Raw genomic sequence first — 64,800 nt, forward strand, 5'->3', positions numbered from 1 at the left:
AGAGACGCAAAAATCTTCTGGGAACGAAATCCAAATTCCTAGATCCTAAATACATCAAAATACTTCCCCCGGCTGGCCAACTTGCCATACTGTATACACAAAATAAAAAGCTCCACTTTCTTTCTCTTTTAGGAAAAATATGTTTGCTGTAACTGGTTTGGCTCAGTGGATAGAGCGTCGGCCTGCGGACTGAAAGTTCCCAGGTTCGATTCCAGTCAAGGGCATGTACCTGGGTTGCGGGCACATCTCCAGTAGGGGGTGTGCAGGAGGCAGCTGATTGATGTTTCTCTCTCATCGATGTTTCTAACTCTCTATCTCTCTCCCTTCCTCTCTGTAAAAAATCAATGAAATATATATTTTTTTAAAAAGAAAAATATGTTCTATTGGTTTTTGAGAGGGAGAGAGGAAAGGAGAGGGAAAGAGAGAGAAATATGGATGTGAGAGAGAAGCACTGATCGGTTACCTCCTATAGGTGCCCTTACTGGAGATCAAACCCACAACCTGGGAATGTACCCTGACTGGTGACCGAACCGGTGACCTTTCGTTGCTTGGGACAATGCTCACCCAACTGAGCCACAGCAGCCGGAGCAGGAAGCTCCACTTTTATCCAGGACTTTAAAAACTGTCACCTACGATGCAGAACGAGGAAAAAGTAGGAGTATGTTAAGAGAATGTTATAATGAGAATTCTCTTTTTCCTAACACTTCAACTTTAATGTTTCTCTTTCAGACGCATCTACCATCCAAGTATAAGGCAGAAACGCAGCCAGTCGGGTGAAAATGATCTTTTGGCACCTGCCACTTGCCAGTGTGTGAACTGCTCCTCTTTGAAGAGCATTTGAACAAAAGCTGCACTCATTTTTGGACAGCAAGGTGGAATTAGAGAAGATGGATGTGAAGATTTCTCTGAACAAAGGTCTAAGAAGTAAAGCAAAGAGAGCTGCTGTTCTGTATCAAACTGCCTGGGAAAGACAGTCATCTACTGACTTCATTATTAGAGGTTTTCCCACTTCCTTCCACCACTCAGTGTGCGATGGCTCAAACCTAGAAAACGCAGTATCTGGATCCTATGAGCAGGTCCTAAGACCAGGGGTGGGAAGAACACCCTTCCTTTGGGTATGGAATGCAGTGTCTTAGTGAATTGCAGAGAACAGCGGGGATACTCTTGAGAATGTCACTTCACACCCAACACAGAATGCAGTTTGGTTGACTGTACCTCATCCTTGTTTAGAGAGGGGAAGACAGAAAGACTTGGGTTTCAGCCTTTGCTATGAATGCCTCATCCATTCTTTCCCCTATTCTCTGTTTATTGGGCTCCTATGATGTGCCCGGCATTGTGCAATGAGTTAGAAAGTCACATTTAACCAGCTCCTCCTCTCATGGAGCTCAGCGACCTTCAACAAGTTCTTTTCTTCATGCACTAGTTTCTCGAGTAGTAAGATACAAATAGAAAATTGAATTTCCTAAGGAATTCAGTTCCATTCAACAAACATCTACCCAGACCTTCATTTGGTGCCAGACAGTGTGGTCAGGGACAGAAGCCTAGAGCCCAAGAAGGGGACGGGGTCTATGATGAGCTAGATGGGACCCCTGCCTTGGAGAAATGGAAATAAGCCAGGAAAGGCTCACGTGTAAATGCCTGAGATCAGTGCTCCACAGAGGCACGGACCGCAAGCGAAGAAGGGACTTACTTGGTCTGAGTGCTGAGGGAGAGCAGGAAAAGTCCCCAAGAAAATGACAGGCACCCTTTATGCTGGCCCTTGCAGGAAGGATGCCTTCTCTGGTAAAGAACTGAGGGAGGCCCTGGTCAGTGTTGCTAAGTGGTTAGAGCGTCGGCCCAGGCACTGAAGGGTTAAAGGCATGTACTTGGGTTGTAGGTTTGACCCCAGGCAGGAGGCAACCAATTGCTGTGTCTCTCTCACATTGATGTTTTTCTCTCTCTCCTCCCCCACTTCCTTCCACTCTCCCTAAAAAAATCAATGGAAAAAAATATCCTTGCGTGAGGATTAACAAAATAAATTTAAAAATGCTTTTAAAAAAAAAATAAAAAGAAATGAGGAAGGACAGTCCTACCCCCAGCTGGTGAGAAAGGCCCACACAAAGGCTGTGCTCCCCAATAACACGGCTTCTGTCTCCTGGCCTTCCCATCCTGTACCCAGGAACACAGAAACGCAGTTCAGAAGGGAGTCAGAAAGAGCTGGGCTCCAAGAGCCAACGGAGAAATTCAGGTAAGTCATTACTTGGAAATTAAAATACTGACATGGGGCAGGGGAGGTGGCAAAGAGCATGCCATCTACAGGGGACAGCCACTGTCCAGCTCAGCCCAACTGTTGCCACTTGGGAAAGTTGGAGCAGCCGGATTTGGGGATCTTTCAGAGAAGCTAAATATACACATATTACAGGGGAGCTGAACAGGCCGCCCCAAAATGTGCCCCTTCGACATGTGAATTATTTTGAGCTGAAGGCAATCAAGACCCAGCAGACTCAGGAAAAACTTTTACTTCTCCCTTCTTTGCCTAAAAGAATTTAGAAGGGGATATCTTCTTATCTGAAAAACTTGCCTGCGTGGCAGGGCAAACATCTAATTACCCAACATCTGCTCTTCAATGTTCGTCTTGTCCTTGAATTACTCTGCCCACCTTGAAGGCCCAGGCCCCTATCCCATTCCTTAGCCCAGGATGGCATCTAAGCCTCAATTGCCTGACTGCCCTTGAGTATCATACCTTTGGGGCTCCCATACATAAGACATCAAATTTGTTTTTCTTCTGTTAATCTAGCCTATATCAAATTTAATTATTAGACCAGCCAAAAAAACCTAGAAGGGAAGAAGAGAACATTTTCCACCTCTATAAATACACACACACACACACACACACACACACACACACACTATCCTATATAATAAAAGGATAATATGCAAATTGACCCTAACAGCAGAACGACTGGGAATGACAGGTCACTATGACGCACACTGACCACCAGGGGGCAGACGCTCAATGCAGGAGCTGCCCCTGGTGGTCAGTGCACTCCCACAGAGGGAGCTCTGCTCAGCCACAAGCCAGGCTGACGGATGCCAGTACAGCGGTGGTGGTGGGAGCCTCTCCCGCCTCCTCAGCAGCGTTAAAGATGTCTGACTGCAGCTTAGGCCTGCTCCCTGCTGGCAAGTGGACATCCCCCGAGGGCTCCCGGGCTGCCAGAGGGATGCCTGATTGCCAGCTTAGGCCCGATCCTCCGAGGAGCAGGCCTAAGCCAGCAGGTGGTCATCCCCTGAAGGGTCCCAGACTGCGAGAGGGCACAGGCCGGGCTGAAGGACCTTCCTGAGTGCACAAATTTTTGTGCACAGGGCCTCTAGTATATATATATATATATATATATATATATCCTCAACCGAGGATATTTTTCCATTGATTTTTAGAGAGAGTGGAAGGGAAGGGGAGAGACAGAGAGAAACATCAATGTGAGAGAGACACCTTGATTATAAATTTTTTTCTTAATGTTAAATATCCTTAACACATTATGCAGGGCAAATAAAAGGCATCTGTGTCTGCGGGCCAAATTCAGACCCACAGGCCACCTTGGGATATGTCAAGGGGAAGCTGATGTTCTGAGAGGACAAGTAACTTGCAGAGGCCACAACTAGTAAGTGCAGAGACTGGGGTTCAAATCTTGGGCTGTTGGACCCCAGAGTCAAGCTTGTGGAAGGGCTAGGTGAAGAAGGGGAAATCGTCCCAGGTGTGGAGCTGGGAGTTGTGGAGGGAAGCAGAAAGAAGCTGTGAAGGCACCAACAAGGAAAGGAGTTGGTAATCTTGGGGCCTGACAGTCTAGCAGAAGAATATTCTAGATGATTATTTTTTCAGATGCATTCACATGGGAAGGGCGCCCAGAGGAAGTGGCAAGATGGAAACTACTACATCTTTGCTTTTGGAAGAGACCAGTAAGTGACCAGGAAAAGGAATACTTGGAAATCATCAGCTGTGGGTACTAAATTCCAGGGGGCCAGGACTCAAGAGTGGCTTCAAATATTAAAATGAAAATGTTTTACCAGTGAAAGAAAAACACCAATCTGACCAAAATAAACCTAAAAAAACAAACAAACAAACAAACAAACAAACAAAACCCTGAATCCTGGACCTCCATTCCCAGCCCTTCCTTCAAGCCACAATTTATTTCCATTAATAATTAAAACAACATCCCCAGGCATATTCATGACCCACAGTCTAGCTCTGCCCTGTGGGGTTCCACAGTGAACATTTGCATGTGTCAGAGTAAGAGCATGTCCCTCAACCTCTCCATTTTCCAGAGAGAACCCAGGGCCTTGCAAAGGTGAGACCACAAACACCTGCACACCTCCACAGTGTGTGTGTGCATGTGTGTGTGTGCACACGCATGTGTGTGCATATGAACTGATGGGTTTATGACGCTGGCAGTGAAGCAAGGTTGGGGAGGAGAGAAAAGTATTGAGAAGAAAGTAAAACAGATATTTAGATCTAATATTCTCTTCCAATTACTTTCCTTTTGCTAAAGCCATTCCCATTCAACTACAGAATGACGCAGTGATTCTGGGATTACACCTGAAGAGGACATTTTGATTGAAAATGTGTATCCTTTTCGGGAATGAGGGGAAAGCCACCTACTGAGATGCCTGGCATAGAGCCATGAGGGCTGAAGACCCGGCAGGGTGTGCCTTGTGGGTGAGAATGAAAGCCCGTCCTTACCAAGCCTTCACCTCAGTGCTGCACTGGGCACCCTTAGTGACTTCAGTGGAAATGAGGCTCTGATGGGCTCTTGGGGGAAGAGTCACAAAAGCCACAAAGCAACTCTCTTCGCCTCAGACGGATAAACCTCAGGTGTAAGGGGCAGCCTCGGCTGACTCATGGGAAATAGGAGAATCGATCTTCAGCATTTGTGAAAGGCGAGGCCTAAAGATCTTCAAAGGCTCCACAGGCAATGCCTAACCTCTCTCCCAGGCCCCTCTGGTCTACAGATGGTCGGCTCCAAGGACTCCGCAGGCTGCCGTGTGAAGTAAAGAAGCAGCAACCCTCCCTCAGAGCAGCTCTGGGGGGAAGGGAGGCAGGAATGGTGCTTTGGACCACACGGCAAAATAAAGCCAGGATGGTGGGCGGCCCGCTCCCCCAGCTTTCCCACCCAGCCCAGGCCACCGTATCGAGTTCTCCCCTACGATTTCAAAGGGGTGTCCTTTCCTCCCACTTTTGTGATTTTTTTCTACTTGATATCTACTTTTAAAGCCCCCCCGGCCCCCAACAATACATGCCCAGGTCCGAAAGTTCATTCAGTTCTCGTTCAAAATACCTCCATGGCACACCTGACACAGGGGCCGGGCAGGCTCCAGGCGTGGGGAGGAAAAGCACCGACTTCCCACCAGAGAAGGACAGGATGTCCGAGGGCCGGGAACCGGGCCCTCGTGCACCGCTGGTCCCAACAGCCCATGCGGGAGCCTGGCCCAGTGCAGACTTGATCCTCCCGGAGTCACCGGAGGCTGGGCATCACTAACCTTGCATTTTCTCTTCTCTTTCTGCCTTATGGCTTGAGAGAGAGAAACACCCATGAAAAGTTCTATCAAAAAACAACGGGAAGGCAGCCCGGCCGGTGTGGCTCAGTGGTTGAGTGTCACACATGCACCAAAAGGTCTCCGGTTTGATTCCCGGCCAGGGCACATGCCCAGGTTTCAGGCTTGATCCCCAGCAGGGGCGTAGACTGGTGTCTCTCTCTCTCTTTCCCTTCCGCCATTTCTAACATCAATTGAAACATTTTTTTTTTAAATGAAGAGCAGAACAAGACACTTTTTTCTAACCAAGAAAAGAGCTCACACAGATATATAGGCATGAAATGGGTGCTTATATCCTTCAAACATGTATTTCTCAATTATCTTCTAAAGAAGTTGTGGGTGGGAGATATGGTGCTAATATTCGCATTTCATTTTCAGCCTGAGAGCTCATTGGGCTTGAACAAGGCTGGGTCTGCTATTCACGTGGTGCTTGCTACTCACTCCTCCATTACATCTCTGCTTTCCATTACATGTGTATTTATTTTCTTTATGAAAACCATAATTTCTTTCACAGCAAACTACCCATGTTTAGTTCTCCCCCAGGTCTCTTCATTCTTTTTTCTAACTATTGAAAAATCTTTTTATCAGAAAAGTTGATTAGATTTGTGTAAGGAAACAAATCTGTTTTCTAAGTGTAAAATGAAGTATCCTATGAAATGAGTTATTTGGGAAAAACAGGATTATCAAATCTAGATCTGAGTGACATATCTTCTCCTGCAGCTTACTTCCCAGAAAGATGTGAAATATGCAATGACATCACGATAGCTGAACATTTCTCTGGAAAATATTTTCATGTTCTGAAAGAATTTTGACAAACAGCCTTTCAAAGGTAAACTTGAACCACATTATATATATGTCAGAAACAATTAAACATCCACAATTTCATGACTAAATCTAATACAAAAGAATGAGGAAAGTGCCATTACTTTTCTACTTAGTTATTTAAAAATCCTTCTCAAATTGCACACTTAAATGGGTGAATTTTTGGGCATGTAAATTACATCCCAGTGTTATGAACTAAATATCTGTCTAACCCCAAAGTTCACATGTTGAAATCCTACCCCTCAATTCAGTAATAGGATTAGATGAGGCCAGGAGGGTGGAGTCCTTACAAATGGGATTAGTGCCCTAATGGAGGAAGGAGAGGGCTGGCCCCCATCCCTGCTCTCTGCTCTCTGCCCTGTGAGTGTACAAGGAGAAGGTGGTCACCTACAGGAGGGCCTTCCCCAGAACTGAGACTCGACCATGCTGGCACCCTGATCTCGAATCTCTAGCCTCCAGAACTGTGAGAAAATCTTTTGTTTAGAAACCATCCAACCTATGGCGCTCTGCTGAATGGGCTAAAACGTTCAATAAAGCTGTTATAGATTCTACTTGTATCATTTACTCATGACTATTTTCAAAACACTAATCCATAATTTATAGGTAGGAGATCTTACTGAGGTTCCCTGAAGCTGAATGACTTTTCTGACTTATCCAGAGAAGGGCAGAAACCAGGCCACAATGAAAAGCTGAACATGCTCTTCTTGGCTCAATCCCCTAGCTCACAAGACGTGGGTATAAAAGGGCCCAATCCATTCCCAGGGTTTTCAGCTCTCCAAGATGGGAAGATAACTGAACCAAGGCCACAGAAGTTTGTAGAAAAGGAGCCAGAAACTAAAGTCCATGGTCCCCATGGCTTCTTTCCCCATGGTAAGTTAACCATTAACCTGAGGCCAAACAAGGACTTTGTCTTTTTCTCTGATGCTTCCCTCTTCTACTGTGATACAGCAGCTCCTCCCACCCCACCTCCTAGCCCACCCTGTTAACAACCAGACAACACCCCCCCCCCCCCCGCCCCCCTCACCCAGGCAATCCAGCTCAATCCAAACAGTGCCTACGGGGAGAAAAACAATAAACCAGCACTGAGAGCAACGAGATGAAAGCCTTCTACTCAGGTCCACCACAGCAGCAGGTAGCGGCCTGCTGAATGCATTCCTGGAAGCAGATGATCCACCAAACCCACTGGGAACCCTCTAAGAGGCTTCTCAAACTTGAACTCTCCCCCAGAACTCTTTAGGTCTGGGTGGGCTAGTGCAGGAACCACACTTGAAGTAGCAAGGTTTTAGAACAGCACACGCTGTTCAATAGATATGTAAGGCAAGGCAGAAATGAGAGATATACATACTTTTAAGTTTGCTGGTGGCTATATTAAAAAAGTCAAAAGGAACTTTTGTAAAGGAATGTGAATAATACATTCTTATTTAACCCAATAGTTCAAACTATCATTTGAGCCCTGGCCAGTGTGGCCCAGTTAGTCGGAGCATCATCCCGTACACCGAAAGGTTGCCGGTTCAATTCCAGGTCAGGGCACACACCCAGGTTGCAGGTTTGATCCCTGGTCATGGCATGTATGGGAGGCAACTGATCAATGTTTCTCTCTTTCTCTCTCTCTCTCTCTCTCTCTCTCTCTCCCTAAAATCAATAAAAACATATCCTAGGGTAAGGATTTTTAAAAAAGGACTGACTGCTTCAATCATATGTTCTACACCTTCCAGGTGCCCTGCTCCAATTACTACATGCAGGTCACCTTTTGACCAAGGAACTCCAAGCTGCTCACAAACAGTCGTTCTCATAACACTCTTCCAGGGGGGAATAAAATCATTTCAATATGTAACTCATGTAAGATTTTATTGTCAAGGTGTTTTACATTATTTTTTTCATACTAGGTATTTGAATCTGGTATGTATTTTACACTTATACACATCTCAGTTCCAACCAGCCATGTTTCAAGGGCTCGGTGGCCCCATGTGACCAGTGGTTGCTGTTCGAGTCAGCCCAGCTCTAGCGGCCTCCCCAAGTGGCTCTGTAATGCCTAGCCAGGCACAGCACAACAACACTAAGAGGAGTTATTCTCCTTCTACTCTGTTGTTTCTTTTAAAAATATTTTTATTGATTTCAGAAAGGAAGGGAGATATAGAAACATCAATGATGAGAGAGAATCATTGATCGATTGGCTGCCTCCTGCACGCCCCACACTGGGGATTGAGCCTACAACCCGGGCATGTGCCCTGACAGGGAATGGAATCGGGACCTCCTGGATCATACATAGGTCAATGCTCAATCACTGAGCCACACCGGCCAGGCATACTCTGTTCTTTCCTAGTGAGAGGTCTGCTAAGAGGTCATGGGGACTCAGAAAAGGAGAAATAAATGTCTTATATTTTAAGGTCTACTTATCAACAGGGAGGGGCATGAATCCAATAGAGGAAGAAGGGCATTTGCAATTGGGAACCTGACAGGGAGTCTAGCAAGCACACTGGGAAGTTAGGGGGTCATGCCGAGTCCATGGGTGACAGGCAGAGCATGGAAGAGGCCCCAGAGCTCCGCCACTCCTGTGGCTTGAATTTAGAATAAAAAAATGAAGTTAAAGATGGAAAGAAATAAATTAAATTTAAAAAAAAGAAGAAAGTGAGACAAGTGGGACATGAGAGTACCTCAAAAAGAAAAAAAAAAAACTCTTTTAAATACTTAACTTCTATTTTCTTCCTCACTTCCTCACTCTGAGTTCCCAGGCTACACAAGAGAAGATCCATTTTGGAGACAGTTTTCCTGCCTCAGCTGAAGACAGGAGGAGACTGGGAGCCACAACATGAAGCCGGCGTGATTGGGTCACTCCTGGCTCTTCGACACGGACGTCATAGAACTGTAGGGCTGAGACTTCAAACACCCTTCAAGGCAGGAATCCTTTCAGAAACAAAGACAGCAATCAAGCCACACCAGCCAGGCATTTCAAGATTTCCTTGAAATCTTCCAGAGAGTTCACTACTTCAGTAAAACATCCTTTTCCATGTTTAAGAAACATCACAAAGTTGAACTTATTTCTGTGAAGTTGAAATTTACCTTCGTTTAAAGTCCATCCACTCATCCAAGTCCTCTTTTCCAGAACTACATGAAATACAGGCCATCCCTGTTCTTTAAATAACTGAAGAGAGCTGTCAGGCATGGCTGTCCCAGAACTCTTCCCGTTCAAATCTGCCAACACCTGTACACCAATTAGAGACTAATATAGAAAGTGTTATAATTGTCCAGAAAGAGGAGTACTTATATAAATTATAGCACATCCATGCAATAGGTTATTATGCACCCATTGAAAAAATGATGGAGATGTAGATTTATTGACATTGAAAGATTTTTACCATATGTTAAATGAATAAAAAGCAGGCTAGGAAAAAAAACACCTATGTATATAATAGGATCCCATTTTTCAAAAATATGTTAAGTATAGATATCTAGTGAAAAAAGTCTACAATGTACACTAAAATGTCACAGAGGTTATTTATGGATGAAAGCATTCATAATATTTTAGCATTTTTGCTTAATTGCATTTTCTAATGCTTTTATAAGGACATGTTGTGCTTGTATAATACAGTTAAATAATGGTTTACCTAAATAAATCATAACCAGTCTTCATAGTAGATAAAGTCCAATGAATCATTCATTCAATGAGTAAGTGCCTGTTATATGCCAGGCACTGTTCTAGGTGTCGGGGTACAGTTGTGAGTAGGCAATGGCCCTACAGCATCTCCTCACAAGCCTCTCATATTCGGAGGCAATCACAGGGCCTAAGTGGAGACATGCCCAGATTGCCAGGGTGCCAGGAGAGAGCCATTCCCTTACACATGGTGGGCTTAAAGAGTCTCTTGGGAAAGATTATGAAAGAGAGAGAGGAATGACATGCAAAAATCAGTGAAAACAGCCAAAAAGGCTCTAATCAGTAAGCTGAATCACTGATTAGGAAACTGAATCACTGATTTTAGCAAAGGAAAGGAGTCACACAAGCAATATTGGTTCATCAAGGTGGGATCTACCATGGACGAGTAGCTAATGGAAAACCCATGGGCACAACTTAATGGGAGAGTCCAGAGCATCCCCAAAGCATGGATCTCCAAATGCTGCGTTAGGTCAGCAAAACCAAAACCAGAAGGATTTCAGCTTTTCAGAACAAAGAATGTTTAAAATCTAACAAACAAAACAACCAAATACTCTGAGAAAACTGTTATGTTACTTGAATATGCATTTGAGGAGTTTCTGCACGATGGTGGCACAGGTAAGTGTAATACGCGAATTCTCCCACAACCATGTCAAAACTACCACTAAATACAGAACACCCATCATTCAGAACCGCCTGATTTCTAGCCAAACAGAGGTCCTACAACTAAAGATACAAAGAAGAAACCACATCAAGACTGGTAAGAGGGGTGAGATGCAAAATGGGCTGGTCCCACACCCATGTTTGGTAGATAAAAATTGAGAGGGATATCTAGGCTGTAGAGGTTCCCCTTGAGGAACCTCTCACCAGGCCCTCACCAGGCCACCCAGCCCAGGGTTCCAGTGCCAGGAAGAAATGACCCCATAACATCTGGCTGTAAAAACCAGCAGGGACTGAGGCTGTGGGAGACAGAGGGCAGTTGGAGTCCTAGACGTTCCTCTTCAATATATATATATTAGAGGCCCGGTGCATGGATTGGGGTCCCTCGGCCTGGCCTGCACCCTCTCGCAATCCAGGACCCCTCAGGGGATGTCGGACTGCCAGTTTCAGCCCAATCCCTGCAGGCCAAGCGGAGGGACCCCACCAGTGCACAAATCCATGCACCGGGCCTCTAGTATGCATATAAGATCTTTGGTTAATCTCTTCCCACCCTCTCCCCACCCCCTTCCCTCTGAGATTCATCAGTTTGTTTCATGTTTTCATGCCTATGCGTTGAGCATCTGCCCCCTGGTGGTCAATGTGCATCATAGCTACTAGTCGAACAAACGGTCGAATGGTAGCTTAGGCTTTTATATATATAGGTTATTGATTTCAGAGAGGAAAGAAGAGAGATAAAAAAAATCAATGATGAGAGAGAATTATTGATCACCTCCCTCCTGCAAACCCCCCACTGGGGATCGAGCCCACAACCAGGACATGTGCCCTGACAGGAAATTCAAACTGTGACCTATTAGTTCATAGGTCCATGCTCAACCAGAGCCATGCCAGCAGGGCCTAGCTATTCCTCTTGAAGGGCCTGCACATGAATTTACTCGGACTCACTCCCTCTGAGCTAACCGGGAATCAAACCTGCAGCCTTTTAGTGCAAGAGAGGACACTCAACCAACTGACCCACACCAGCCAGGGTTCCTAAGCATTTCTTCAAATCACAGTACTGCTTCTAGTAAACTACTAATTTTTAAACCGCTACACATGCTTTGGTTTACCAAAACAAACAAACAAAAAATTGCACCAGTAGGAAATTGTTCAAAGCAAAACTGAGACTTTTAGAATTCTACTGTTCTGAGAATTAATTAGCTAATTAATTTAATTCGCATAATTAAAATTATGCTTTTAAAAATCACGTATTTTTTCTCTCTACTGGATTAGTACCATGGCATCAAAGAAAAGTTTACATTCTCAGTAATTTAAGCATTATTTTATCAGAACTTTAAGAATATGTGATTTTAATGTTCACCGTATTTTCTAGTAAAGTTTTTATTTAGTCTTAGACCCAAACTACTTCCCAAAGGAGAACATCTCCAACTTAGTAATTTATGTCAACAAGAAAATATGACTAATTAATATAAATCAGATTTACTGCCAACTTTTCAGGAATACATTTATTTTGTCAAGTAGCCTGTTAAACAGGACTAGGATAAGAGAAACAAATGATAATAATACAAATAAATTAGATTCCTCAAGTTTCTCATTATTTTCAGAGAGTAATGTTGTAACCATGAACAGAAAAACACGTTATGCTTTTAATACCAAAATTCAAATACAATTTTGGCACTACTACTCCATCAGTACTTAGAATGTAAGTAAAACAAAAAAGGCACTGGATACACATTCTTAATAATTACTATTTTGCACATATGTTGAGTGAGACAAGACATGGATAAATGAAATGCTGACAAGTCAGCATATGCTGTGACAAATGAGTGTTGTCGCAAGATCACCAATTTTGGATATCAAGATATATTTGAAGGTTCCTTGTCTCCCCCCTACCCAAAAAATCAGATGGATTTTAAAGACAGGTCCTTATCCTAATGTGGCTTGGTCTTCTTCTTCTTTTTTTTTTTCTTTTTTTTTTTTAAATATTTTTTTAAATACATTTTATTGATTTTTTACAGAGAGGAAGGGAGAGAGATAGAGAGTCAGAAACATCGATGAGAGAGAAACATCGATCAGCTGCCTCCTGCACATCTCCCACGGGGGATGTGCCTGCAACCCAGGTACATGCCCTTGACCGGAATCGAACCCGGGACCCTTCAGTCCGCAGGCCGACGCTCTATCCACTGAGCCAAACCGGTTTTGGCTGGCTTGGTCTTCTTGAGGAGGTACAGGACATAGAAAGATAAATCAAAGTCAGGGAAGAATATTCTGCATCCAAGTAGTGTTACAGGCAATGAGTGCTGCCAAGGACAAGTGACTAAGGTTTTCTCTGGAGAGGGAGTCTTCTTGAGGATAGGCTGGCTGGACGGCAGGCTTGAAAGAAGATATGGTGACAGGAGATTTGACCTTGAATGGTGGGCACGCAATGCAATATACTGATCTTGTAACATAGAACCCCACACCTGAAATGTGTATGTTCATGTTGACCAAAGTCACACGAATAAATTTAATAAGTAAATAAATGAAGGAAGGAAGGAAGGAAGGGAGGGAGGGAGGGAGGGAGGAAGGTAGTTCTTAGATAAGCAAAAGGTCTTCACAGTACAAGGAAGGAAGGAAGGAAGGAAGGAAGGAAGGAAGGAAGGAAGGAAGGAAGGAAGGAAGGAAGGAAGGAAGGAAGTTCTTAGATAAGCAAAAGGTCTTCACAGTACAAGGAAGGAAGGAAGGAAGGAAAGGAAGGAAGGAAGGAAGGAAGGAAGGAAGGAAGGAAGGAAGGAAGGAAGGGGGGGAGGGAAGGAAGGAAAGGAAAGGAAAGGAAAGGAAAGGAAAGGAAAGGAAAGGAAAGGAAAGGAAAGGAAAGGAAAGGAAAGGAAAGGAAAGGAAAGGAAAGGAAAAGAAAAGAAAGGAAAGGAGGTAGTTCTTAGTTAAGCAAAAGGTCTTCACAGTACACACCATCACAGGTCCAGACAGGATTATGCGTGTCTGCACAGAAGTACGTACAGGGCAGGTAAATTTGGCTGGAAGAGAGGGACTATGAAGGAAAGAACTTGTGCTGTTGATCATGATCAGACAATGATATTTAGTTCAAACAGGTTGTAAGAGCCTTGAAAACCAAACTGTGTTGGGATCTTCCAATGGGGGAATGGAAGGAAATTGGAGATTCAGATTCAAAATTGTAAATGACTCTTGTCTAGATTGAGTGTTTTGGGAAGATTTGTGGGGCAGAAGAGAATGTACAGCATTGATCTGAGGGAGGAGAGATTAGAAGCAGGGACACTAGTCATGAAAAGCTGGGAGACCGGGAGGAGTCAAGGTGACTAAAGATTCCAGTGGCTGAGTGAATGTGTGAACAAATAAACAAGGACAAAAACTCCAAGAACTGGTTTAAAATGAAAGATGAGAAGTGTGGACTTTGATAAACTGAATGTACAGTCATGGTCGAAGATGACAGTAGAGGAAGCAGCAGCAGATGGAGACCCAAGTCTGGGAGTTATCAGAGCTGCATGGAGTTCCCCTCCTGGGAGGTCCATGGTTGAACCATGGCAGTGTAAGGGTCCTCCATGGGAGCTCAAACAGAGTCAGAACAACCGAGAAGGCTGAAGAATTAGTTTGAGACAGGTTCAAATTCAGAGAGAAGAAAGTTGAATTGGAACAAAGAATGGAGAAAAGACATAACCAAAGAATTAAGTGGAGAAAGAGGACGATGCAATGTCTTCGATGCTGACTGACTCAGAGGTTAAAGAGAATGACAGCAAAGGTCACCACTGGCCTTGGGAAGAATAGCTTCAGGAAAATAACAAGGTGAAAGCTGAATTGCAATGGCTTAAAGAGTAATAGTGGAAAGAGCAAGTACAATGTTTAACAATATAAAAACAAGAACAACAACAAAAACCAAACAGCAATTGAAAGGAAAAGAGAGGGGAAATTTTAGTCTTAAAGAGTCATCCCTGGTACAGAAGGTAAGTACTGTGGGGCTCCATATTTGGCCTCGATGGACTGTGGAGGTAGTACATGGTCTGGCCTTTAAACTTGACTTCTACTTTTCTGTTTAGCAGGTGACATGCACATCTTTTAATAAAGAACCCTCACACCCTGGCTGCTGTGGCTGTTGGTTGGAGGATCGTCCCACTCACCCAAGGGTCCTGGGTTCAATTCCCTGTGTGGTGTGTGCAGGAGCAGAAACCAATCAATGTTTCTCTTCTCTCCCTCTCCCTCTAAAACAATAAACAGATAAAGTACAATAAAAATTAAAAGTAAACATGCCTGGATTAAAGACCAAGGAAAACAAATCCAAATGCCCACAAAAATAAAAGTAGTGAATCTTTACAAATGTATTGTGTGATTAGATTACTGATTTTTCTTTGCAAGTTGTGTCCTAGCCTTACCACTACATCCTTCAGCAACAAAAACTGCACAGGAAATGAAAAGTTCAATCTACATATTTTTTTAAAGTAACAATTCAATTCTAAGGAGACACAAGGCGGGCACTTGACAATGCCTTTAAGCAGGGGTGGGGAACCTTTTCTCTGCCAAGGGCTATTTGGATATTTATAACATTATTTGGGGGACATCCAAAATTATCAACTTAAAATTAGCCTGCTATATTTGGTCAAACATTTAATTAATTCACCCCTAATGCCTTGGCAGGGCCAGACCAAATGATTACGTGGGGCGGATGTTTCCCGCCCCTGCCTTAAAGGAAAAGTTTGGTTATACAGCATGAGATTGTTCTTATACTTGTGAAGCTATGAAAATGGAGAGAAGGGGTTTCTGATTAAATGAAATAGAAATTGCTTTGTAAAACCTCCACCGGAGCATTTAACAATTTCAAATGCAACTTCTGGTTGGATTTCAAGGTTGGATACACAGCAAAGTCACCTTAGATAGCGTTTAATTGATCCACAGCTGTTACAAATATTAATCATTGTCAGTCTAACCACAGAGAACCATAAATATATTTCCCTAGAGTTCTTGATAAAATATAAGATATAAGGAAAAATTTACCCTATTTAAATAACAAAGTGGGGAGAAATACCGACCCTGGGTTAGAACCTTCCATCAATATTCAGGCAAAGGAAAGTATACCAAATACAAGGATACTTCACAGCAAGATTTATTAATACATCCAAAAGAAAGAAAGAAAAATCATTTTGTCACACTATATACAGATAATACATACAATGTTTTATACACATATTACATCAGTTTTTACACAAGAAAAATATACATAAAAATGTAAACTTTTGTATACAAAAACCCTTAAACAAATTAAACAAGGACCAGATAACAAAAGGAGACCAATCCATTATTATTTCATCAAATTTTTAAAACAGTAATACAGTACATTCATTGAGAGATATATATGGAAAATGTGAGCCATCTCTTCTTGTTTAAAGGGAAACTACAAACCAAAAGCCCATCCCCTCCCAAAGCGTGGTCTCCCCCAGTAACATCGCACCCAATGCCTTTCCTTCAGAACTGGGGGGCTCGCACCAAACCTGCCAATCTCCTCATCTCGCTCTGCAGTCTGTGCAGAACCCCGTGGCTCCTAGCTTTTGTGCATATAACTAAGCTTCCAGCCACTATTATCACAAATGCAGAGAAGATTCTCAGTTTGTAAGTTCCCTTTAAGCAACTTTCCTTTTTGTAAATATTTTTAATGTATGGACTATTAAACATACTTGTGTGCCAAGGTGACTGAGAACACTGAAAAACATAGGCTTCGAGGATCGCTAGTCCTTGCTACCGTGCAGTTACATTAAGAGATTTTAAAACTGTGCAACTTGTCATTTATTGGTTTCAAACAAGCCACCTCACCTTTGATTTCCCACTGCAACTTGGTTTCAACTTACACTTTCAGTACTCTAGTTAGTACCATGCAATTGCCAAGAGGCTTTTTGTTAAAGGCTGCTTCTGATATCAAGTTCCAGCTAAGCTGCTCTGAAGTCACTCGCCCCAACCTCTCTATTTTAGTTCTCAGGGGTACTCTTACTCCACTGTTTTTCGTAACATCTTACATTTAGATTGTCCACCTACATTCCTCTCTGTAACACCTTAAAACCTAATCAGCTGCCAACTCATCACAAAATAAAATATTTAACAGTTCTTCTTAATATCATTTCATTAGGTGTGTCAAATTGATATGCTAATGAAAAATACTTGAAGCTGTGGGGAATAAGAATTAAATCTATGTCAAGTGCATGCAGACTTGGAGTTCTTTTTTTTGTGGGGGGGGGGGGGGGGGTTAAAGGGAAGGCCTTTAACTAAATAAATGCAAAACATGCTTAAGACAGCTTCATGAGAGTGCCGCCTTCCCTCAGAGTTGACTTTTGAACAAGGCAGAATAACAATTAGGTGATATAGTTCCCTGCAGCAAGAGTAGTTAACTTCCCCCAGGCAAAATGATCTGGACGATCATTATTTATTAATGAAAGGAAGAGGCAAATTGGTGAATTAAGTTGATCCAGGAGATGGTGGATGACATACACTAATGGAAATATTAGGACTGCTTTATAACTGAAATAAACAGGCTGGTTTGTGGTACATCAGAGAGCGGAAAAACACACACGGTCCCTCAAGTGAATTTCCAGCTCTCCTCCTGTGAGACAGATGGCATTTTTAAAATGACAGCCTCCCTTTCGATTAAAAAATAAAATAAAAAAAGGAAAAGGAAGATAAATAAATAATGTGTGGATATCTTTAGATGAGAATTTTAAATGTTCTTTAAATAATTTTTGATAATGTATTTTAAATCATTACATACAACTGCCATTGCAGTGACAATATTCCAGTAGGGGCAGCATTTTGCTAAATGTAAAAGATTGCCATTTAAAACTCATACATATACATGTGTATATACAGTATATCAACACTATTTATATACATATATATCTAGAGAGCAACATTTCATTGCCTTGGGATATCTATATATCCACTCCCACAATATACACTAAAGACATACTGTGTGAGTATATAGGAAAGTATATGTACACATGCTCCAACATGTATAAATATACTTTTGTCTGTGTGTGCATAAGAGCTTGAAAGGCACAATATATAGGGATGCAAGTTTTCTAGAGAGCTGCAGCAAAATTAAAACAATGCCACCGATGTGAGAAAAGTCAAAAGGAAATATAGCAGAATGCATTCCACAAGAATTCATCAAAGCAGTTTCATCATGAGTAAAACGAGTTGGTTATAGAATTCAAGAGGCTAACATGTGAGTCTGTGCGCTTTTCATTAAAATTAAAATGGTAAATTTTTTATCAAAGTCAAATTAAATTTTAAATGACAATAAAGGAGAAAATGAACCTAGCACTAATATCAATCATAAAATCAAATTCTTTTTTCAATTTAAGTAAAATGTTCCAAAATTATCTAGGTAAAATTTTTCAGTTTTGTTTGAATGCTGATTTTTGTCTGTGTGTTTCTGAAACAAAGATGAACACCTGATTCTCAAATTACTATAGAAAATATTACCAAAACTTGTACCTTCTGGGAAATTTCAGAGATAAAAATCTTTAAAAGAAACAACCAAGACGTTAATGTAATACACTTAAGACAATGCTTCTGAAAGGACACTAAAGGAGGAAAAGCACAATGAAGTGTTGTAAATGTTGAAAGATGGACTTAGAAGGTAGAGATGAAGAACAGTGGAACTGGTAAGAATGGTTCTAACAGAAGTTCAGTTATAATCACCATAAACGAGACTATAATCCAAAGGACTTCCCCCGTCTTAGTCTGCTCTGATGATGGACTCGACTGTCACCTCCTCCCGCTTACAGCAGAATCCAGAATTTTCCATAGATGTATAATCTTGCTTAACAAAGGCTGTTTCTCTATTATACACACACATTTTTAGGGAAACATATGTATATAGCTTTATCTATACACACACATATACATACGTGTATATATAGATTTATACAAATGTATAAATAAACATAATACTTCTCAATCTTTCCATTGACAAGGCAAGTTCACATTCAGCAAAGTGCCGCCACATTCCATATACACATCTCTATACAGATATACACAAAGGGTCGATTTTCACCCTTCAATTAGGGGGACTTTAGGGAATCCCATTAATCAGTAACTGAAGGGAGAAATGGCACCAATACAAACTCCCTTCTTTCAGTTGCATGCATATGTACAAGAAATATGCAGGTTTCTTTAAATCCATAAAGCAAGAGTGAATGGAACTGGGAGATGCTGCAAAAATACCACTGTAAAAAGAACATATAAAGCTTTCGGTCTTGACTATATATAAGATGAACGAGGCTTCAAAGAGAACTACAAATTCAGGTGTACTTTCAGAAGCTGTTTTGACATATTTCAAAGTACATGACTTTTTAATATTAAAAATAAATGTGGCTGGAGCATTTAATAAAAACTCTAGTTTTGACTACTTTAGACCACCAGATAATCCAGTAATGAATGTATAACAGCAAAATGGCAAACCTCAAAATATAGGAATGTTTAATTCCATATGGATCAAGTCAAGGGTAGCATATTTTCCCTATAGCCAAAATACAGGTGGAGGCAGGCTAACTTCATAAATAATAGCACAAGTAAGTAATTTTTTTCTTCATTTTTGAAAAGAACTGAAATCATCTGTTTTGAAATATACACGGTGAAATGATCCCACCAATTCATTAAACAAAGCAGCCCCTTGAAAAATTGGCATTTTTTTAATCAAAGGCCTATAATTTTCTTAATTTCACCAAGAAAAGATGACCAACAATATTTTCTAACTCAGAATATAAAGAAATCGTAAAAAAAGGAAGAAGAAGAAAGCTCAATTGATCTCTGGTCCCAGCACCCCAACAGATAAACACAGCCCTGTCGTCTCTCTCCTATCTTTATGCTCAGAAGCCAGAGGCTGGTCTTAGAACCTGCTGTTTCTCATGTCACTTTAAAAACATAGCATAATATAAGTTAAAACATTAGAATAAAATGCACATGATATCAGAGTTAGCCTTTTAACATAACATGATGAATAATTTGGTGTATTTATACAACAGAGACACTGAGAAAGCAATTCCAATACCCTCAACTAAATGAATCATATTTCTATAATACATTATTACCTTTCTCTATTTTTACTGACGCTCACACTCATCTCTCTCACACGTGCCCCCAATGGATATTTTTGCATGTGTGTAAAAACAGACATATACATGCACATAAGTAATTTAATTCTATTTTAAAGTCACAGTGGGAATTCCTTAGTGAGGAGGGATAAAAAGGTTCCTGAATAAGACACTGAGAACATCTAGATTTACTTTCTCTATTTTACTTCCCAACTTACAAAATCAACTGTAAATTAAAGAATAAATCCATAGGAAATAAAGGAGGTCTTAAAAACTTCGTTTACAAATTCCAGCTACAGTAGTTGGGAATTTTACTTGATCTATGTATTTCTATTTACCCTGTAACTAAGCTTCTAGCCATCTTAAGTGTAAACCACAGATCACTGACTGAAGAAACATGATTCTCAACAGTTCTATGAGCGTAATTAATGGTCTAAAGGTGTTCTACATTTTGAGGCCCCAGGATATCCTTTTATTTTATATATCTGCAAGGTAGCAAAGGACAGCTATACACCTTGACACAGCGGAGATCCAGTGTAAAAAGGTGCTTCACTAGTTTGTTTTGTAAAAAAAAAAAAAAAAAAAAAAAAAAAAAAAAAGCTCTTATATAATTTTTTAGCTATTAAACACATAGGCAACATAACTCATTACACTCAATACAGCTTTAGTATAAAACTTATAATTTATGAGGTGATGTTAATAGCATAAATTAATATACCTTTTCTCTTAAAATCTACAATAAGTATTCTGAAAGCTCATCGGGGAAGGAGATTTTTAAATAAAAGTTTTAAAGCTGTGCATGATGGGAAAAGATTCTGTATGCTGAAGCTGAGATGAGAGGCTGAAGGAGAAAGGAAAAGTCCTATGCAAGACACTGTGGGCTATGAAACCAAATGTTTTCTCTTTCTTGCACTCTCTTCAATGATGAGTCACCTTTAGTTTTTTGAAAACTATTTTCTTATTTTAAAATCTGCCCTAATTTCCACAAGGAATCCCTGAGACATACTCAACACTGTACAGTGAAAAAGAACTATCACTGTTGAGAGGAACTGATTCAACCCTTGCAAGCAGATGAAGACAACGCCTATCACTTCCACACTCATCTGCTGGAGCCTGTGGGACTTTAAGGAGGTGAAGTCATTTCAGGGCCAATCAGTCTATCCCCAACTAAAAGCAATGGTGTGGCATTTCGCTGCACTGGAGCCTTCTGCACTGCATGTTGAAAAATTTTCCAAGGGGAACTTTGGGTGCATACAGAGCTTATGTCAGTGGTCCCCAGCTTAAAGAAATAAACAAACAAAAACAAAACAAGTGAAAGATGAGGGTCCTGTTACTCTTAGGCCAGGATCAGGGTCAGTACAGACTGTGTGTGTGCACGTGCGTGTGTGAGTGTGTGTGTGTGTGTGTGTACACTGCAGGACTGGGGTGGGCTGAGCAAGCAGGCAGAAAGGGAAAGGAAGAAGGCTGTGCTGTGCTGCCCTACAGAGCTCACAAAGGGTTAGACAGGTTTTCTCTTACAAAACTAAACTTCAGGTCACCAAAAACTCTGCCACTGAAAGGAGCCAAACATTCCCAGGATCCAGGGATGTAGGTAAAGAAAGTCATGCCAAAGTGGCTCTCCCGCTCTGACTCCACATTCCCTTTGATTAGCTCTGTGCCCCAGTGCAGAGAGGAAAGCTAACAAACAGTAAGAGCTGGAGTGAAAGGAGAATTTTTGCCATTTGGAAATAAGGCTCTAAATTTGACCACAATCTTAGCATTAATGATACTGGTTATTAGGAGAGATGTAGTCATTCATTTATATTTTATGTTTTCTTTCCCAACTCGCTGGTCAGGGGAAAATGAATATGTTCTTTACTGGTATTTTATTATGAATCTTTTGAATGATAGTGTTTAAAATGTCAATCTCCTAAACATGGATTCAGGATCCCTCCCGAATATACGGGGAAACTTGTAAAGTTCAAGATATTAGGAAGTCATTAAATTGTTTTACCTTTCTGTAGAATGCCAGTGAAGATTCAATTATTTTCAATGTATTGAGAGAGTGAAAAAAAATCTATGTTCTATCATATATATATTCCCACCCCCCACCCCAAGAAACATATATTTTTGTCAGGAAAAAATCCTTGGCACGACGTAGGCATTGGTGATGAAAGAGATACAAATGAAGACTGTTTGGGAGGACTTACATTTTCTTTCTGAAATTCTCAACAGGGAGTTCTGTTGACCATTGAGAAGACCTTTAAACATTAAATTACTCTATATATGTCAGGTTAAAAATAGAATTTAATTGAATGTTAAAAGAAGTTTAAAAAGAAAGACGATGAAGAAAATGCAAACTAGACACCTAAAAGTTTTTGAATGAATTTCAAACCTATTAAATAGTTTAGTGTTATTAATAGCATCATCTTTTTACAATACTAATCCACAACCTTTTGAACTAGCCTGGAGTAAGGGTGATGCCTCACACAGACGCTGCTGATGAAGCTATCAACCATCACCACCCACAATGCACCGCACAGGAGGGACTGCAGGCAAGTGGGCGAACTGACCGCATGGGACCCCCTGCGCATGCTCAAGCTCTAGTGCCAATTTGTGAAAACTGAAAGGAACAGGTCAACAGAAATATAAATTCTTTCACATAAGTAGAGAATTGTACCGATAGGGTATCTGTGTGCATCACAGATAACCTTTCTTTCCAAATCAGAGAACTATCTTTGCTTCTCTGGGCTGTGATCACGGATTGAGAACGCTAAGAAAATACTTTAGTGTTAGTCACAGAAAAAATGGGATTTCTAACTTGCAGTTGAGAGACTGGGCTTATTTAAGAAATGATTCTTGAATAATTATGTGGCAAAGATAAAGTATTAGCTTTCTTTAGCCTGAAGCCACTCAAGATGTAACTACAATTTGAAGGACAGAATTCCAACTTTACTTCCATACTTACTATTTGCTTCTCATTAAATTACAGTTTTCTCGTGGAGGGACACTGGACTCACCACACTGCCCACCAGCATGACATTGCTCAGGAAGTCATTTGCAAAGAGTCATCTCTCACATGGCAGGCTACCAGAGAAAATAATCCTCCACAGTATAAGCTATGTGACGAGAATTAGAAAACTTTTTCATTGCATAGTCCGTCACTTGGTGGGTCAAGTGTAATTGCTATTAACTATTATGAATTGTTTACTATATATATAACCTACCCAGCTGTGCAAATTGCTAAGTATTTTTAATAGAGAGAAAAATCAATGTCTTAAGCACTTTAATTAAAATAATATTAACAATTATGTAGAGAGAGTAAAGGAGAGAAAACACATCTTTTCTTCGGACACTAGATCACAGCCAATGAGTATCATACATTAGAATGGAATCCTGGTTTTCAGAACACAGAATGTATCCATTAACTGCAGCAACTTTGTAAATAAAATCACATTAACACAATTTAACTGGCCTTTATAAATGGTCCCGAAGAACTGCAGAAACAGAGTGAACTGAACCTTCTTTGCCATTCCTTCTTGAGTTTAACACCAGAATAAAAGCTAGCTTCCACCTAATTAGGACCTTAAATAAAATTTGTTTTTGATTCCAGTATTGCCTTATTATAGATAGCATAAGTGCTACTTCAAAAGACACTAATTTTCATATTTCTGGAGTAAAAGACACTTCATTCCTTTCTTTACATATTAATAGCAAGCCTACTACTAATAGACTAGAATTGCTCCATTGGCTACCAGAAAAACATAACGGATATCTCTGGGTTCACAGATGTTCTTCTCTCTTCCAAAAGGGGACTCAAGAAACAGCAAGAGCAAAGCCAACCACAAGCTCGGGTATTTGTTTTGAAGTAGATGAAATGAGAGGAAACATTCGTTTGTTTTTTACTAATTCCTCACGCCTACACTGGGTACTTTCTACGTGCCCTTTCTTCAGCTATCACCATGGGCATCTAAACAAAAATGAATTTTCTCCAAGTTTTTGGTGTGAAGCTGTAACTGGCAACATTCCTGATCATTTCCTGCCTCCTTCTAGGAAGCAGAAAAGGGCTTTTAAATGCACATAAAACAGAAATTGCAAACAATAAAATGTGCAACTTACTGCAAACTCAGTTTTGATAACTGAAGAATTTTAAGCAGCTACCACGAGGGACAAATAGCCAGAAAAGTTCCAATGGACTCCCCGTGACTTTCCCTTTGCTGTCAGAGAAGGGCTGATAAGAACGCAATGCTGCTCCCTGCAACCTCTCATTAGCACACAATGCAGACTAAGCCCAATCGCTGGGAAGGGACAGTTATTGTAATGGGGTGTGAAGAGTTCAGCAAACTAAATGACACTTTTGAGCAGAGGTAACTACTCATAATCATTTCATTACAGTACATGAACATAAAAATGTTTACTCACATAGGTCCACAGGTGAGACATAGTCAAATGATCTGTTCTCACCATTCAGAATAGAAATTTATGGTGATACCGAATATAACTTTGCTTTGTGACATAATTTATAATTTAGAAATTTCTCAATCTGCAAAAAAGGCAAAGCTATTAAAAATAAATCTTCTAATCAATTATCATGATTTTAAAAAGAAACTAAATATATTACAAATGTATTTTTGGCCCATAAAAAGAAACTTCAATAAATATAAAATAGGGCATATAATGATTTCTTACAGTCATGTGACTTCCCCTCCGTAATCTCAGTCACATGGCACCTGCATAATGCCTGCTGATCACCATCATTTCTTTAAAAGGCAGAGAAAGAAAAGCTTTCAAAAGAAGGGACTGGTTACAAGTAGCATGGCATAAAGAGAATACATATTGGAAGTAGGAAAATACATCCCAATCTTTACCTATTGAAAAGAAATTAAGATCAAATATTCCCTGACAAATGAAGCATTATATCACATCATTAATAGATATGCTCTCTCTACTCATCTTTTAAAATATATATATGTTAAATTAGACTAGACTCAGGTATAAATAGCCAATGGTACCTCAGGGGACAGTAAAACGTCTCGGCAAAAGCAGAGGACAGATGCCTTTAAAACCTAGTTCCACCCTTGGGGGGAGGGGCGAGGGCAGGGGAGAAGGCAGGTAAAAAGAAAACTCACATAGTCGTTTCATAGTCACCAATTTACTAACCTACCCAATATGATTTTTAAGTGTAAAATCCTGGTACTTGCAGACAACTTCCCAAAACTTAAACCTAAGCACTTAAATTATTTTAAAAGTACCAAAGAGTGGGTAAAATTTATGTCTCATTTCCATAATCTGCTTTGAAACTTTAAAATGTGTATCCTTCAGATATTACATATCACTTCACCACTGGTACACTGATTCTACAAGTGTCTTCAACATTTTACAAACCTTACCAAAGAATCACTACTGTAAACATGAAAAATTCAAAAGCAAAAGACGGACCAAGAAGTTTACAGATGCCATCTTCCCACATCTACCTGACCTACCCCGCTTTCCACATCGAAATATCTCCTTTAATTACATCTTGCGAATGCGTCGGGGCAGAGGGACCTAGGAACAAATGCATGTCCAGCACGGCGACATGACCAGCAGACAGTCTCTCAGCAACCCTGCAGCATCAGGCGAGCGTCTCACCACTTCCCACAGCACCGATGGGAATTCAGCTTTGGGTTTCGGGCTAACTTAGCAGAAAGGGTTGTGCCATTCACGTGACCAGACCACCACCCTCTCTATTGAGGGAACTTCGTTAACTCAGTGGGAGAGAATGACCAACATGAGTAGGGGTGTGAGGTGTGGGGAAGAAGTCAGAGTCTTATATGCTCATTAGGAACAAAAGAGAATAACAATAGGACAGCTGCTCCGGCCCTGCACAGAAACACACGTGTGGGCGCACACATACACACAGGCAGTCCAAAGACTACACTTTTTCTTTTTAATTAAACGTGATCACGATTAGGAATGGAATCCTGGCCTCACTGGTTTTTAGCAGTTGCTGCTAAGTCAGAGTCTTGATCGGCCTCCACACACCATTTGCTATGTCTTACACACAGGGACTCGATGAATGGGACCATTCTATCTAGAACCACCTATGTAAGACCTGGTAATAAAATGGAAAGCATTGATCTGAATACTAGGAAATAGTAAAGGGCACTGGTAATCTGAGGTATCTTCCACTTCTAGGACTTGCTGCTGAGTCAATTCTATCCAGTCACTGTGCTGAGCCACTAAGGGAACCACGGGGGGAGTGAACCTGCCAGGAGGGAATGAGCACCAGTGCGAAGGAGCACGCGTGAACACTGCAGCACGGTCCACCGCAGGGGAACTTGTCTAACCGGAAAAGGGAGTTCCCCCCAGCCCCCATCTGTTATTTTTAAAATCTTCTTTAGGAAAAGGGGAAGGGGTGATAAAAGAGGAAACAAAGATAGAAAACACCAGGCTCCCCACCTGCCTGCAGACACACAGACACGCTCAGTTAGGGGAGGTAAAAGGAGAAGATGCATTATTGGTACTTGTAGCTGTGGCACCTGTTACTGTGAAGCCTGTAGGAGGCGCTATAGAGCTGTGGCTGGGCTGCAGGTCCTTGGGAATGCCACTGTGAGAACTCAGCTGGTGGCCGAAGGCTGCGCTGAACTGAGGGAGCTGCTGCTTGGGAGAGGTGGAGGCCATTAGCTCAGCGGAGGGCCCCATGCCACTGAAGCTGGTCTGCGGCAACCCCGGAAGCACGCTGGAGCTGCTGGGGGTCGCGGTGGCGAAGGCAGGCTGTGTGGTCTCTGAGTTCGAAGTGGTGGGTGGCGTGGACAGGGAAGTGGAAAGAAGATGTCCATCTGCGTCGAGAAGGTTGCTAAATGGAGAGTGATCCCCAAGGTTGACAGGGAGATTGCCCCAGTGAGTTCTGGGGTTCACGACTCCTCCAAGTGGCACCTCAAGTTGGGTTGGGAGCAAGTGCTGTGCCATGATGGGCATCTCTGCTGAAAAGGTAGCTGCCATATTATCACCAGAGAAAGATGTTGTGTGGGGAGAGGTGATATGGTCACTGTAGGGAGACGGCACGTGCTCACTGTCATAATGGCTTCCGTGGGGCGAGGAGTGTGAATGATCACTGCTGTATTGCTGTCGTGAGGTGATTAGGTCATCTGCCTTGCTCAGCAGCTGGGCAGGGTGTGGCCTCTGGGAGGCATGGCTGCCATCGTGAAGTCCATGAAACTGTCCTGGGAAGGCTCTCTCCCCAAGTGCACTCTGGCTGATCAGAGTGGCAGAAGTAAGGCCAACGCTGGCTGGGGCAGAGAACTGCCCCTGGATCTGCCCTGCCAGGGGTGTAGGTGGGTTAGACAAGGTAGCAGAGCGGAGCAGGTTCTCATCCAGCTCCAGACTAGGAAAATTATCATGGACTATGCGCCCATTCAACAGCTCCCCCAGGTCCGTGTTCACTTCTCGGCTCAAGGACTGAATTCCTGGCGTTCCAGTACCTGCGGCGAACACCCCTATTCCTCTATCCGACAACTCCTGGCCGGGCACACCGTCTGACTGGGTGAGCACCCCAATGGTACTCAGGCACTCGAGAGAAGTTACAGCCTGCAAGGCCCGTTCAAGCTCCTCGGCCTCTTCGGTCGTTGGGAGGAGGTCTCCATTCTTTCCTAAGCAAACAAAAGTCATGGTGCATCAGCAGAGCTTTCACAGGTCCCACACTCCAAACACCATCCATCTGAATTACCCCTGACAGTGGCTATCCAAGAGAGGCCCTGCTGAGAAATCTGCAAGGACTAGGCTAGAAGGAAAAATGAAATGTCAAGCTCCCCTGGGGCTGGTAGCGCGCCTTCAGTTTATTTATAAATAAACCCTCTTATCAGAGTGTTAGGAAGGAGCTCTACTGTGGACTCTTCCTGCTGGAGGGGCAGCTGTGGAAGACCAGGACATAGAAATTCCCTGTGAGGTTTAGCACAGCACTGGGCACTCGACTCATTTCACAAGCTAACTTTTATAAGGCTTCTGCACTGCTTTCTACTACTTCCCTCTCATTCTTCATTCTTTTTCCATTTGTAAGTAATGTTTGTAATATGGAAGCTGATGGGCCTACCCTGATTTTATTATCAATATTTATAAAAAAATCTATGGTTAGAAGCTTGATTAATTCACCACAAAAATATCCAGCTTTTAACAGTGAAAGAAACAGTCGAAGAGTGTAAAAGATTCCCCATGAAAACACCAAATAATTGGTGGGATTAAGCCAGTGGTTCTCAGCCTTCTGGCCCTTTAAATACAGTTCCTCATGTTGTGACCCAACCATAAAATTATTTTTGCTGCTACTTCATAACTGTAATGTTGCTACTGTTATGAATCGTAATGTAAATATCTGATATGCAGGATGGTTTTAGGCGACCCCTGTGAAAGGGTCGTTTGACCGTCAGGTTGAGAACCACTGGATTAAGCAAACTGCTTTGGAAAAGTATATTTCAACTAAAGTACAGGGTAGAGTATTAAAATCAGAACAAGTTCTAAATGCCTTCAATAAACTCAAGTTTGAAATGTCTTTGCTCAAAAGGAAACTCAAGCCTGGTCAGTGTGGCTCAGTGGTTGAGTGTCGACCTATGAACCAGGTCACAGTTCAATTCCTGGTCAGGGCACATGCCTGGGTTGCAGGGTCAATCCAATCAATTGCAAGTGGCATCCGATCAATGATTCTCTCTCATCATTGATGTTTCTATCTCTCTCTCCCCCTCCCTTCCACTCTCTGAAATCGATAAAAACATATTTAAAATAAATTAACTCAAGTATAATTACTCATTTTAAAGGAGTGAAGTTTTAACATGGCTATTGAACTATCCACCTACTAAGTCTATATGGGGTTGAACAAATTGCATAATCCTTACTTTCTGAAAAGGAGAAACTAGCTTATGCAGCTTCATATTCTCTATCTACAGTGGAAGACATTCTATGTGAGAATGAATATTTCAAACACATCTCAAAAAACTATTTCCCTTTTTATAAACTCATTTTAAAACTCACTTTTAAAAATATTTTTTTTATTGATTTTAGAGAAGAAGGGAAAGGGGGAGAGAGATAGAAACATCAATGATGAGAGAGAATCATTGATCGGCTGCCTCCTGCACACCCCCTACTGGGGATGGAGCCTGCAACCCAGGCATGTGCCCTTGACCGGAATCGAACCTGGGACCCTTCAGTGCACAGGCTGACTGACGCTCTATCCCCTGAGCCAAACCAGTTAGGGCTAAAACTCACTTTTCTTGACTAACAATATTGACAATACCTTCAAAAAAATCAAAATCCTGTAAGTCATCAGGCAGCCGTGGCAGGACGTCCGAGAAGTCCTCCTGGTTCAATTCCAAGTCGTGTGGAATGTCAGTGATCTCATTGGCAATGTCATCCGGCAACTCATCAGCACTCAGCTCTGGCGTGGACGGGCTCCTGGGGAAGAGGACATGGTTGCCCCACCAGACCCCTTGACCTTCACACCATGCCCCCCAGACAGGGTCCTCAAGCAAGAAATCGGGAAAACCTAACTCAGAATGCCTCCTTCCTACTTTAAATGAAGGAAATTTGAAAGCAAACAGACCTCACCACATATAGTCACATATTTCTACAACCTTTACTCATGTATTGAGACAACCATTTCAAAATAATATTTTATACTTCAAATTAGAATAAATTACAGTTTGGTATATCAAGTGTCTCAATACTTTTTATAGGATTTCAAATCTGGTCAACATAATAATATTTAAAAATGAAATAAACAGATAAAACTAAAATGCTTAGCTGAAACAGAAGCCTCATTCATCTGGTCAAATGCTTACCCCTGCCAAAACTAATAATGCATCAAATTTCTGATGGAATACTTCTGCTGGGACATATATGGAATTTCTGTAGAATAGAAAAGTCTGAGAGTAGACAATTAAATCCTCAATTTCAACATCTGCTCTCTTTGTTTTAAACAAAAGCTTTATTTCAGATATATCCCAATCAGATATTTGGTAAAAATTGTGCTGAAAACTAAAAAGTTTAGGCTGATGCACCAAATGGTGTCTTGTAGCCCAGCTCCAGCACTGGAGAAGTGAATGAACCGAGGTGTCCTGAGAACAATCGGAACCTGTGAACTCGGGCGTCACTGACCGGATCTGAGAGGCCTCCACTGGCAGTGAGACGCTGGTGGGCATGCTGAGGTTCCCTTGGGGTACTGCAGGGGGAATGGGCTTTTGGGGTCGACGCGGTCCACGCCTTCGCTTCTTCTTGTGTTTTTTGGTAAGGGCAGGAGGCTTGGTTTTTTTCCTGGGTTTCCTCTGCTGCTGGTGCTGAACTTTCCGGGAGCTATCTCCTCTCAAGAAATTATCCTTTGAAATAAATAAAGGGGTATTTTTAAACTGAGATTATTTGGGGAAAATCTAACAACTACCTAAAAAAAAAAAAAAACCTATATCTTTTAATATTTTACATAATGCCTAAATACACTAAATACCTAAAATTATATATAATAAACAAATGAATTAAAAACCCCATTTTTTATATAATGCAAAACAATTCAACATATACATATCACTCTCCCACATTTAAAGACATTGTGATGGGTGCTGTAGCATAAAATATTTTAAAATTTAATTTGCAGTTTCAAAGGACTTACTCTGCCATGGCAAAAACATGAATACATATATAAATACAGTAGAGAAAATTGGGCAATAGTGACATAAACACCTCTGGGAAAACGAAAGAAAAATCAATTACTTTTAGTTTTGTGGGATTAAAAGACAAGTAAAATTTATAAGTCCTTGGGGTTGAGGGGAAGACCTTTCTAGGCTAAAGAAAATAGCAGAAACCAGTCAAAAAGAACAGTAAATAATTGTGTTTGACTGGAACTTGGGGCATAATGGAGGATGAAGTACAGAAGTAAGCTATAAAGAAGTTTGATACCAGATCATGTATGACTTTGAATACCCTACTAAAGATTTTAAACTTATTTTATAGGCAAAGGGGAATGATTTTTGATGAGAGGAGTAGCACACATGTGCAAAGTTGGTCACAGCTTTTTGTATCATCACTGTTTGAATTAACATAAATGCATTGCTGGTTTTACATGTAGAGGAAAAACTATTGTGTATGCAGAAAAACAAAGAGCAGCAGGGTATAAAATTATTATTAGTGAAGCAAAAACATTCAGTATTGAAGAACTGACCACAATTCCTTTTTTTTTTGCAAAGCAAAATACCAATGAGAAGGGAAAATAACCACAAAGGAGAGGAAGCTGGATTATAGTTGATGTAAGTAGAAAATACTACCTTTCACAGGTCAAATAATTCAGCTGAAAGCAAGAATGATATAGAATAGAATCTGTGTCTAACAAACCTATAAATGGTAAGAAATGCACTGTGTAGAACTTTTTCTTCCTTGGTGGTACATACAAAAAGTGGTTTTTACAACCAATGTCACCTTCGATTTGATGAGTTCAGCAATAACACAGCTAAATAAATAAACAAAGAATAGACAATAGTATCGAAAGAATAGTAACTGCGTTGGCCGGTGTGGCTCGGTTGGTTGAGCAGCGCCCCGAGCACCAAAAGATCACTGGCTCTGTTCTCAATCAGGGACCCCTGAAACTGTAGCGTGCTTACAGTGGGCAAGAACTGTTCCCTCAGCATTGTAGTACATATGCTTTAACAATACCTTGCAAATAGCGGAAGAACTCACTAAGTGTCTGATGGGTGAAAACAATAAAAGTGCATGTATTTGAAATGATTGCGTAATCAGATAGGTCACTAATTCAGACTCACCTTTCCTCTAAACTATTCTCAATTAATTAAGACTTATAACATTAACATTAACAAAAATAATGATTGTTCAATACAAACACAGCAAGGTTTGGCTTTTGGCCAAAATTTTAACAAATAGCCAAAACATTCAGAGAACTGTATCTAAAACAACAAAAACCTAGAGAAATAGGGCAAAAAGGAGCATGGGAAATCTGCTAGGTCTAAGAAAATATAACTTAAGGAGAAGAGAGGTATAGAATAGGGATAGATAGTAAATAAAATACCCATATTTAAGAAACTGCTAAAACATTGTTGCTGTTTATAAAGGAGGGTATGAAATTAATTCAATGAGTCAAGACCAGTAATGTTTTTTAGTAAAATAGAACAGCCTAGCAAATATCAGGTACTAAAAGTATTGTTTCATAAAACTTATTTCAGTGATTCATATACATAGTTTGTACTAAGTCACAAAATACTTCCTTTTATGGAAAGCTATCAAAAGTTTGAAAGCCTCTGCTGCAGAAAATAAAATCTGGACTTACCATTTTTTTGGCATGTTCTTCACACAGAGGTGTCTGGTGTGTGATGTCAAAAACAGGCACAGAGCACTGCTGTCCATCTGCAAACTTGGCCGTGCAGCTTGAGAAGAGCTGCTGAGAGCGGTTCAAGAGGATGTCTGGGGTTTTTTAAGTTAGGAATCAAACACACTGCAACTCTACTTAATGTTTCAATTTTTATGTAAAATTTTCTTCTTTCCTCACTTGTGCTTAGTAAGTATAAATTTTATTTTATTTTATTTTTTTAATATATTTTATTGATTTTCCACAGAGAGGAAGAGAGATAGAGAGTTAGAAACATCGATGAGAGAGAAACATCGATCAGTTGCCTCCTGCACACCCCACACAGGGGATGTGCCCGCAACCAAGGTACATGCCCTTGACTGGAATCAAACCTGGGACCTTTCAGTCCACAGGCCAATGCTCTATCCACTGAGCCAAACCAGTCAGGGCCAACTTTTTTAAGCATCCATACTTTTAGCCTCTAACTACATTTCCCCGAAATTTAGTTTTTATCTATTAAGGAAGTATCTTATTTCCCTTATGCTTTTATAGTTAAGACTCTTCATAAGCCTTTACTGCACAGAAACTGCTGCTAAAAAAGTTGTGAAAATACAACCCCAAGAATAGAAAGGAGGGCAAAAGTCAGGTAGTACATTAAGTAACTGTTACCAAATAAATTTTTTAAGTGCTACTCTTTTTAAATGTTTAATAAAAGTGAGAGCAATAAGATTTCATAACCAGCCTGAAGCCCTTACTATAAGTTTTCTTCAAGTATTTTCTGTCTGAAGGTATTTTCTTTGTTAGTGATGTTTATATTTTATTCGTTTCAAATCAGCGCTGTACTCAATACAAGTAGCAAATTAAAACCACAGCAAAAGGCACACTGTAAAACTGTATGTTTCTAGAAGATTAAAAACAGTTTCTTAATAATATGATTTGATTTTTCCATCAATCAATGTTACAGCTACTTGTTACAAATTATCTAGAACCATTGGAAGGATTGAAATTCTGTTAACAAAATTTAATCAAGTGACAGCCACTGGAAGAACCCGCTAGTTGCTGTCAATTTTGCTTATTGCAATGTGATTCTAGAATGAACAACTGCAATGATATAAGCAGAAAAAATTACCCAGAGGACATCATGAAAATTAGAAGTTATATAAAAATTATTTTAAATATTAAATAGAGATGATTACAAAAGTCATTCACTTGGCTTAAGAAACACTCAGCCCTAGCCAGTTTGGTTCAGTGGATAGAGCGTCGGCCTGCGGACTGAAGGGTCCCAGGTTCCGTTCTGGTCAAGGGCACATGCCCGGGTTGCAGGCTCGATCCCCAGTAGGGGATGTGTAGGAGGAGCTGATCAATGATTCCCTCTCATCACTGATGTTTCTATCTCTCTCCCCCTCTCCCTTCCTTTCTGAAATCAATAATATATTAAAAAAAAAAAAAAAAAAAAAAAGAATGAAACACTCAGCCCTGAATGAGTCAAGACTTGAACGCACACTCAATTTAGTTTGTAGGATACGTTGGAAACAATGTCTGGTGAATGGAAGGGCTTTGTTGGTACACTGTTCACCCTTCACCATGCCACTGCACGCTGCTGGTTCCACCTCCCTCAACTTGGTCCGGCTTATGCTAAGGAAGGAAAAAATAATAATTTTTAAAAAATGCTTTAAGAATGCAGGACAATTTTTCAACACTATGTTACTATAAAGTAATACCAACATTTTACCTCTCTACATTCACTAAATAAATGTAAATATGGGTTACAATGACCAGTTCCACAGTTTCCCTAATCTACTTACAAAAGAAAAAAATCAGTTTTAACTATGCCTATCTGTTTTCTTCTTATTAAAGTGATATTTTGATTCCTTTTACTTCACAAAGAAGATTGTAGAGAAAAGTGATGAAGAACATGAGACTAGATGAATCAGACCTGGTTCTGAAAATCAGCTCTCCCTCTTACTTAAATCAATCAATCCCTCTTACTAGCTGTGTGACCGTGGCAAGTTACTTAGCCTTACTTAAGTCTCAACTGCCTCACCTGTAAAGTAGAGATAAGGAAAGATAACACATCTAAAATACCATCAAATACAGTACGATACCTAATAAACAGTCAAGCCTACTATCTGGAGACAACCACTACTAATATTTAGATATAAATTCCTAAAATGTTCACATACTATATATATTCAAGGTTACCTGAAAATGTAATAACTAAAAAGTGTGAAATAATACTCAATACAGAACGAAGCCTTCTAAATGTGAAAATTATTTCGCTAGTTAAATAAGATGTTTTCATCAATAAAATATTATATAAACATTATAAATCATATTTTCAAAACAATCTAAGGACATTGGGGAATGGCTATATTTTTAAGGGGGAAAAATGGACACATAACTCTTAAGACAATATAGATCTAATTTTGCTTAATTACATACATAAAAATGAAAAAATGTAAAGACTGACATTCATATTATGAAACCATTAAAAGTCATGTTTTAAAGTAAAAAGGAGGTCATAATTCAGTGTTAAGTGGGAAAAAAGCAAAGAATAAAATACATATAGCATGATCTCAATTTTGCTTTTTAATACAAATACATGGCTCACTGGAGATTCACACACACACACACACACACAGAGAGGAGGGAGGGAGGGAGGGAGGGAGAGAGGGAGAGGGAGAGGGAGAGAGAGAGAGAGAGAGAGAGAGAGAGACTAGAAGGAAATAGAATAAAAATGTTCATAGTGCTCGTTCTGTTTTGTGAATGATGATATTATTATTTATGGAGATTCCCCGCTTAAAATATATTTATTTATTTTATTTTTAAATATATTTTTACTGATTTCAGAGAGGAAGGGAGAGGGAGAGAGATAGAAACATCAGACTGGAGACCAAGATGGCGGCGTAGGTAAACACCGGAGACCGCTGCCGCAAACAACCATTTCAAAAATACAACTAAAAGACTGAACGGACATCACCCAGAACCACAGGAAGGCTGGCTGAAGAGAGACTCTACAACTAGAAGGAAAGAGAACAGCAAATCGAGGCTCAGAGGCGGCGCAGTGTGGAAAATACAAAGGTACCGAGGTGCGCGCGCAAAGCGGGCTGGTGGCTGAGGGCGCGGTTGTCGTTTTCTGTCGGGAGTGAGTCTCAGACTCTGGGCTCCAGATCCGGGCGAGTCTCTAGGGACCCAGACTCAAACGGGAGAAGCGGGATTATCCGGCATCAGTTGGAACCTGAGGGCAGCTTTCTCTCCGAGGTTTGCAGCGGCTGCCGGGGTTCTGAGAAGCAGAGCCTCTGGGAACGGGACTGATCGTGGCCATAACTGCTCCCTCCGCCCACCCTGTTGATCCCGCCCCGCCCAAACTCTGCGCACAGCCATTTGCCGATCGCCTCAGGCAAAGGCTGGATTAGCGCCTCCCCAGAAGGCAGACGTTTTCCATACAGCTGATTCCTATAGCCAGTCGGCCTGGGGGTCAAATCCCTCTAGTGTTAACTACAACAATTAAGGCTTGGCTAGAACAAGACTGCGCACAGAGACCACAAGGGGGTGCACCAAGAAAGCATAAGATGCGGAGACAAAAAAACATGACAGAAATGGAGGATATGGAGCTAAGAATCGCAATTTTGAGGGCTTGCCATAAATTTGTGCAGAGCCTCACGAAAACTAATGAGACCCTTGATGCTACGATAAAGAAATTAGAAAGTAAGCATACACGGACTGAAATAAAGAATATTATACCCAATAGCAGACCAGAGGAGTACAATAATCAAACCAAAGATTCGACAAAAAACACCCAACTGGAAAAGCAAAATGAAAAAAGAATCCGAAAGTGTAAAGATAGTGTAAGGAGCCTCAGGGACAGCTTTAAGCGGTCTAATATCAGAGTCATTGGAGTGCCAGAAGATGAGAGACAGCAAGATATTGAAAACCTATTTCAAGAAATAATGGCAGAAAACTTCCCCCATCTGGAGATAGAAACATCAATGAGAGAGAATCATTGATTGGTTGCCTCCTGTATGGCCACTACTGGGGATTGAGCCCACAAACCAGGTATGTGCCCTGACCTGGAATCTAACTGGTGACCCCTTGGCTCATGGGTCGACACTCAACCAACTGAGTCACACTGGCCAGGCACTGCCCTTTTTATATATTTTTCACAGTAAGACAAGTATCTGCACTATAAACAGTGACTTCCCCCCCAAAGACATCCAGTGTTAATAAAATATTTAAACATACAATGTAGATATTAACAGAAACACATTTCAAATAAAAAATTTTTAAAAATAAAAAATGTAAAATGCCACTTTCATAGTGAAAACTATGAATATTACTTTTAAATAACATACAAAATTTCTAGGCATTGTATTTTTTTTAAAGATAGGTAACATTCTCTTATCCTTTACTGAATAAATTCTAATCAAACTCTAGAAAAATACAGTAATGCTTTAATTTTTTTAAATTCTCACAGGAGAGCATGCTTAGAGAGAGGAAGGGGGAGAGAGAGGAAGAGAGAGACAGAAAGAGACAGACAGGCATCAAAGTGGGAGAGACATCCATCAGCTACCTTCTGGTCTGTGCCCTGACAGGGTTCGATTGAACCTACAACCCCCAGCTGGGCAGTAATGCTTTAATTTTAATGTCGGCTCATGCAGTATTATTTTGCCATCCATGGAGAACTTTATTTGAGCAACAAAACCAAAATACAATGCATAAATATTTCAGACTTAAGTGCCCACAGCCCATCGTGTCTCAGCTATCTTCTCACAAAGTACAAAAAAGAGAGGACAGATTCCTTAGAAGTGGGCGCTGCGCAGGGCTCTGACCTGGTTCGGTGGCACGCAGCTCTCTGCAGTTCTTGGATTAACTGGCCAGCGCACTCTGGTTCTCGACTGGCCGCCTGCAGCAAGGCTTTCCTAAACGTGTGCCGGCATTTCTTTTGACGGGATTCTGCCCGCTCCAGGCGGCAGAGGTGCTTATATTTCTGCTGAAAGTAAGTGCAAAGTTGGGTCACCCTGGAGCTCCTACTCTCCGTGTCATCGTCATCTGACCTGGAAGGTGCAAAGAGAGAAGTGAAAACCTGATTACCTGTGAGGCTCCTTTTAGAAAAGGGAAACGCGGGGAGGAAGGGTAGCTGGATGCACAGGGTTAAAATTTGTGCCATGTGAACACATACTTAACAAAATTAGTGGAAGAGAATTCCAGCAGAGCTGAAAATAAGCACAATATTTCAACAATAAGGCAGGCAACAGAGGCAACCCAATGCTTTAAGCTTAACCTTCTCAGCATATCAGAATTAGACAGTGCTCTGTGTCTTCTAAACTCTTAGGAAGAATATATTACTTACCTTTACTTAATAAAAAGTCTCAGTAAGTGACATGACAGCTATGAGGAAACAGCATAATTTCGTAAGATAGGTCATACCAGAAATAGAGCCGTGAATTCTAACAGTACATTATCAAAGAGCTGCCCCTTTAGACACACTGGCTTTTCTTGCAAAACACACAAAAAAATTTATTGTAGGGATCACAATCATTCTACAGAATTTTTTTTTTAACCACAGGAGATGTCCTACACATTTCATACACCAGGTTTTCTTCTGTCTTTATGCTAATGTCACTGATTGGGAGCACTGCATTGAAAAGGATGCTAAGGGCACATCCAGGCTTGGAAACGGGCCATGTTAATTATTTTCTCTTTTTCTCTTCAATTGTAACATAAATAAATAGCACCCATGTGACCCTACAAACAAAATGTTATCTTACTCATCTTCTGTAAATCATTGCTTGGTTTCTCTTTTCGAGTGGCATCCCTCCCTTTTCCTTCAGAATAGCCCATTAACAGGCTGTCGGCCAAATTCCATTTAGTGTATGTCCTAAGAAACATGTTCCCTTCAGTGTACACTCTCTACAGGTATACCAATTGAAGGCTTTTACTTCAACCTTTTCATTTATTCAACATTCAACAGTTAGCCGAAACCGGTTTGGCTCAGTGGATAGAGCGTCGGCCTGCAGACTCAAGGGTCCCGGGTTCGATTCCGGTCAAGGGCATGTACCTGGGTTGCGGGCACATCCCCAGTGGGAGATGTGCAGGAGGCAGCTGATCGATGTTTCTCTCTCATGGATGTTTCTAACTCTCTATCATCTCTCTCCCTTCCTCTCTGTGAAAAGTCAATAAAAAAAAAAAGAACATTCAACAGTTACTGTATATCTACTACGCTAAGTACCATAGAGGAGAAACAAAACATTAAGGAGTTTGCAATGTAATTTAGACCAGATAAATGCATCCCAAAAGTTAAACAATTCAAGAGGATAGACTCAGTACCTGAAACTGTGGGGCAGTCAGACCAATGATTCAAACATCTGACCTCAAATTTGAAAAGTCTAGCAGCTCTTTAAAATGTCAGATTCCCAAGACCTTCCTGAGACCTAAACCAGAGTTTCCATGGGATGGGTCCCAGGAATCTTTATTATGAACTAGAGGCCCGATGCATGAAAATTCATGCACTGGAGGGGGGTCCCTCAGCCCGGCCTGCCCCCTCTCACAGTCCGGGAGCCCTCAGGGGTGGGAGGTGACCCGGCGATCAGGAAGGCGACGCTCCCATCACACCTCTGCTGCTGCCACTGCCGGCAGCGCAAGCCTCGGCCGGCTCTGGTCACCTGAGCCTAGGGCGGCCCTTGGGCGGCTGGGGGGCTGAGGGGACTGGGCACCGCCATCTTGTGGCTGTGGGTGCCGCCATCTTTGAGGGTGGGGCAGTCAATTATCATATTCCCTCCTTATTGGCTGTGGGCGTCACCATCTTTGTGACGGTGTGAGGGTCAATTAGCATATCCCTCTTTATTAGATAGATTGTTGCCCCAAGTCCCACAGCAAGTGTCAATTTGGGAGTTGTATCAGAACCCTAAGTGCTGTATTGTTAATGCAAAGTCACAACAGTAAGTAACATGAGAGAGGCATAGATAAAGTGCTATTAATGTTCACTAGAAAGATTGCTGGATGAAAGAAAGGCTTTGCAGAGGAGATGACAACAGAACCGACGCTTGAAGAAAAGGCAGAATTTGAAGATAAGACACAAAAGGTACCTCACAAGGATAAAACAATATAGGCCAAGATACAGATATGGACAGGACGGAGAACAGCAAGTAGCTTGGTTTGGCTAAAGTGTGGGGTTTGTAGGAGAGTGATGGTAGGTAAGGTAAACTTTCTACACCTGAACGCCAGATTAAAGAGTTGAACCTTTTATTCCAAGGCAGTGGAGAACCGTGTAGATTTTTAAGAAAATAGGTCACAGTAAGAGCTGTGCATGAGCAAGATTACACCATCAGCAGATGTGAGTGGAGGAACAGACAGAAGAAGAGAACAGTGAGGAATTATAAAACTCCAGGTAAGAGATAACAGGAGCCACGCCATAGTGACAACAGCAGAACTGGAGAGGATGAGGGGTAACAACTGGGCAAGGGAAATGGAAGGGACAATAATCACTCAGCAGTTTCCACCAGCAATGACCAGGGAATAGGAGCAAGAGCAGATTTGGGGCAAAAAATAAATTCCATTTCAGACCCAGCGAATTTCAAGTAGAGCTGAGGTATGAGAGGGAGCGGTGGCAAAACCGTTGGAAATGATAAACTGGAGCGCACTTAGGGATGAGATACAGATTTCAGAGTCAACAACTAACAACTGAAAGACATGGGAGTGACTAAAGTAAAAAGCCAGAGAGATAACAGAACGAAAAAGACATATAAGGGCCATTATCATCAAAGAATTAACTCAATTTGGTGACTGGATACGAAGGATAAGAAAGTCACTAAGGACTCAGTGACTTTGAATCTGTATAACTAGGAGGACGGATGTGCCATTAATAGGAAAAGAAAAGAGAGAAGAAACAGCAAGTCCTAGAGAAAGTAAAGCCAGTGGGTAAGCACTTGCCAAAACTGTTGTTTGAAAAGACTATTACGGCAGGGAGGACTGGCCTAGATCAGTGGTTCTCAGGTGATGGCAGAAAGATGCACCGGCTGCCACATCTTCACAGAAGTGTTCAGAGCTTACTCATAATTTCCACACTGCCCTTGCTGTGGACCAGTAACAAGTTTGCAGACCAGAGTAGGTCCACACATCATCCCTAACATGGTCCTAAACTAGAAATCTCCAACTTGCTTCTCACTTCTAAGATGCTATGACATTAATATCACACACTGGGGTTTGCTAATGAAGAGAAGCAAACTGGGAAGGGAAGGGCCAGCTCCCATCATTTACCAGCAGTGGAAAGGCCTGGCACCTAGAGGATTCTCAAAGTGTGCTACTTTCCTTCCTTCAAGGAAATGAGAGATATAGCTGGCTGGCTTGCCTATCCCTGAGGTTAAAAGGATGAAAAGAAATGACATATGTAAGATCACAATGTAAGTATAGGCATTACAATTATTTAAATGCTAGCAACTCCAAATACAGAGCAGTAAATTCCAAACCTGGTTTCCTAAGACTTCCGGCTTATCTATAATCTCAAGGCATGGCATGAAATTCCCCAAATAAAATTCTTTTTACTTTACTTTTTAAAAACAACAAAAGAGCAAAAAGGTAACATCTGATAAAAATAGGGGAGTAAAAAAAAGGCACTACATATTGAGGAAAATAACGAGTTTAATTTTAGAAATCCTGAATTTAGGGTATAGCAGAATATTTAATAAGAAATATCTGATCAGCAGTTCTAATGCAAAAGAAAGGTCAGACCTGAGAAAAAAATCTGGGAGTTATTCTCATACAGGTAACAGTTGAAACAAAAAAAGGAGTAAAAGACTTATGGCAATATGGCAACTGAGATATTCTAAGGGACCCAAAGCAACTACATACAGGATAAGATAGGCTTATGGATGCATTTTTGGTCTCAAAGGAAGTAGATGAAATCTCTTTCTGAACTGCCTGGTCAAAAAACAAACCTGAAGACAGCAATAGAAAGTTTCTAAAATGAAACAGAGAGAGGGAAAAATACTGGGGGAGAATGAGCAGGACATCAGTAAGTTAGGGATAAAATATGTGTAACTAGAGTTTCTCAAATAGAAGGGGGAAGAAAAATAATTGAAGAAAACTTGGCCAAAAGTTTTCCAAATCTGATAAGACTTCTAAAACTATAGATCCAAAAGCTCAGTTGTGCTTCTATCTGAAAGAAAGAATATGCTAATGGTAAGGAAACAGTTTTGAATGACATCTAAAATGGAGCATCAAGAGAGGGAGAAGAAATACAGCATTTTCCAATAGTGTGTAGGAGATAGGGAGGGCAAGGACAAATAAGTGAGAAATAAGTCCCAGGACTGCAGAGGGATACCTCAGACTCTAAGTTAAGGACACTGACCATTAATAAACCTAACGAACTCTCTTTGCTCTCATTCCATGCCCAAGTAAGCGTCTGATTGCATTTTGCTTCTCATGTAGTTTTGCTTAGAGAACATCTGTACTACTTAAAGATTATATGTCTCACTGTAAACTGGTTATTTTGGTTTAGACGTCAGTGTCTAGTGAATCAGTTCCCTAAGCTTCATCTCCTCTGGGTGTACTTACAAATCACATTTTGAAGTCTATATGTACGTCCACTTAATGAAATTGCAAAATTCTACGAGTTGACCTGAGGCAGATAGCTGCTTTCCTCTTCATCTCGCTGAATATCTAGTCAAACCACAGTTCTCTTCAAAAAAAATAATTAGCTGAGCTTGTGAATGATCCTTTGGCCCTATAAATAAGGATGTATCTCAGTACCATCACACTGCACCAGGTGAATTCCTCTGACTCTAAGGCAGTCCCCCAGAAAACAACAACACTGGCTTCCTCACTATCACTGAAGGAGCTGCGCATTAATCTACAGCTTTCCAGTAAGTAGACACCAAGAACCTTTCAGGAGATTATCTTGAAAAACATGTTGGCACATTAGGAATATTCAGTGCATTAAATATTAAAGAATAGGTAAATCTTGCAGAAGACAGAGGTGATGTCAAAAACACTACAGCCCTGCCAGTGTTGCTCAGTGGCTGAGCATCGACTCAGGAACCAAGAAGTCACTGGTTAGATTCCCAGGAAAGGCACATGCCCGGGTTTCAGGCTTGATCTCCAGTAAGGGGCGTGGAGGAGGCAGCTGATTGAGGTTTTTCTCTCAATGTTTCTATCTCTCTCTCTCAAAAAAAAAAAAAAAAAAAAGTAAATAAAAACTTTCTTTTTTAAAGCACTATTTCCAGATACTATGGGGATAAGGCCAACAAAGATAAGGAGAACTCAAAGAATGGGACTTCCAAATAGCTTTGGGACCACAGGCAAGTTCCTTAATCTAGCTGGGTCCTGATTTCCTCTTCTGTAAAATGAGGAAACGGGCTCAGATAATCACGAAGGTCCCTTTCAATTCAAAATTCTATTACAATTATTTCCCTCAGTGATAACTGGGAAAGGTACAGAAACAAGTTAACTAAGAAAACTTAGGAGTAACTTTCCTCAAACAATATAGTATATTTCTTTCCAGGTAGAATCTATTTTATCTCTCTTACAATAAAACTAGATCCAATAAGTTTTTCAAATATTGCACACATAGGAAAGAATCGATCGGCTACAGTGGTAACTGGAGAATAAAAACGAAAAGGAAGACTTACGTGTGTCTTTCATATCTGAGGGTTTCTCGGATGGACCATGCAACCTGGTATGGCGAGGCCTGCTCCGAGTCCTCCAGTTCCTCTCCACTCTCTTCAGACCAGTCCAACCCTGGACAGGAAAGATTATTGCAAGTGAGAAAAAATTTACTTTTATTTAAAATTTAGATAAAAAGAAACCTGAAATATTTGACCTAACATCAATAGCAAGTGCTACCACAGTATGAATAAGTGCCTCTGGTGAGTGTCATTGCTATCTGACAAAGACATTAATAATGAATGTATGACATACATTCGGGCCTAAAATAATGACGTTATAGCAAAAAGGCTATAGTCCAAGGATGGACTTTTTTTGTTTTTGTGTTCCCCCCCCTCCCCAATTTGTTTACATTCAATATTATTTTGTATTAGTTTCAGGTGTATAGCATAGTGGTTAGATAATCATATACTTTACAAAGTGTTTCCCTCAATATTTCCTGTACCCACATGACACCATACATTATTATTAATTACATTATTAGCTATATTCCCTATGCTGTACTTTATATCTCTGTGACTATTCTGTAACTACCAATTTGTATTTCTTAATTCCTTCACCCAGTCCCCCAACCGCCCTCCCCTCTGCCTACCATCAGTCTCTTGTCTGTGTTTATGAGTCTGTTTCAATTTTGTTCTTTAGATTCCATCTATAAGTGAAGTCATATGGTATTTGTCTTTCTCTGGCTGACTTATTTCACTTAGCATAATAACCTCTAAGTCTACCCATACTGTTAGATTTCATTATTTTTTATGGATGAACTTCTTTTATCAGACATTTCACAAATGGAGCAGAAACAACACAAGCAAAGAAAGTTCAAGTAAAAAATAAAAAAGGGTAGACTTTCATAAGTATCAAAATATTATACACCTAAAATGTCAAAAAAGCAAAACATATTCAAAACAGAGAGAAAAGAAGTTAAGGCAAGAAAAAAGTCAAAAGGTGCCAGTGAAGTCACTCTAACGTCAACAAGGACCCTAGAAAGAATTGTCAAAGGTCAAGACATTCCATCCCCTTCCCAACACCAGTGGAGGAAAGGATTCATCCAGCAGGCGGGGCCACTCCCTGGCTCCTGCCTTCCATAGGATGAGGAAAGAGCAGGGTGGCTTGGGTTTCTTTGAATTTTTTAAACAACAGCTGCCCCATTTAGTGTTCTATTTTGAAAAACAAATTTATAGGGAAAAGTATAGAAATATAGTATGAACAATGCTTACTTATTTTGTTAAATGCTATTGTTTTTTTTTTTTTTTTTTTTTTTTTTTAAATATATTTTATTGATTTTTTACAGAGAGGAAGAGAGAGGGATAGAGAGTTAGAAACATCGATGAGAGAGAAACATCGACCAGCTGCCTCCTGCACATCCCCTACTGGGGGTGTGCCCGCAACCAACGTACATGCCCTTGACCGGAATCGAACCCGGGACCCCCCAGTCCGCAGGCCGACGCTCTATCCACTGAGCCAAACCGGTTTCGGCAAATGCTATTGTTTTTAATGATTGGATAATTGTTAGCTTCCAACAGAAAGGTTTTACTTGTTTAAAAGTTGTATAAATGCTGACAATGATGAGCCTTAAATATGCCAGCATGTGAGACTATATTACTTTAATGTACTCATGCTGCTGTTAAACTTTAATTAGATAACCAGTACTCTACATCTTCCTTCTTGAGACCGTCAAAAATCATTAAAGTTATATTTAAAAGGACTTCACAGATTTCTTCCATAATTTAAATCTTTTTTAAAAATTGATTTAGAGAGAGAAAGATGAAGGGAGGAGAGAGAGAGAAAAACATAGATCAGCTGCCTCCTGCACACCCACTACTGAGGTTTGAGCGTGCAAACCAGGAATATGCCTTGACCAGAAATTGAATCAGCAATCCTTAGGTGCATAGGACCACACTCAGTCAACTGAGCCACACCAGTCAGGGCTTCTTACATAATTTAAATAAGTGTACATGTGATAAATAGAGAAATTAAGATAAAGTTAACGGAAATGCAAACTTTAAATCAGTGGTTCTCATCAACCTTCCTAATGCCGCGACCCTTTAATACAGTTCTCCTCATGTTGTGGTGACCCCCAACCATAAAATTATTTTCGTTGCTACTTCATAACTGTAATTTTGCTACTGTTATGAATCGTAATGTAAATATCTGATATGCAGGATATGTTTTCATTGTTCCAAATTGAACGTAAAGCATAGTGATTAATCACAAAAACAATATGTAATTATATATGTGTTTTCCGATGGTCTTAGGCAACCCCTGTGAAAGGGTCGTTCGACCCTCAAAGGGGTCGCGACCCACAGGTTGAGAAGCGCTGCTTTAAGCGCTTAAAATTAAAGAACACATTGCCACTGGCATAAGAAACCTCAAATCTAGTTTCAAGATTTCAGGTCATTTTCAAAAGTAAGTTACTTTCTCTCAACTAAAATAATTAGTAATTTGTTTTTTTGTTTTTGTTTTTTTGTGTTTTTTTAAAAATATATTTTATTGATTTTTTACAGAGAGGAAGGGAGAGAGATAGAGAGTTAGAAACATCGATGAGAGAGAAACATCGATCAGCTGCCTCCTGCACATCTCCTACTGGGGATGTGCCCGCAACCCCAGGTACATGCCCTTGACCGGAATCGAACCTGGGACCCTTCAGTCCGCAGGCCGACGCTCTATCCACTGAGCCAAACCGGTTTTGGCAGTAATTTGTTTTTTTAAAATAAAAAACAAGTGGTCACAACAGCATCTGCCTCAGGATGTTGAATGGTGCGTTCTTTCTTTCAAACACAAAGTGACATTTAGGCATCTTTGAAAAATTAGAACAGGAATTATCTGTAGAAGTTATAATAATTTCTACAAAGGCACCTATACTTTCTCTGAAAATGTCCCAATCTAAATCATAAGAACATAAAGTATAAGTGTTTCTCCTATTATAAAAACAACTGTCCAATAAAGCAAACCTTTGATCTTGGCTTCATTATCACTAGTTTTAATGTAACTTACTGAGATAACCAGCCCAGACAGGAGTTCTAAAGCCAATTACAAGACTGCATTTTTTAAAAATATTTTTTTATTGATTCTTTTACAGAGAGGAAGGGAGAGGGACAGAGAGCCAGAAACATCGATGAGAGAGAAACATCGATCAGCTGCCTCCTGCACACCTCCTACTGGGGATGTGCCCGCAACCAAGGTACATGCCCTTGACTGGAATTGAACCTGGGACCTTCCAGTCTGCAGACCGACGCTCTATCCACTGAGCCAAACCAGCCAGGGCAAGACTGCATTTTTAAAAAGTATTTTTTGCTGACATCAATGCAGATAATGTTTGGTCGTAACAGTGCATTACAATTTCTGGTTTCTCCAAAATAATCTTTGTTTTGAAAACTTGGGTTCCTAATATGTTTGAGTTAAAAAAGAAAAAGACAATGCTTTTCTGCAAGTTTTGTTCCATTCAACATGATAGAAATCATCCCTCAACATGACATTCAAAATCAAAAGCTAAAATATTATCAGCATCCAGAAGTAAGAGTAAAAACTCTAGTAGATGATATAGGTAAGTGACAGAATAAGAGGCAAAAATTCAGCGGGGAAAAGTTAGATCTCTGCCTCAAAACTAACACCTCATGAGTTCCAAATAGATGACTAAAATCCCTTATACTAAACCCTAATATGCAAATCGACCGACCAGTGGCCAGTTGCTATGACGCGCACTGATCACCAGGGGGCAGACGTTCAATGCAGCTCCTGCGTTGAGCGTCTGCCCCCACCCCCCAGAGGCAAAATCCCCACATCACCCTGCCTGCCCGTTGCCCCACAGATGGCCCTGATCGCTGGCCAGGCCTAGGGACCCTACCCTATATATTGGGAACAGTCTCTTAGATTTAAAAATTAAAACCTGGCAAGGCTACTCTAACATTGAAAAAACAGGATGATGCAGTGATGACATGCATGGACTCTGACTTGCACATTTTGTGGTCAACCCTGACTTTGACACTTACAACTGTGTGACAAAGCCAATTAACTTCTCTCTGCTTCAGTTTTTCCACCCATAAGATGGGGAAAATGGTACTACTGCCTCAGAAGGATCATGTTATGTACTACTTTTTATAATCAGGGCAAAAAAAATGTAGCTGCCCATACAACAGCAAGATGCCTTTCATCTGTATGAAAAGTATGGTCACTGGTGCATGCAGCGTCCTGGATTGCAAGAGGGATGTCCGACTGCCGGTTTAGGCCCAACATACCCCAAGGGGTCCCAGATTTCGAGAGACTGCAGGCCGGGCTGAGGGACGGCCACCCCACTCCCACCCCACCTCCGTGTATTGGGCCTCTAGAGCAGTGGTTCTCAACCTTCTGGCCCTTTAAATACAGTTCCTCATGTTGTGACCCAACCATAAAATTATTTTCGTTGCTACTTCATAACTGTAATGTTGCTACTGTCATGAATCGTAATGTAAATATCTGATATGCAGGATGGTCTTAGGCAACCCCTGTGAAAGGGTCGTTCGACCGCCAAAGGGGTTGCGACCCACAGGTTGAGAACCACTGCTCTAGCGTAAATAATAAAAGGACTAAAAAAAATATATAGGTGAAATACTGATGGGATGAAGAGCACCCAAAGATTGGCGGGAGGGGAGGGGAGGAGTGGGACACACACACACACACACACACACACACACACACACACACACGGACATGATGACTGACTAAAAAGGAAGAAATCCTTAAAAAAAGAGAATACATTAAAAACTTTAACTTTTCCTTTTTTTCTGCCTCCGCGGCCGTGAAAAAACTCGTGGCGAAGGGGAGCAAAAAAAAGGGAGCAAAAAAAAAAAGAAGCAGGTTCTGAAGCTCTCCTTGACTGCACCACCTCGTAGAAGATGAAACCATGGACGCTGCCAACTTTGAGCAGTTTCTTCAGGAGAGAATCAAAGTGAATGGAAAAGCTGGGAATCTTGGCGGAGGGGTTGTAACCATTGAAAGAAGTAAGATGTATGAGGTGCCTTTTTCCAAAAGGTATTTGAAATATCTCACCAAGAAATATTTGAAGAAGAATACTCTACGTGACTGGTTGTGCGTAGTTGCTAACAGCAAAGAGTTAAGAATTGCGTTATTTCCAGATAAACCAGGATGAAGAGGAGGAGGAAGATGAGGATTAAAGCTAATTTATCTGGCACATTTTGTATGAGTTCTTGAATAAAACTTAGGAACCAAAAAAAAAAAATTTAACTTTTCCATTCCAAAATCATAATAGATATTTAAAAGCAAATAACAAATGGGAGGGAGGAGAAGTATTGTAACAAACACGAAGTATGCATAAAAAGCTCTTACTAATAAAGAAACCCAGAAACACGTCATTAAAAATGAATGAAAAATTGAAAAGGCGAAATAAGAACTACAAATGTCCAAAAAAACCCATATGGACAAATATTCACAATTATATTAATAATCTAAAATAACAGTTCTCACTCAAAGTGTGGTCCAAAGATTCCCAGGGGTCCCTGAAACTCACAAGGGAGTTCCTTAAGTCAACCCTGTCTTTAAAATAAAACTAAGAAATTACTTGTCTTTTTCACTGTGTTGACAGTTACACTGATGATACAACAACAACAACTATGATGGGTAAAACTGCTGGCATAAGTCAAAGCAGTGGCTACAAACTGTACTAGAAGTCAGTATGTTTCACACCAGGACTTGCAGTTAAATAAAAGCAATAAAGTTTTAAGGATGTTCTTGATAAAGCACTTGTTTATTAAAAATTGTTTATTTCATTAAATCTCGATTCTTTAGTATATGTCAGTGATGGCGAACCTATGACACGCGTGTCAGAGGTGACACGCGAACTCATTTTTTTGGTTGATTTTTCTTTGTTAAATGGCATTTAAATATATAAAATAAATATCAAAAATATAAGTCTTTGTTTTACTATGGTTGCAAATATCAAAAAATTTCTATATGTGACACGGCACCAGAGTTAAGTTAGGGTTTTTCAAAATGCTGACACACCGAGCTCAAAAGGTTCGCCATCACTGGTATATGTCTTCATAACATTCTGTGTGACTAAATGTGAAGTATATATAAAGTACCTCTGTTGCATACAAAAAAAGTATGATGGCTGTCTTGAGGAAAAGTACTTGCATGACTGTTTTAACTGTGACCTAAACTTGCTTTTTTTTCCCCCTTCAATACCATTTTTATTTGAAAGAGTAATGACAATGGACATTATTTGTTGCCAATATCTTTCAAAGTTGTACCTGAGAGCTTGTTTTTTTTTTGAAAATCTGAATTCATCATTGAGAGTATGACAACTTCCTAACAGACTTTTCTGATGAAATTGGTGGTAATTTTAAATCTATAATAATAAAAGGATAAAATGCTATTTAGACCAGACGTCCTTCCAGACGAAGCTGGGGCTGCGAGGGAAGCCTGGGTCCTGGGTGCCAGAGGGAAGCTGGTGCCAGCAGCCAGGGGAAGGAAGGTCTACTTTTGCACGGATTTTGTGCATCAGGCCTCTAGTTTTTACATAACGAGCTGGGTAGAGCATGGTACCCATATGCCAAGGTTTTGGATTCAATCCCTAGTCAGGGCACAACAAGAATCAACCAATGGGTGCTCGGATAAGTGGAGCAGCAAATCAGTATTTTTCTCTCTCCCACTTCCTCTCTCTCTCTTAAATCAATCAATAAATAAAAAATATTTTTTTTAAATGATCCATTCAAGTACAAGGTAAATCAATGGCTTTTAATGTAACGGTATGTAAAATTCCTTGATCTGATAGCAGATTCCACATTATAACTACTTTTAAAGAAATTAACACTTACCAAGTTTTGGTGTAGAATCAAATAAGAATATGAACAATTATTTGAAAAAAAAAAAACTATTAAAGTATTCCTCCCTTTTCCAAATGTGTAAGGACACATTTTCATCTACTAACCAAAACTGCATATAACGACAGACTAAGTACAGAAGGAAATATGAGAATCTAACTGTCTTCTAATAAATCAGATAGTCGGATTTGTAAAACAATGCTGCTCTTCACATGATATTTGTTTTGGAAAGCACAGTTATTTTTCATAAAAAGAACATGTTAACATCTGGTGAGTTTATTTTTAAATGAGTTATTTTTAAACTTCTGTATCAACTTCTAATTCAGTAAATAATAGATATAACTCACACAAAGCTCTATGTTGTCCTCAATATTTTTAAGAGTGTAAAGGGGCCAAACCGGTTTGGCTCAGTGGATAGAGCGTCGGCCTGCGGACTGAAAGGTCCCAGGTTCGATTCCGGTCAAGGGCATGTACCTGGGTTGCGGGCACATCCCCAGTGGGAGATGTGCAGGAGGCAGCTGATCGATGTTTCTCTCTCATCGATGTTTCTAACTCTCTATCTCTCTCCCTTCCTCTCTGTAAAAAAATCAATAAAATATATTAAAAAAAAAAAAAAAAAAGAGTGTAAAGGGATTCTAAGGCCCCAAATTTGAGAAACACTGATCTAAGTTATGCAAATTAAAGTAAAATTTCTATAAAAATTGCAAATATAAAATAATTATGATAGTATTAATAATAATATTATCTAATACCCATGCCTATAAAGATATAGAGAAGGTGTCATTCTCATTCATTGCCAAATGGGTAAACGGACAAAATAATTCTGAAGGAAAATTTGGCAACACCTATCAAAAACCTCTTTAAGAATGCAAAAGCTTGGAATCAGCAATTCTGCTTCTAGGAACTTATTTGAAGAAAAAATTAAAGATATGACTAATTGTTTTACTGCAAGGCTATACAGCTACAACAATTTATAATGGATGTTACTTAAATTAGAAAAGGTATTCAGCTGTGACAAATTATGTTGTGTATGAAAAATTACTAATTGGTAATACATTACCAAAATTTTAAAAAATTACAAAACTGTACGTATAGCAGGAACCCAATTTAATGATATTTGGGACATTTTATTATTTTTGTTTATATATTTTAAGTTTTGTTTATTTTTTTAATAAACAAAAGTCATACATGGTTTAGTAATAGGAGAAACAACTCCCAGCTACTTAAAAACACACCCTGTCCACTCCATCTGCTTGTGGCAGCCAATGTTAACAGCTCAGCAGTGTCTATCCACTCGCACTTTACCTATACTCACACCTAATAGGCAAACATCTATCCATATACTCAAGCAACAGATATATTGATGTCCCTTGTTTATTTATTTTTACAAAAATAAGATACTATGCAATGCCTCTTGATTTTTTTCTACTTGTTAATACATATCATGGGCACAGCCAGGTAAAAATAAAGATTTCATTCATTCTTTTTATGAGCTGTATAATACTTCAAAAACATAGATGCATCATAATTTACTCAAGGTTTCCTATTGGTTATAAAGATTGTTTGCAGATTTTTAATATTACAAGCAATGCTGTAATAAACATCTTTGAACACAGATCCTTACATTCTGATTATTGTGATCCATAAGACAGAATCCCTAAAGCGAGTTTGCTGGCTGCACATATACTTTGATTTAGCAAATACTGTAATACTACTTACCAGCAATGTCTGAGATCCCATATCCTCATCAACACTGGGTATAATTTTTGCCAGTCTGATGAGAATTCATTATTACTTTAATTTGCATTTCCTGCCTGCTTTGGGGTTTGAGATTTATTTGTTTATTGACTACTTATATTTCTTCTTCCTCTATTCCCATCCTTTCCCTATTTTTCTATTGCTGTCATCTCATGCAAATAATTTTTTCTCTGGTCAGAATCACAGCTCATACCACATTCAAAAATAAATTCCAAATGAGTTAAAGATTTAAATGATCAAAAACAATCAAACTATTAATATAAAATATAGAATATCTTTATAAACTTGGGATCAAAGAGATTTTCTTAAGCATAAACACTAATTGCTTTGGGAATTTTTTCAAGTTTTCTTTTAAACTGTTGGCAGATATTAACAATGCTCTCATTATTCCAAAGTCCTACGATAAGACATGTCGAGAACTTCACTGGACACACAGGTACTGAGACCACAGAGGCATACAATCAAACACTACTGCCTTTTACTATTGCTGCTGCTGGTGGTGCCACTACTACTATTACAAGCTATGACTGGGATTCTAAACTCCCAACTCCTTTCTCTGTATCCTGTTCACCAAGTATTACCCTCTCCAGCAGCATATTTCCTTTAAGGTGGTCTACCTAAATACAGAATCTTCCACGGGACACTCTATCCCAGTGTTCTTCCACCCCATCTCGTATGTGGTAGTTATAAAATAAAGCCTCGTGCAAAAGGGCACATTTTGTTATCTTACACAGATAGGATACGGTAAAACAGATAACTCACCCAAATGGGGAAACAGATCAGTGTCCAACTGATGCTTCTGAGTGCACAGTTTCACCAGTCTCTGCAGTCGACTTATACAAGAGAAGTGTGGAGAGAAGGCTGTGGCTTTCATAAGGACCCGGTCAGTCCTGGGCGGGTCCACGACAGGAGCCCTACTGGATGGCAGGAGGGGCAGAGGCCTCTTGTGAGACAACTGCCTCGCTTGTGCTATAGTGTGTGTGGTGGGGGCCACTCCCTGCAGTGGTAGGCTGGTGTTCGGAGGCTGAGGTGACTTGCAGACTAAGCCCTGCGGTGGCGCTGGAGGTTTGACAGGCGCGGGTAAAGGTGACAGGCTGGAGTGCTGCTGCGGAGGCTGCTGCTGGGAAGGTGCAGGAGGGGGACTAAAGTGCTCTTGCCGAACTTTTAAAATCTCTGTCTCTCTCTGGCGCTGACGATTCTGGGCCAACTTGCTCTGCAACTTCTTTCTCACAGTTGCCCCTTTCTTTAGGTCATCATCTTCCTCGTTGAAAGCGAACGGGTCTTCCAACTCGGTTTCCAGGTAGTGGAGAGGGACCCTTGCCCCCGGTGGAGAGAGGGACATGCCGTCCAGTCCATTGGGCATCTTCAAGGCCAACGTGGGCACCGCCAGGCTAAAGGCCATGGTATCCATCTGGTGCCTGACCTTTACCTCATCTATAGGATCATTCTTTTTCTTCCTCTCTTTTTTCGGGATAAAGCCAAGTACCTGCAAGTGGCTGTTGCAGTACCTTTAAAAACACAAATATACATGGGAAAATGTTCATGATATATATTAAGAAAAGCAAAATATAAAACTACATTTCATAAAATATGAATCCTAATATGTTAAAAATGCATGATTAGAGTAACTCTTGACATTCATGAATTTCATATATGCAACTTCCACTCCTCTGAAGCAATCCTCAAACTCTGGCAATTTTGCTGAAGCAAATATGTGACTGTACACATGCAGAGGCCGCCAGACAGAAGTTACTCAAATACTGAGTGGCCCAGCTATTGCTTCTCAGACCGCTTTGTTATCCTGTATTCATAGCAAACAGAGTAACTCATAAGAGTCACTTAAAAGTCTCTTACGGAGAAAAAATATGTGTTCTAAAGCCATTCAAGTATTTAGAAATTCATAAAGATCTTATGGGCCCCAGCCCATAAGTTGGTTAGAGAGTCCTCCTGATACTCCAAGGTTTCGGATTTGATCCCTGGTCAGGGCACATACATGAATCAACCAATGAAGCATAAGTAAGTGGAACAACAAATTTCTCTCTCTCTCTCTCTCTCTCTCTCTCTCTCTCTCAAATAAATCAATTTTTTCAACAAATTTCTGTCTCTCAAATTAACAAATCAATTTTTTAAAAAAGATCTTATGGCCTTAACCGGTTTGGCTCAGTGGATAGAGCGTGGGCCTGCGGACTGAAAGGTCCCAGGTTCGATTCCGGTCAAGGGCATGTACCTTGGTTGCAGGCACATCCCCAGTAGGAGGTGTGCAAGAGGCAGCTGATCGATGTTTCTCTCTCATCGATGTTTCTAACTCTCTATCCCTCCCCCTTCCTCTCTGTAAAAAATCAATAAAATATATTAAAAAAAAAAAGATCTTATGATGTAACCCTTAAGAATGTCAAGTGTCCACTGTATGTTCTACACACACAGAGAACAGATTCATAAAGCTGGCCAACAAGAGGAAGGGCTTCAGTGATAACTGTAGTAACTGTAGACGCTTCCCAATCTCTCTCTATAAAAGCCTAATATGTAAATTGTCTCCTCAGGAGTTCGACCGAGAGACCGGGAGTTCGCTTGCTTGCTGTGACATGCACTGACCACCAGGGGGCGGTGTGGAACGAAGGAAGGCCTCAATCAGCCCTGATCACCAACCAGGCCTAGGGACCCTACCTGTGCATGAATTTCATGCACTGGGCCTCTAGTATAGAATAAAGGTTTTGTTGTTTTCAACTCACTTTCAAATTGACAAATGGATTAGTTTTTTTAGTGAAGAAAAATAGATGGGTTGTTTTTTTTAATTTACAAATCAGACTTTCCTGGTCATTGACATGTGGGCAGCCTGAACTGGTAAATGAGGCCACTATGTGCTTCATCATGTAACACAGCAGAGGCTGATGCACGAACAGTCCTCCCTCAGCCTCGCTCTGCACGCACTGCAGCCACGCTGGCGGCACTATCACAACAGTCAGAACTCCTAAACCTCCGCCTCTTCACATCTAGAACAGCTTACTAGCATTTAAAATAAGTGTGCAAACGTGAATTTCTAGTCTAAAAGAATTAGTAACTGCTAATGGGGTTCTGGGGGGAAGGAAATGTAAAATTAGACTGTGGTGACAGTTGCACAACCCAGTGAATATACTAAAAAATACTGAGTTATATATACTTTAAATGGGTAAACATATGGGATGTGAATTTTATCTTAAACTGTTTTAGAAAATAAACATATAGATGAAGAGTTTTCCTGGCTAATATATACATACTAGTAAAAAAAAAAAATATATATATATATATATATATATATATATATGTGTGTGTGTATATATATATTATAGCAAACTTAAATTTAAAATATTATATAAAATAACCAACTAAATATAACCACTGATCTCTGAAACCAAGGCTACAATAATGAGCCCTAGCTTAGAAAATGATTTTTACCTTTTAATTATACCATTACTTCTACTGAGCATAACACTATTCTATTTCAAACAGCTGGAACCCATAAGTTAGCATTTATAATACACACCAGATAAGCCAGACACTGATATCAAGAAGCTTCCTCTAGCTGACCACCAACCAGATAATTTTGTCCATTAAAAATCCTTGAGCCCTGGCTGGATTGGTTCAGTGGATAGAGCATCAGCCTGCTGACTGAAAGGTTTGGGGTTCGATTCCGGTTAAGGGCACATACTTCGATTGCAGGCTCAATCCCCAGCCCCGGTTGGGGTATGTGTGGGAGGCAACTAATCGATATGTCTCTCTCACATCAATATTTCTGTCTCTCCTCCCTTCCACTCTCTCTAAAAAAAAATCAATGGGAAAAAAATCCTTAAAAATTTTTTTCTAAAACAATATATAAACCATCTCAAATACCTAGGTGTCCAAGTAGTAATTGCATCAATAATAATGAAAGTACATTTTCAAAATATTAATCTTTTCTATAGTATGTCATGTAGTATAGTTACAACTATCAACATTTATACACCGGTCAAGATATTATTACATAAATTCAACTTGGAATTCTTGAGGTAACATAAGAATATTACCTGTGCTAAAGTTCTACTTTAATTCTACTTTCAAACAACCCTACAAACAAAAATATCAATACCCAAAAAATTATAGCCCTGGCCAGTTTTTCTCAGTGGCTAGAGCATTGGCCCATGGATTGAAGGGTCATTGGTTTAATTCCCGGTCAAGGGCACGTACCTGGGTTGCAGATTCGATTCCTGGCCCTAGTGGAGGCAAGTACAAGTGCGGGAGGTAACCAATTGATGTGTCTCTCTCCCTCTCTCCACTTCCCTCCACTCTCTCTAAAAAAAATCAACGGAAAAAATATCCTTGGGTAAGGAGATATATATATATTCATATGTTCTTGGACCAATTTTGAAAAAAGAAGTAGCTTCTCTTGACAGAGCAACACAAAAATCCTTTCCCTTATCTTGTTCTAAAAAGAGGAAATTTCTTAGTATATAAAGGTGAAGGCATATGCTTCACAGAATATTTTGGACAAATTTGAAGTGACTCACTTTACTGCTTGCTGTAAGCTATAGCTGAATTTAAAAAAAAATCCAAGGTTAACAATCACAACTGTGAAAAATGGAATTTAAGACAAAATTATAGAAATGTATTTATAATGGAGCTCGAAGTAAAAAATTAATCCAAATTCTTCTATTCTTTAAGTTTAAAAAGGGCAGGGGTAAGAAATTATCATTTTCAGTCTGCTAAAACCAAATGGACAGATATGTTTACCCTAATACAGTGGTCCCTTTCTCACCTGAGATTAAAATTTTATTCCTTGCCTCACTAAACAGCTGTTTCTAACTTTCGGGTATTGTAATTTGACCCCTTAAGTGCTCATTAGAAATTCTAACAGAGTATTCCCAAATCACCACATTATACTATACTCATTTTGGTGGGATCTCTATCAACACAAATTATTTATTTCACCCTAAAAGGGTAAAAATTGCTCACTCTGAATATAAAATACATATTCCTTTTCAACCCTTTTATGCAGGTGACATTTGCTTATGTATGGGAACAAGGATGAACTTTTTACCTCTAAAAGAAAAGTAAAAAGTTCAAAGTTTCTACCTAAAGATAACAAATATTTGAAACTTTCTTATAAAATAAGCATGCACCCCTCATTGTAATAACCTACAATGATTAATACTGTTTCTGTAGAACGGAAGAAAAAGAGATCATACGTGAAATCTAGTGTGAATTTTCCTAAAAATATGAAAGATGAATAACCAGCATAAGACTTCTTTAAAACACCTTCCTGTATTATTATTTTTAATTCAGCAAAGCATAAATTCATAATTCTAGTGATAACAGCCACTCATACTATGAAAATACAGTTTCTAATTTATAGTAAACATACTCTATATGGAATTCTTTTTAACCAAAAAGAAGTCTCATAAAAAGTACATCTGAATGATTCAAATAATCATTCTTTCGAATAACTTTTTCAATAAATACTTACCCTTTTCTACCTTTCAAGCACAGATTTTAAAGTTCCAAAATTACTATCATTACTTACAACACCTAAGTAGTTCCTATAATTTTTCTCATTTAGGCAGATGACAAGTCAGAAACACTTTATAAGGCTGCAAACTAAATACATCAGTACTAAGACTTCAAGCAACAGTTCTGTAATCCTAGCAAGTCTATTAAATCAATATAAAAAGAAAATACTGAAACATACTTTTCAAATGATTCCCCAAATTTACTATTCCTTTTTTTTAAATTACCAATCTCTCATCTTTAGAAGCATTTCAAAGTTTAGTTAGAAGACTCCAGGAAAGCATCCTTTACATTCACTGTATCAAAAGAAAAAAGGACAAGAAAAAGAAAAATCCCAGCCTAATTAAATCAAAGGTTGAGTCCCATTACCAGCTCTTACCTGCGATCCTCTGATTTGGGGATGGGGTTGGTGCAGCGTTGGCTGTTATACTTGGCCACATATTCACATTGCTTGAAGGGGGCAGTCTTGTCCTCCAGAACGTGTCTGATACAGAAAGCGTAGCCGTTGAGTCGCCGCTGCTTGCACAGTTTGGGGCTATATGAGCACAAGGGCTTATTGTCAACCTCAGAGAAGTGTATATGTTTCCCTTCATACATCACGTGACTCTATTCCTTGTGAACATCAGCTAAAAGATGACCACAAAAAAAGAAACCCAAATGATAAATTAGAGAGTAAAAGGCAGATTTAAGTTGAGAATTTCACCGAGCGACTTCTGGCCCCATAGCCATACCTGATTTTAAATCTTCTGCACCATAGCAATGTTAAGAGAACCCCAAGGATACCACACTTTGGAATGCTGCAGAATCAAGATGAAGCAGATTGTCTATAAAAATATCAAAAGGCCTAGTTAACAAAGTGAAATAAGCGAAGTCTGCTCACCTCAGAAGTAAAATACTACGATATCACCCTTCTAATGGGATGGATTCTTCATTGTAATTCAACGTCCCAATACTGAATTAAAGTAATAAGAGGCATAAAATATTAAGTTACCTTACCCCTCCAAACTGAACTAAATTACTTCTCCTCTGGTTAAGTTTTGGAAATACCTCAAAACAGGTAGGGGTTTTCCAAACAAATGCCGTAAGGTCTTTTCATCTCATTCCTGCTGCTTACAGGCTATGCCTATTTTCAGAACCCGAATCTCTTTACAATGCCGATGGACCTCAAACTTCCCTCAGAAAGTCTACATTTTTTGATAGGTTGACAAGTGTTTGGCAATTTGTAACAAATGTTTTTATGAAATTTAAAAAAGAGCAAATTCCTGTTTTTAAAAAGTAATTTTCCCTCTAATCTTCCCCCTCACTTAGCCCATCTAAACTATAAATTTCTTAAGCCCAAAGACTAGTCACCCAACCACACTTCCACCACTCAGTTCAGTTCTTGGTACACATGGCACTCCCAATTAAAATAAATAGAATAATAATCAGGGTTTATGAGTCTTTGGAGGTTTAGTAAGAAATGGAAGGACACAATACTCATACCTCTCTAAACACAAAGTTCCAGCAGTAGAATTTATATACAGTGGGGCCTTGACTTACGAGTGTCCTGACTAACGAGTTTTTCGAGATACGAGCCGTCTCTCGGCTGATTTTTTGCTTTGAGTTGCGAGCTAAAATTTGGGTTACGAACCAGCTTCAGATACCCCACCGCTAGTTGGCGCAGCGAATGTCACAGTGAACGCCACAACATCAGCCCAGCATCACGTGTCTCACTCGTTCACTTTTTGATTTGACATAGGAGTAATTTGAGTTACGAGCTCCGTCATGGAACGAATTAAACTCCTAAGTCAAGGCCCTACTGTATTACTAGAGGCCTGGTGCATGAAATTCGTGTGCTGGGGGGGGGGGGGGGGAGGTCCTCTCAGCCCGGCCTGTGCCCTCTCGCAGTTTGGGAGCCCTCAGGGGATGTCCGACTGACGACCCCTGGGGAGTGGGCCTAAGCCGTCAGTCGAACATCCTTAGTGCTGCAGTGGAGGTGGGAGAGGCTCCCGCCACCGCCGCTGCACTCGCTAGCTGTGAGCCTGGCTTCTGGCTGAGCGACACTTTCCTTGTTGGGAGCGCACTGACCACCAGGGGGCAGCTCCTGCGTTGAGCGTCTGCCCCCTGGTGGTCAGTGTGTGTCATAGTGACCAGTCCTTCTGTGGTTTGGTTTGCATATTAGCCTTTTATTATATAGGATAAGACCACATAGTCTACAATGAAATTGAATCAACTAATCCGTCAAGTAGGATTGCAGCGGTGGTCGAACACCCTTTCTCTACACTCTGAAAGTCACCCACATAGCCTATAGAGCAGCTTAGATACCAGCTCAGAAAGCCTCAAAAAATACTCTCTCCTTTACTAAACTCAATATGAAATTCCTTATACAAGTGAATGGCAAGACACATAAATGCTTGAGGAGTCGGAAGATATATTTGCTCAAGTTCAGAATCTGGACTTACTTTGTTATCCTGAACAAGTCATTTAACCTCAGTTTTCTCATCTGTAAAATAGGGATAATAACAGTAGCTATGTTATCATTAAGCTGCTCCAAGGATCAAATGATAGAGCATGCAACACACCAAGTACTGTGCCTCATACATGTTAAACAATGAACAAATGAAAATTACAGATTTTGAGAGAGAAGGGAGAGAGAAAAAGATCAAGAGCAAAACATAATCAGATGCCTCCCTCACACCCCCTATCAGGGATCTAGCCCACAACCTGAGCATGTGCCCCAACTGGGTACTGAACCGGCAACCTTACGGTGTACTGCATGACACCCAACCAACTGAACCACACCGCCAAGGTAATAATGCTGACTTTTAACATGATTTCCTATTATGTTAAGAAAGTTATCAATTAATTCCTATTTTAGTAAGTTGTCCTATTTTTTAAAAAACCTCAGAATTAATGATTAATGTTACCAAATTCTTTTTCAGCTTCTGGGGAAGATGGTCATTTTTCTCTTTCATACTTTTAAAAATATGGTGTTTATTATTTTCTGACACTGAACTCTTCTTACAGTCCTGGGATGAAAGCACCTTGGTCATTATGTATTATTATCTTGATGTGTTGTTGAATTATACTTGCTAATATTTAAGATTTCTGTAGTAGGAGAAAGGTCTAAATTTTCTGTTTGTGTGCTTTGCCAGAATTTGGTATCAATAAATATTTCAAAAAATAATTTAGAAAATCTTTCTCTTTTTCTATGTTCTTGAGCAAGTTAAAAAGCACTGCAGTTATGATGTTCCTTAGAACTGCTGGGCTTAGTACTGCTTTTTCATAGTGAATCAGGTTTTCACATTTATCCCCATACACTTTAGCAATATGACCTCTTACATTTAATTTCCTAAATATATATGATTTTTTCTCATATTCAGTGTATTCATTAATTCACATATGTGATATTTGTGATTTCTCCCTTTGTTCATGACAGGTTCAATAGGAGGTTGTTTCATGTTTGTTTGTTTCCCAGTATTCTCTAAAATAAAAACACAAAGAACCAAAATCTCTTGGAGTTATTAGTATCTCCACGTATGTTTTCTAATTCATCAATTGCTGCTTTTATCTTTGATAATACGTTCTCTTATTGATTTTTAGAAAGAGAGAAAGGGAGGAGGGAGAGAGAAACATCGATGTTTGAGCAAACTATCGATCAGCTGCCTCACACACCCCCTACCAGGGATCAAGCTGCAACCTGGGCATGGAATCAATCTGGCAACCTTCTGGTGCATGGGATGACACCCAACCAAGCCACAATGGCCAGAGCTGATAAACTTTCTGTTTGCTTTTCATTTATTATTTTTTGTAACTTCTTTGGGCTGAACTATTCTATTTTCATTTTTTCTTGCTTAGTAATTTATGAATCTTCCGGAGTACTGCTTTAGCCATATCCCAAAGGTACTATTACAGAATTCTGAAAATCAGCAGTTTTTAGTTGATTTGAATTTGATATTTTAATTTCTCCTTTGACCCAAGAGTTATTTAGTTTTAGATGGTAGAGTTTTATGTTTTCCTTGTTTCAGTTGTAGTTAAGAATAAGGAGCATACCTGCATATATTTGGGGTTTTTTTGGTTGACTGAGATTGTCTTTGGGGCCTCATAAGGATTCTTGAAGAAGCGCATTCATTGTACCCAGGGTATGTTGTTTGTTATACCATATATCATGGTATTAACATCTACTATATTATTACACATTTTGTCTGGTTGCTCTATCAAGAGCTCAAAGAGATCAGTCAAAACCCCATACTATGATCTGATTTGTCTGTTTCTCTGTATAGTTTTTGTTTTATAAATTTTAAAGCTGTATTATTTGATATATAAAATTCATAACCACTAGATTATCATTCTTTATCATTAGGAAATGCAACTCAAGTGATGAATTTTGTCTTAAATTCAACCTTATCTGACAAAAATATTTGAACTCTCATTTTTGTTGTTGTTTCAATTTGCCAGTTAAGTATTTACCCATCCTTCTACTCTAAAGTTTTGTGAGGCACTGCTTTTAAATCATGGGTCAGAAAATTCTGGCTTATAGGACAAATCTGGCCCAATGACTACTTTTTTAAATAAAGTTTTACTGGAACACTATCCTGTTAATTCATTTACATGTTCTCTATAGCTGCTTTCATGCTATAACAGTAGAACTGAACAGTTGCAACAGAGATTGTATGACTGAAAAGCCTAAACTATGTATTAAAATATTATCTGCTGGTCCCATTTAGATGACAGCTCTTAATTGGTTTGACTTTTTTGCTCTAATCTGTCACTTTCTTTTAATAAATGGGTTTATCCAATTTATAATTTTATATTTATTTATTTGGAAAATATTTCATCTTGATTTTATTATTTTACCAGAGGCCCAGTGCACGAAATTGTGCACAGGTAAGGTCCTTAGGCCTGGCCAGTGATCAGGGCCAATCCGGGCCTTCCTTCATTCCACGCTGTCCCCTGGTGGTCGGCGCACATCATAGCGAGTGGTCAAACTCCCAGTTGGTCGAACTCCCAAGGGGACAGTTTGCATATTAGCCTTTTATCATATAAGGATTTTCTGCATTGCTTTTAGCTCTTGATTCTTTTTATTACATGTTTCATCATGTAGCCTATTTTCTTGGAAGATTTAGTCTGTGTCCTTAAGATAACATTTTTTTACTGCACACTAAGAAAATTAGTCTACTTAGCATTATCATGATTGACCTCATGTTATGAGAAAAATTTCCTAAACCACACATCCCAAAGCAGTATTTTTTCCTTGTATTATGATTTCTACATTGCCATAGTTTATAACTTTTTTTCTTTTTTTCCATATATCCTTTATTGACTTCAGAGAGGAAGGAAGAGGGAGAGATAGAAAGAAACCTCAATGATGAGAGAGAATCAAGCCAAACCCACAACCTGGGCATGTGCCCTGACCAGGAACCAAACCATGACCTCCTGGTTCATAGGTTCATGCTCAACCACTGAGCAACACCAGCCAGGAAGTTTATAACATTTTATTTTCATTTTTTAAATATATTTTATTGATCTTTTACAGAGAGGAAGGGAGAGAGATAGAGAGTTAGAAACATCGATGAGAGAGAAACATCGATCAGCTGCCTCCCGCACATCTCCCACTGGGGATGTGCCCGCAAGCCAGGTACATGCCCTTGACCGGAATCGAACCCGGGACCCCTCCTTAGTCCGCAGGCCGACGCTCTATCCACTGAGCCAAACCGGTTTCGGCAGTTTATAACATTTTAATGCTGGTTCTATATTTAAATTTATTCCATGCTACTCACTAATCCACTTCATTTTTAATTCATCTCTGATTCAATGGTTTATAACATAGTCACCTCTCTTCTCTATCTCCCCTTTCCCCTCCACCCCCACCCCCACCCAAGACTGATTTATGGAATCTCAGCCATGGTTTTTCTGTCTGGAAATATATGTCAATTAAACAATATACTTAAACTATAGCTTACCTGGACTTAAAATTCTGGGGTCAGATACTTTTTTGTCTACGAAATTTGTATATTTTTTTCCATATCTTCTAGAACGAAAATGCCTAAGGCCAGCCTCTTTATTTTATGCAGGGCTTGATTTTTTTTCCCCATTTTGATCTAATAATGTCTTTATATTTAAGGACTAGAAACTATTTTAGAGGCCAGCCAGCATGGCTCAGTGGTTGAGTGTTGACCTATGAACCACAAGGTCACAGTTCAATTCCAGTCAGGGTACATGCCTGGGGTGGGGACTTGATCTCCAATAGGGGGCATGCAGGAGGCAGCTGATTGATGAGTCTCTCTCATCATTGATGTTTCTAGCTCTCTCTCCCTTTCCCTTCCTCTAAAATAAATAAAAACATATTTTAAAAATGTATTTTTAAAACAAAAATATATATAAGAATGTATTAAAATCTGCCAAGTCAATGTCCTTCTAATGCTAAGAATTCAGTAATCTATCCAATTGCCCCTTTTCAGCATTTGCCACTAGGCGGGAAAGGAAGCTGCTAATCATCCCTATGCCATTACAAAAAGGTGTTTAATTTCAACCTCTTATAAACAACTCCTCTGCCATCTTAATATTTTTACATCTGTCATTAATTTTTCTTCCCATGTGTTTGATTTTTAATGTTTTTAATTTCTTTAATTTTTTCTCTTATTTTTAATGTTTTAAAGTCCTACTAAAAGTCAACTTTATATCATTCTTTGTATCTTACTTTTGAACAATCATCTGGTTTCTCCATTTTCAAATCCCTCTTTTAAAAGCTCAACTTAATCTTTATACTTAAACTTTCAATTCCCTTATGAATTCACTCACTTTAAATACCATAAAGGGAAAGAATGTTTGGGGAAAATGGCCCTCTGCTTGGAAATCTAACTTTTCTAAGTATTATTTAATATCAAAATCACTTTGTCTATAAACTGGAAACAACTATTCCTCTAATAGGTTTTTCCTTTTTTAATTAAAGAAGACATTATGACAAAATCAGTAAGGCAGCTCTCAGGGAAAAGACCCTACATTTTTTTCATTCTTTACATCCAGCCTCCCACAACTCAAGTTCTTTACCATTACTCCACCAAAGGTGAAGTTCACATGGCCTTCACTCTTTGACACTCCTTGTAAAATATAAAGAGAGGAGAAACGTTATAAATGATCTTAATCAAATGTCTTACAGATCCTAATATTTAAATACTATCGTATCTCTAATCCATAAAGAAATGCTATAGCTAAGCTCTACCTTTTAACACATGCTAATTATCACTTAAAAGAGGAAGGAAAAATATCCTAACCAGACAACTATAAGTAGATATTTTCTCCAACCACGAAATAATTTGCTTAGAATATAACAGATTTATGCCCCCTTAAGGAGAAGAATGCAGATAATTAAGCACTTTAGAGTGGCAGCAGAATAGAAACCCTTATTAAATTATTATCAAAAGCAAAAACAACTATATTGAGAATAGTCTCACAGAAAGAATACCTCCATGTTAAACATACCCTATGTTTAACTGGTGCGTGTACATTTGCATATTAGTATGGAAATGTTACCAAAATTAAAGAGTAGAAAATATGGTTAGGTGTTAAATATTAAAAACAAACAAACCCACAATCCTCCTTGATATTATATGCTGAGTTTAACTGGAAAATGAAACAATTCGTTTCTATAATTTCTTTCATCTTGCAAATACAGAGACATTAGCAGGGGACAAAAGTAAGAAATGTAAGCTTATAACAAAAGCACCTACAGCCCTTTCAGTCTTCCAACAGCAACCATACACCAATTTGACAAAAAATATGAACATTACTCTCTTTGGGACCGCTGCTACACCACCTCCATGTGGGATCTCTATACGTCATGACTGTTCTTTTGAGTCTCGGGTTTCAGAAGCATGTTCATTTCACCGCCACAGCATTTTTCCCTAATTGCCATCTGTAATTTTATATTCTACCCCCTTTTAACAGCCTAGACCTCCAGCACACCTTACAACTTTTTAAATCCAGCATGGACCTAAATTC

At 39.9% G+C, this 64,800-nt stretch overlaps 1 protein-coding gene across 1 annotated transcript; it reads right to left on the reverse strand.

Annotated features, from left to right (window-relative positions):
• Positions 1 to 20,362: 20,362 nt before the first annotated feature.
• Positions 20,363 to 60,068, reverse strand: INO80D (INO80 complex subunit D). The gene is made up of 11 exons (XM_070421944.1): positions 59,262 to 60,068; positions 57,552 to 57,644; positions 57,200 to 57,446; positions 52,066 to 52,811; positions 42,697 to 42,805; positions 36,901 to 37,125; positions 33,597 to 33,706; positions 32,054 to 32,187; positions 29,884 to 30,101; positions 29,024 to 29,181; positions 20,363 to 27,392 (listed from the first exon to the last, which is right to left on the reverse strand). The coding sequence occupies exons 3-11, from the start codon at positions 57,415 to 57,417 to the stop codon at positions 26,227 to 26,229; spliced, it is 3,084 nt and encodes a 1,027-aa protein (XP_070278045.1). The 5' UTR covers positions 57,418 to 57,446; positions 57,552 to 57,644; positions 59,262 to 60,068; the 3' UTR covers positions 20,363 to 26,226.
• Between the last annotated feature and the right edge of the window lie 4,732 nt (positions 60,069 to 64,800).

Source organism: Myotis yumanensis, unplaced genomic scaffold, assembly GCF_028538775.1.
Source record: "Myotis yumanensis isolate MYYU_CA2020_CCGP unplaced genomic scaffold, mMyoYum1.0.hap1 SCAF_8, whole genome shotgun sequence".
In the NCBI taxonomy this organism is placed as follows: domain Eukaryota; kingdom Metazoa; phylum Chordata; class Mammalia; order Chiroptera; family Vespertilionidae; genus Myotis; species Myotis yumanensis.

Coding starts and splice junctions, on each gene's coding strand:
- INO80D (XM_070421944.1), bottom strand. CDS start 57,417: ATGTATGAAGGGAAACATATACACTTCTCTGAGGTTGACAATAAGCCC. Junction 42,806..52,065: donor TGATCTGTTTCCCCATTTGG/GTGAGTTATCTG, acceptor TTTCCTGTCCAG/GGTTGGACTGGTCTGAAGAG. Junction 32,188..33,596: donor CACCAGACATTGTTTCCAAC/GTATCCTACAAA, acceptor AAAAAACCCCAG/ACATCCTCTTGAACCGCTCT.